Source organism: Camelus ferus, chromosome 10, assembly GCF_009834535.1.
Source record: "Camelus ferus isolate YT-003-E chromosome 10, BCGSAC_Cfer_1.0, whole genome shotgun sequence".
Classification (NCBI taxonomy): Eukaryota; Metazoa; Chordata; class Mammalia; order Artiodactyla; family Camelidae; genus Camelus; species Camelus ferus.
The window spans coordinates 34,185,886-34,240,415 of NC_045705.1; the positions used below are offsets into that span (position 1 = coordinate 34,185,886).

General features: G+C 47.5%; 2 protein-coding genes and 1 long non-coding RNA gene across 4 annotated transcripts; 1 reads left to right on the forward strand and 2 right to left on the reverse strand.

Annotated features, from left to right (window-relative positions):
- Window positions 1-14,455: 14,455 nt before the first annotated feature.
- Window positions 14,456-46,973, forward strand: DTX4 (deltex E3 ubiquitin ligase 4). Of its 2 annotated transcripts, XM_032488730.1 has the most exons (9): window positions 14,456-14,697; window positions 22,710-23,433; window positions 29,585-29,646; window positions 30,021-30,182; window positions 31,949-32,010; window positions 32,926-33,078; window positions 35,248-35,409; window positions 39,845-39,934; window positions 43,543-46,973. In XM_032488730.1, exons 1-9 carry the CDS (start codon window positions 14,487-14,489, stop codon window positions 43,774-43,776), a joined length of 1,860 nt encoding a protein of 619 aa, XP_032344621.1. In that variant the 5' UTR covers window positions 14,456-14,486; the 3' UTR covers window positions 43,777-46,973. The 2 variants fall into 2 exon arrangements, with proteins under 2 accessions (XP_032344621.1, XP_032344622.1); XM_032488731.1 differs by lacking the exons at window positions 39,845-39,934; window positions 43,543-46,973 and adding an exon at window positions 38,407-39,823.
- LOC116666389 lies at window positions 21,977-25,464 on the reverse strand. Its single transcript, XR_004323209.1, has 3 exons — window positions 25,156-25,464; window positions 24,755-24,851; window positions 21,977-22,224 (listed from the first exon to the last, which is right to left on the reverse strand). It is a non-coding gene; the product is annotated as an uncharacterized LOC116666389 (long non-coding RNA).
- A 331-nt stretch (window positions 46,974-47,304) lies between the features above and the next one.
- On the reverse strand, window positions 47,305-51,808 carry LOC102511332 (macrophage-expressed gene 1 protein). Its single transcript, XM_014563420.2, has one exon. The coding sequence runs from the start codon at window positions 51,719-51,721 to the stop codon at window positions 49,568-49,570; it is 2,154 nt and encodes a 717-aa protein (XP_014418906.2). The 5' UTR covers window positions 51,722-51,808; the 3' UTR covers window positions 47,305-49,567.
- Between the last annotated feature and the right edge of the window lie 2,722 nt (window positions 51,809-54,530).

Sequence of the window (54,530 nt, forward strand, 5' to 3'; positions counted from 1 at the left end):
GGTCTCTTCTTGCCCTCCGTGTACAGGGGCAGTTTTTGATCTAATAAGCTTTGCCCCAACCATCTTAAAAGTAGTAGGTGCCTATCCCACTTCTGGGCATATATCTGGAGAAAATTCTAAATCAAAAAGATAACATGCACCCCAGTGTTCACAAAAGCACTATTTACAAGCACTATTTATAGGCAAGACATGGAAACAACCTTCCATGTCTATTGATAGATGAACAGATGAAGAATTTGTGGTATATATAGACAATAGAATACTACTCAGCCATAAAAAAGAATAAAGTAATGCCATTTGCAGCAACATTGATGGACCTAGTGATTATCATATAAAGTGAAGTAAATCAGACAGAGAAAGACAAATATCATATGATATCACTTACATGTGGAATCTAGAAAAAGTGATACAGATGAGCTTATTTACGAACCACGACTAGACTCACAGACATAGAAAACAAACTATGGTTACCAAAGGGAAATGGTAGGGGAGGGATAAATTAGGAGTTTGGGATTAACATACACACGCTAGCATATATAAAACAGATAGACAACAAGAACCTACTGAATAGCACAGGAAACTATATTCAAGATCTTATAATAACTTGTAATGGAAAATAATCTGAAAGAGAATATAAACATAATATATGTATAACTGAATCACTTTGCTGTACACAGGAAACTAGCACAACACTGTAAATCAACTTTATTTCAATTTAAGAATGTAAGATGCTTGATACCATGCTCTCTGTCTCCTGCTCACTCACGACTTGGGATGGAGGACAGCCCTTCCTTTGGCTCGATGCTCCTTACCCCAGCTCCTAGGATCTGTAAATAAAAAATCTTGTGATTCCCTTTCCTTTGTGTGGGTGTATTGAAACCATGCCCTCGATCCAAATGACCCCATGAGTTTCACTTGCCCACAGTGGGAGCTCGGATGCTGAGGGAGCTACCTGGTGACCCTGTGTGGCTGGTTTGTGCCCCCTCATTCAGTAAGTTATCATATACATCTTCTTGATTCAATACACCAGCTCCAGCTTCCCAACACCCTTGGAAAGATGCAGTTAAAGTTCCTCTGTGTCTTTTCATGGTTTCATAGCTCATTTGTCTTTATCACTGAGTAATATTCCATTGTGCGGAATACCATTCAGTGGAATACCACTGTCTGTGCATTCATCTTTTGAAAGATGTCTTAGTTGTTTCCACTTTGGGGTGATTATAGCTAAAGCTGCTATAAGCATTTGTATACCAATTTGTGTGTGAATGTAACTTTTCAACTCAATGGGTGGAAATACCTAGGAGGGTGATGACTCGACTTTATGGTAAGATTATTGTAAGAACTTGCCAAACTGTCTTCCAGTGTGGCTGTACCATTTTACATTCCCACCAGCAAAGAATGAGCATTCATATTGCTTCACATCTTCACCAGCATTTGGTGTTGTCAGTTTTTTTGTTTTTTTTTTAATTTTAGGCATATTAATACTGTTGGAATGCCTGATACTCTTTAGGAGATTGTGGGATTTATTCATAAACTGGGGCTGTCTTGGTGATCTAGCATATGTATACATAATTATAGTATCAGTCTGGATTTTAATGGAAAAATAAAGCCACTATAAATATTATAAGAATAAAGTATTTAGTTAGGAATTGGGGCTTATATGAATACAGACAGAGTAAGGGAGGAGAAGATCTGTAAAACTGCAGGAAGAGGATGTCAGCCTAAAGCACAGGAAGCCGAGGAGAACCTGCTGAGTGATGTGCGGAAGTCTGAGAATTTGCATATCTTGTCGCCATGGCATGTGGTCAAGAAGAAGTCATGCAGTCACGGTAACGATGAATCAGGGAGTGAGTTTATGCTGAGTGCCACCCAGAAGTTTACAAATCGAACAGCCAGAGAAATTGAGAGAAGGGAGAGGAAGTGGTTGAGGTGGTGTGGGAAGGCTGAAAGCTGGAGATGGGACTCACCAGCAATTGCACTGAAGGATTCACTCCATCAATATTAATTTACGTGTTGGGCTTCCTGTTACTGTTGTCCAGAGAATGGAGAACAAGACAACGTGATCCCTTCCCCAAATCCCCTTTTCTCTCTAGGTATCAACCAGTGTTACTGTGTGATTTGATCTTTACAGTGTACAGCATTCCCCAAGGAGCACTTCCTGGACAAAATTCAAACAGCATAATCATTGGAGTAAGGTACAAAGTATAAAACAGAACAAAACAAATACTATTTCTCAGTCTCATTATTTGCAGATTCTGTATTTGCAAATGTACCTCCTCCCTAAAATTAATTTGTAATCTTCCCCCTCCTCAAATCCACACTGGTGCTTTTGGTCATTCACAGTTGTGTGCAGAGCAATAAAATATTTGAGCTGCCTGATGCATCCATTCCCAGCTGAGGCAGAACAAAGCCCTGCACTGCCTTTTTTCAGCTCTCATAGTGTAAACAAGTAGCTTTATCTGCTGTCTATTTATTACCATGTCTTTGCATTTTTGTGGGTTTTTTTTTTTTTCTGGTGGTGGTGTTTTTGCTGCTTAAAATGGCCCTCAATCATAATGCTGAGGTGCTGTCTAGTGTTCCCAAGCACAAAAAGTTGTGATGTGCCTTATGGGGAAAATAAATACATGTGTTAAATAACCTTTGTTCTGGCACAAGTTACAGTGCCGCTGGCTGTACATTTCATGTTAATGAGTCAACAATAGACATTAAATAAGGCTTTTTTTTTAAACAGGAACACACATCAAACAAGGTTCTATATTGATTGAATGAAAATGTTGTGACCAGAGGCTCACAGGAATCTAGCCCTGTGTTTCCCCAAAAAGCAATGTTTCAATATTCCCTAATTCAGAGTTTGCAGCAAATTTATGGAACAAAACTGCCACAAATAATGGACTTGACTGTATATATCATTTCAAATGTAATTGCAAGTGTCTAATCATCACAGGAACTTAGATGATTGACTGTGTATTTAATGATTTCTGACATACTATCTCAGTACCTATTAGACAAGTAGAGTAGGTACTATTATTCCTGTTGCCTGTGTGAGAAGGAAGGATAACTGAATTGTTGTCCAAATTCCAGGGCAAAGACTGAAACTGAAGTCATGAAATATAGTTTATTGTTCTTTCTGCTAATTGAGCTTGTTTCTCAGACCCCTGTGTCCGATTCCTGTGTCTAACATCCACCCAGATCGCTTAAGAAGCATGGTAAACATCTCAAAATGCAACAAATGCCCTTTTCTGATTCTCCTTTGTCCTACCTCCGAAGACCAGGTAGTTAGAAAGTCCAGCTTTGGCCTGGATTTATCACCATCTGTCCTCCAATTCCCAGCTATAGAGCCAACCCACAATCACATGCTAGCACAGATCTCTGTTTGAAGTGGGACAGTGGGCTGAAGGGACTTGTAGTGAGTTGAATTGTGCCTCCTCAAAGGTTTGGCCAAGTCCCAACCCTTGGTACCTGTCAATATGAGGTGAGGTCATCCTGATGAATGGGGTAGATCTTAAATCCAATAAAAAGTGTCCTTGTAATTATAGGATAAACAAAGATGGAGCTATCCGTCATGGAAGTCCACATGGTGATGGAGGGAGAGAATGAAGTGCCGCGCCTACAAACCAAGGAACGCCAAGGGTTGCCGGCAGGCGTTGGAAGCTAGGAGAGAGACATGGAACAGGGCTTTCCTCAAAGCCTCCAGAAGGAATCAACTCTTCTGACACTGACTTCAGGCTTTGGACTTTGAGAACAGTGCTGTGAAAATCCATTTCTATTGTTTCAGCCACCAAGTGTGTGGTCATTTGTGACAAACCTGATGGCTTAAAACTAGACATCTATCTGTCTCTCTCACAAAGACATTGAAGGCCTCCCACATAATCCAGGATAATCTTCCTATCTCAAGTTCCTTAATTTAATCACTCATGCAACTTCTTTGCCACGTCAGGCAACATTCACAGGTTCTGGAGATTAGGACGTGGGTGTATCTTTGGAGGCCATTATCCAGCCTACCACACACACCAGGATGAGGATGACTTGGGAAAGTATACCTTTAAGACTGAGGGATCAGATGCTCTGTTTTCATTTAGTTTCTATTGCTTAAACTTGATCTTTTAATTCTTTTTTTTTTTTTGAAAGCCAATCTCTTCCACAATATAAAATTTATGCAGGAAATCACATAATCTAATGGGAAAAGTAATAAACCAAGAATCTGGGGTTTGATTCTCACTGTATCCGTTGGTCATACATGACTTCAGGATAAAACCGTCTTTGTTCTGTGCCTCAGCTTCCCCTTCAACCATTAGGGACCATATTTGTCTCTAATCTTTCACTGAATTATTGGAATGAAAAGTGCTGGGTAAATTCAAGTTGCTGATTACTAGCAATAAACGATACTATGCTTAGATGGCTAGCTAACTAATTTTTCGAAGTACATTTTGGAAGATAAAGGACAACATCCTGGTGGGATAGGTTCAGGGATTTGGGAAGATGCTCTGGGATCTGGTAGCAAATTCTCTCACCCAATTGATGGATGAAGTAGAGTAAAGGGGTGCAGTTAAGGGCCCCCCACTGACCTACTTGTTAATGAGTCTGGGTGGCAAAAGGTAGAATTAAAACAAGTCACCCAAGTGATTCCTTGTTGTTACTCATGATATTCATCCCCTCTGGGGCAGGAGCAGGAGGGGTTATTTTCATGACAATGGGGCAGCAAGCCTCATGGCCAGTACAAAAGCCATGTGGCTCTAGCCCCTGAGTGAAGGAACCCCCAAAGCTGAAATAGATGGTGTCATCCAGCAGGCCTTGCTATTTGGTGTCTAGCTTTGAGTAAACTGAAACAGAAAGTTCATTTGGTTGAAACCAAGCTACCCACCAGCCACTCAAAACCACAAGCAAACACACGTAGTCATTCTTGTCTCCCTCCCTTCCTCTCTACCTCAACCTCGGAGGCTTTTGGAGACAGTTGAGCTGGACCTGAGACCTCTTTGTCCCCCAGGGAGACCAAAGACCACACACACTTGTGTGACTAAGTTGGGAATTTCAGGGACGAGGAGAACTCAAGCTCACAGCCATGTTAAATTCAGGCACCCAAGTCACTTTCCAAATCACCTTCTTGCCTTGTCCTGTGATAGGAAAAGATTCTGGACATATCTGGTCAAAGGCACCGAAGACTGAAGGGATGGAGCTGAGGCAGCATGTGTGGAGGCAGAAAGAGATCCCTGAACTTCATTCTCACCAGACACTGAGAAGTACGTGGGAGAGGACCAAGCACTGGCACTTGATCCGCAACCCTGGAGCAAGGGGCCGAAGGAGGAAAGGAGACTGACAATTAAATTTCCTCTCCTTTACCTCCACTGCCCTCCCTTCCGAGGCTAGCTAGCTTTTCCCCACCACCCTGAACGTCCCTGAGTTCTGATAAAATACATTTTCACATGTTAAGATATAGGGAAGTCATTCTGGCTTATACATGAGTTAACTTGAATTTTATGCTAACTAAAGTGGCCTAATTTGTGGCCTACCAAACTTATGTCATACATCTACTTTAATTATTAAAGAAGAGGGCACGCTGATCAAAAGTAATGTCCATGTTAAAAATAAAGATTAAAGGCCCTTCTTCCTGGGAAGCCAATGCTGGTTCTCCTTTCATGATAAAACTCCCTTCCCAAGTGCCAAGGCCATACTGGTCTTTATTTATTTATTTTTTTAAACTTTGAAGAAATGTGTCCTTGACTTGTTTAATATCCGTTTGTTCTGACAAGATATAAAACTGTGCTTCTTGGAGCAGTTTCCTGGAGTATTCTGGGAAGCCAACTTCTGGGCTAGTCCTCAGTTTGGCTCAAATAAAACTCTTTTCTACTTTTGTTATTGACTGTTTATTGATTGTTCTCATCAACATTACCTAGATGGCAGCCATTGTAACCCCTGATTTGTATTGTGGTCCTATAAGAGGAAAGGCACCTAATTCAGTCAATGGAGTTTAGGCAAGATCTGAGGTGATGGAGGAGATGATGCAGACGAGGCCCTCTAGATGGACTCAGCCTACAGCTGTTGTGGGACTGATGCGTTGTAGGCCTGCACTCCCATCTCACAAGCACCAGAGGGTATTCTCCTGTTCAGGAATTGCTTCATGTGGGACTTGTAGATTGTCCTCAGACCACTTTCCTGAACCCTTCGGATATTCCAGAAAAATAGTACAGAATCCCAAAAGGAGAAAGGGAAGTCTCAGCTTTCCTTAAAGGCTAAAATTTAACCTGAACACTTGGAAGGGCTGTTTCCTGTTACCTTATTGCCACCTGCCAGATGTTGCCACCAAATGCACACCCTCTAAATAAAGGGAGCCATTAACTTGAAGCTAAATTAGTGTAGAAACTGACTACTGGATCCAAGGAGGTCTTTTCCATCTGGCATCCCCTTTTTGAGGCTGGTCAACTCAGACTCAATGACTAACAAAGGAAGGATCAAAGACATTGGTAGTCAAAAGCAAAGGTATTTTCAGGAGCTCAGCCAGTCCGGCCTCAGCATTATCCTGAATTTTACATGAAAAAGTGGCAGTTGCTTTTCGGGGGGATATTTGATCTCCTGCTTCATCACCGGGACATTCCCCCCCCCCCTCCAGAGAGGGGTCAGCCTATCACCTCTGATAGACAGAATGAAATCAGATCACCTTCATCTAGTCAAAGACAAAACTGACTCGAAACTTTAACAGAATGTTAAAGCTCTGTCTACCTCTGGTCTAGGCCACTTCTGGAGTTTAGCCCTCCAGGGGTCTCAGCTGAGAGCCTGGGGTGTTTACTAGTGCCCCTTCCCTTATCAAATTCTGAACTCCAATTTTTATCTCGTCAGCACCATTAGTCTTTAGGAAACTCTGTTTCACTTTTCATCTGCTTTCACCATACCCACTCAATCTCATACTGGAAGTCCTAGCTAATGCAATAAGACAAGAAAAGGAAGTAAAAGGTATTAATTGGGAAGGAAGACATAAAACTATCTCTGTTCACAGATGATAAAATTATCTATGTGCTATGTAGAAAGTCCCAAAGGATTAACAACAACAACAAAAACTCCTGAAACTAATAAGCAATTTTAGCAAAGTTGTATGGTACATGATTAATATACAAAAATCAACTTATTCCTTCTGTATGGACCAGCAATGAAGAATTGGAATTTGAAATTTGAAACATAGTATCATTAACTTTACCACTCTCAAAAAAGAGAAATGTTTAGGCATATATCTAACAAAATATGTACAAGATCTATATGTGGAAAACTACAAAGCTCTGATAAAAGATGTCAAAGAAAATCTAAGTAAATGGAGATATGTTCTATGTACATATGTCAGAAGGCTCGATATTGTCGATTCTTCCCCGCTTGATCTATAATCAATGTAATCCCAACCAAAATCCCAGCAAGTTACTTTGTGAATATTGACAAACCGATACTAAAGTTTATAAGGAAAAGCAAAAGGCCTAGAATAGCCAACATAGTATTAACAGAGAAGAATAAAATCGGTAAAAAGACACTCAAAGTCATATGTTGTTTAAAGACAGCAATTTAAAACAGCAATAAGATACCAAGACCTATGTTCTATGGGTTCTATGTCAAAACCTATAGAATTTAAAACACCAGGAGTGAATTTTAATGTAAAATATGGACTTCAGTTAATAATAATGAAAAAGAATATGAAAAAGAACATATATGTGTATGAATGAATGAATTGAATCACTATTCTGTTCTCCAGAAAATTTTTTAATTACAAAAAAATTATTGAAGTATAATCAGTTCATAATGCATCAATTTCTGGTGTACAGCATAATGTTTCAGTCATACAGATACATACATGTATTCCTTTTCATATTCTTTTTCATTACAGCTTACTATAAGATATTAAATATAATTCCCTGTGCTATACAGTAGAAACTTGTTGTTTATTTTATATATAGTATCTAGTATCTGCAAATCTCAAACTCCCAATTTATCCCTTCCCACCCCCTTTCTCCCCTGGTAACCATAAGTTTGTTCTCTATGTCTGTGAGTCTGTTTCTGTTTTGTAAATAATTTCATTTGTGTCTCATTTTTTTTAGATTCCACATGTGATATCATATAGTATTTTTCTTTCTCTTTCTGGATTATTTCACTTAGAATGATGATCTCCAGGTCCACCCATGTTTCTGCAAATGGCATTATTTTATTATTTTTTCATGGCTGAGTAGTATTCCATTGTATATATACACCACAACTTTTTTATCCAGTCATCTGTTGATGGACGTTTACATGGTTTCCATGTCTTGCTTAGTGTAAATAGTGCTGCTATGAACCTGGGATGCATGTGTCTTTTCAAATTAGAGCTTCCTCCAGATATATGCCCAGGGGTAGGATTGCTGGATCATATGGTAAGCCTATTTTTAAGATTCTCCATACTGTTTTGGATTTTGAGAAATCTCCATACTGTTTTCCATAATGGCTGCACCAAACTACATTCCCACCAATAGTGTAGGAGTGCCCCCTTTTCTCCACACGTTCTCCAGAATTTATTGTTTGTGAACTTTTTAATGATGGCCATTCTGACTGATGTGAGGGGACACCTCATTGTAGTTTTGATTTACATTTCTTTGATAATTAATGATATTGAGCATTTTTCATGTGCCTATTGGCCATTTGTATGTTTTCATTGGAGAATTGCTTGTTTAGGTCTTCTGCCCACTTTTGGATTCAGTGAATTTGTAATTTAAAATCTCCTAGGAAAGAAATCTCCAGACCCAGTTGGTTTTCCTAGAGAATTCTATCAAACTCATAAAGAGGAATTAACACCAATTCTATGTATTCTCTTCCAGAAAAAAAAAAAAAAAAAAAAAGAGTGTGGAACACTTCTTAACTCATTTCATAAAAATAGTATTATTCTGATACTAAAACCATACAAAGACGGGGAGGGGAGAGAGACGGGGGGGAGGGAGGTGGGGAGAGCGAGAAGAACTAGAGACCAATATCATTCATAAACATAGGCCCAAAAACTCTTAGCAAATAAGATTAAGCAATATTTTTCATTTATTAGTTTTTGATTCATCAGCAAGCAATATTTTTAAAGAATTATGTGACATAAGAAAGTGGGGCTTACTCCAGGGATGCAAATATGGCTCAATATTTGAAAATGACTGTAATCTACCATATTAATAGCCCAAAAGAAAAAAAGTCACATGATCTTATCAACCGATGCAGAAAAGGCATTTGATAGAACTCAATATCCGTTCATGATTTTAAAAAATGACTGCCAGAAAAACAAGAATAAAGAGGAATGTCTTCAACTTGATAAACAACTTTTAAAGTAAACATCTAGAACTAATATCATACTTAGTGATGAAAGACTGAATACTATCTCCCTAAGATCACAAACAAGGTAAGAATGCCCATTCTCGCCACTGTAGCCAACATAGTACTGGAAATTCTAAGAGCTGCAATAAGGCAAGAAAAGGAAATAAAGAGCATAAAGATCAGAAAGGAAGAAATTATATAGTCCCATTTTCAGCTCACTGGAAAATCCCAAACAATCTGCAAAAGGACATGTAGGCTTATCCCTGGCATTCGTGCAAAGTCACAAGATACTAGATCAACATACAAAAATACGTACCATTTCTACATGGCAATATACATGTGGACACTAAAAAGTACAATGCCATTTACAATCACTCCAAAAAAATAAAATATTTAGGTATAAATTAAACAAAACCTGTACTGGACATGTCTGCTGAAAGCTACAAAACTCTGACATAACAAATCAAAGATCTAAATGGATAAGCATACCATGTTCATAGAACTGAAGTCTCAACATAGTGAAAAGATGTCATTTTTTTCCCAAATCGATGTACACCTCCAATGCAATTCCTGTCAAAACCCTAGCAGGTATTTTTGCACATATGGACAAGATGATTCTAATGTTTATATGAAAATCAAAGGAACTAGAATGGCTAAAACATTTTGAAAAAGAAGAACAAAGTGGGAGGAACAAGTCTACCAAATTTATAAAAAGATATTATACAGCTTAAATGTGGCATTGGTGGAAGAACAGACACAAAGATCAATGGAACAGAATAGAGAAACTAGAACTAGACCCACAGAAATATGCCCAACTGATTTTTGCAAAGATGTAAAAGCAATTCAAAGGAGGAAGAATAATCATTTCAACAAATAGTGCTGGAGCAACTGGACATCCATAGGTCAAAAAAGAAGAAGGAAGCTCAACCCAAATCTCACTCCTTATATAAAAATCAACTCAAAATGGATCATAGATTTAAATATAAATTGTACAACTGTAAGACTTTTTGGAGAAATATTCAAATCCTAAGGCTAATGAAAAAGTTCTTAGAATTGACATGGAAAATAGAGACCACAAAAAGGAAATTTGGTAAGTTTAACTTCATCAAAATTAAAAGTGTTTCTTTATGAAAGAACTCATGAAAAGGGTGTAAAGACAAGCTATGGAGTGAGAGAAAATACTTGCAAACCACATATCTAGCAAAGGGTTATTATCTGGAACGTATAAAGAAATCTCAAACTTCAGCAATACTTAGAATTGTCAAACCTCAACAGTACTTAGAATTTCCAGTACTATGTTGAAAAAAAATTTAATGATAGAAGGCATGAACAAACATTTTATCAAAGAGGATATATAGATGGCAAATAATCACGTGGAGAGATGTTAAACATCATTGAGGAAACACAAATTAAAAGCACAGTGAGATAGTGCTATGTATCTACCAGGATGGCTAAATTTTTTAAATGATGTCCACATCAAATTCTGGTGAGAAAATAGAGTCTGGATCACTTGTACATTGCTGGTAAAAATATAGCATGGTAAAACCACTCCGGACAACTGGCAGTTAAAAAAAAAAAGCTAAATATATGACCTTGCAATTATACTGGCAGGCATTTATCACAAAGAAATGGAAACTCTGTTCACACAAAAACCAGTACATGAAGGTTCATAGCAGCTTTATTCACAACAGCCCAAACTAGAAACACCCCTTTGGCCTTGGATGGTACAATCAGACCATGAAATACTATTTAGCAATAAAAAGGAAGCTCTTGATACAGACAACAATCTAGATAAATGTGTAGAGAATTAGGCTGAGTGGGAAAAACCAAACCCCAAAGGTTACACACTTTATGATTCACTTAAATAACATTTGAGTTGACAAAATTGTAGAGAGAGCAAGCATATTAGTGACTGCCAGGGTTAAGGACAGGATAGTAGAGGCGAGAACTGGATGTGACTATAAAAAGTCAACATCATGGAACTTGTGGTAATAGAAATGTATATTATATACATTTGTATAAAAAATGTATATTGCACAATATACGATATATTGTATGAGTAAAGAAGAATTGTAACTATTCTATATCCTGTGTCAATAGCAGGGGGTGATACTGCACTACAGTTTTGTAAGGTTAGTTTTATAAGATGGGGGAAAAGGGCACGTGGGTTCTCTCCGTCTTATTTTTTACAGTTGCATGTGAATCTGCAATTATTTCAAAATTAAAAACTTAATTTTAAAAAAAGACAACACAGCTTCCTTCTGACTCTTTTGTGTCATACTCATTTGGAACCCAGTCTTTATGCTGTGAAGAAACCAACTAGCAAAAAGCCCACGTAGAGGTGCTTGGGCTGGTAGCCGCAGCTGACAGCCAGCATCAAGCCACTAGACATGTGAATGAGCAAGTCTACAGACGATTTCAGCCCCAGCCATCCTTCAAGCTGTCTTGAGCTCCATGTGGAGCAGAGACCAGCTGTCCTCATCAAGGCCTCCCCAGATTACAGATTCGTGGGGAAAAATAAAGGCTTCGCTTCACTTTACAAATTAATCAGGCTATATACAAACCCCCTCACAGGGCATTAGGCATTTTTGTTCTGCTTTAACACTCTGCCATGTTTGACGCAGCAGATACAGGAAGAACAGATACAAAAGCAGGCTGGACTTAGACAGGAGCCAGCGTCTTCCTGCCTCCCAGGCATCTCCAACATTTGTTAATTCCTCTCTTACCAGGTTTAGGCTTTTTCTTCCTGGGAATTTCTGGTTCTGCTGGTGGGATGCTGTTTTCCTCCCCGACACTTCCAGCATCCCCCTTAAATCTTTGCTGATAGTTTCTGGATCTGTACCTTCCCAGACCACAAGAAAGTTTCTAGAGTTTCAAACTCTTGATCATGATTGGAAGTAAAAATAGCTCAATACAAATGTACATTACCTTTTCTTTGATTCTACTTCTGTCCTTCCAGAACTCTGCACCCTCGTTTCTCCCTCCCTTTCCCTCATGGTGAGGCATTTTCACATTGTCACATACCTTGCCTCTTACTGCACCACCTCTTTGTCATGTAACTTGTGTTATAGAACAAGATATTTGGTGTTTTCTTGGGTTTTTTTTGGTTTGGGTTTTTTTTTTTTAACCCAACTACATTTTGAATACCAGTTTCCTCTCTCCTTCCTAAATATGTAACTGGGGCAAATGGCTCAAATTCCCTAAGCCTTGTCATGTATAAATGGGAATAATGATGGCTCCTGGATTCACTGAGGTATTCTTAAATCCTTTTCCTTTTGTCCTTCAAACCCTGAAATTCTATGTCTTAACGAATGGTTTTGATTGAGTTGGATTAGGAGACTGACCTCACAGGGAGAGGTTTACTAGAGACTCTAGAGGTCATCCTGGGGAGATTTCTGGGCAAGGAAACAAACAAGAACAAAGCGCTCAGAGGTAACCTTGAGCCTGGTGCTTTTGGAGGCTGGAAGAGCAGGTCTGATCCTTTCTCTTTTATTTTGTACTTAGAACTTGGTGAGGAGGGAGGTAAGGGTAGAGAGATGAAAAAGATTTGGAAAGTACTAGAGATGGGAGACAGGAGAGGTGTGATTCAAGACAGAGCAAGAAAAGGAGAGGGAAAGCAAATCTTCCAAAACAAAAGAAATCGTGTGATACTAGGAAAGAAAACGACTATTTCAGAAAGTTTCATCACCTCAGTTCCTAACACATCATCTACTTTTATTTTTCCGTATCCTATCCTGGATCTTGGTCATATGAATTCATTGTTTCATGTGGCTGCAACTTTAGCAAATCAAAGTTTGGGTTTTCTGGCAAGATTTATATGCAGTCCCGATGTCAATCTACCTTGTTAGGCAGAGCTCACCTTTGTGAGGTTATTTTCCATTTTAACTACTGACGACCAAATTAACCAAGTCTAGCTTGTGTCTGTCCTAGTGTCTCATTATTTGGGTCATAAAAGCCTGCAAAATAAACCAATTTAGCATGTGTCTTCTTGATTCTAGTAACGTCTAAGCAGGCCAGAAAAATCACATTTGCTCTGTACATAAATGGAATTAATCCATCATTTCTCAAATTGCTACATCCCTTTGGACTGGGTCTCATTAGCAGAGGCTGGAATTGAGCAGTGACTAGCTTGTGGCCAGTGGCCGGCACTCCTCGCTTTGGGCCAGCAGGGGGCGTGTGAGCTCCAGGGCACCGGCCTGAGTAGTCAGGGGGCGTGGCTCGGCATCCTTGACGGACAGCTAAGGATATCGACGAAGATGAGGTAATACGAACTAGAGCTGGAGAGGTTGCCGTTTTGGGCTCGGGTGTGAGTGGGTGTGAGTGTGCAAGATACAGTGTGTCTCGGAGCTCGCGCTACAGACATCGATCTCACTGCATTAAACAAACAAACAAAAAAAAAAAGAAAAGAAAAGAAAATAGAAAATTCCATTTCTGGGATAGAGGCTGCAAAGTCGCGGCCAGCGACAGCCGCAGTCCCGAGGCCTTGTCCTGGCGGGTCGCTTTTCCGCGTCTGGGGACTGGGGAAACCCTGCAGGCGCGGGTTTGCCCCAGCGCCAGGCTTGGGAGGAGGGATTCATTCTGGAAATGGCTGAGCAGAGCCACAGGGAGGGGGAGCTCTCGCCCAGGCGGCGACAGAGGAACGTGCGGCAAACGGGTGGGGAGGGAGGGGAGAGAGGGGAGGGGAGCCCAGCGTGCCATTCCGAGCGCGATCGCGCGGCGAGATCCCACCCCGGTGTCTGCAGAGCCCGAGGCGCAACTGGTGTGAGGGCTCGGTCCTCGCCTCGCGGTCAGCCCCAGCTCGCGGCCGCCGGGGCTCCGGTCGCGCGCCCGCCCGGTGGCTTTGCAAGGCGGGGGCCTGTTTGCAGAGAGCCGGACATTTGCATGAAGCGACTCGACCCCACGGAGCAGCGGCAGCAGCGGCGGCGGCAGCGGCGGACCCCGGCGGCGCGCGGTCGGAGGCAGGCGGCCCCGGTCTCCGGGCCCCGGTGGATGCGCGGCTGGGGAGCGGCCCATGGGCCGGAGCTGAGGCTGCCCGGGGCGTCGGGGCGCGGGGCGGGGGGCGCGGTCGAGGCCCGGAGGCGGCGGCGCAGGAGGAAGCGGAGGAGGGCGGGCGCGCCGGGCCCGGGAGGCAGGCAGCGCATCGCCGCCGCCGCCGCCGCCGCCGCCGCCGCCGCCGCCGCAGCCCCGGGCTCGCCATGCTCCTGGCCTCGGCCGTGGTGGTCTGGGAATGGCTGAACGAGCACGGCCGCTGGCGTCCCTACAGCCCGGCCGTGAGCCACCACATCGAGGCGGTGGTCCGCGCCGGCCCCCGCGCCGGGGGCAGCGTGGTGCTGGGCCAGGTGGACAGCCGTCTCGCGCCCTACATCATTGACCTGCAGTCCATGAACCAGTTTCGCCAGGACACCGGTGAGCCGGCCGCCCCTGCCCGCCCGCGCCACCTCCCCTCCCTGCCCGAGACCTCCTGCCCCGCGAGCCCACCCGGGCCCACCCAGTCCGCACCTCCCTACAGTGGTGTCACCAAGAGGTGGTGGTGGAGGGGGGCGCTTTACTCCCCATGATCCTCTTAAGATACCCCTGCAATAAACGTCAGTGGTTTGGATATGCAAACCGAGCTTGAAGCCGGCCCCTAAGAAACCCCCCTCACGTCCCCTTTTAAGCGCTCGGTGGCTCCAAGTCATCTCTTGTAGAAATTCTGGGGCCGCCCCAGCCCACAAGCAGTCCTAGCTGCTGGGAAAGGCTTCCTACTCTCACTCCTCACACATCACATGGGCTGACCCTGTTTTGCCTCTGGCACCCGTGGGCCCGCCACACGTCCTCCTGGTCACCCACCTCACTGCCTCCGCCCCTCCTGCCTCCTGCGTGGGATGCCTTCCCACAGCTGCATCCTGGGAGTGGGAACTGGGGGGAGGAAGAAGGGATTCCCGGGACGCTTCAGCTGTGGTATAGTACAAAAAGGGATGGGCCTTCCTGGGAGGAGAGACAGAGCTGGGGGATTCCAGGGCAGGAAACGCCCTGGTGGCTGTGGCATTGGTGGGTGCCTCTGCTTGGGCACTCCAAGTGCTGAAGCAACAGGCCAGAGCAGATGGAGAGAGGAGGGGGAGGGACTCAGCTTCGGAATGCCTGGCAGGGAAGCCACTCCTTTGTCCGCGATGAAGAGGCGGAGGCGGATTCCTAAGGAGAAACTGTCCCCAAGCTTCCTCCTCAAATGGTCCCCTGGGGGGGGGGGCACTAAACTCCTGTCTTTTCATGAGAATCAAGTCGCCACTGTGGCCACCACAATCCCACTTCCCAGCTGGCTGGGCTTTCCAGGTCAGAGCAAGGAATAGAGCCCTCAGGTTGGAGGTCAGGGTGGCAGGTCATTGGCAGGGCAGAGCAGATGCATCTCTGCTTGGCCCAGGGAGCCCAGGGTTAATTGACCTGGGACAAGTCTGTCTCTCCAGTAGTCTCTTCACGGAGGTGGGGCGTTGTTTCTGGAATTTTGGCTGGGCTTTCCCAAGAGTGTGACTGGAGAGGCCTGGAGAGGCAGGTGTGGAGAGGAGGGACCAGAGAGGATGACTGGAGAGTCCCAGAGGGTCAGAGAACAGCTGTTTGAGCCCGGCATCTCCGCCTCCTTGGAAAGCCCCCACATCCTGTGGGCTAATTAGGATTGTCATGGGAAAGGGGTATCTTTCCACATTCGTGTCCCCATCTTTGGTCATAACTCCCAGCAACCTTTTTGCCAAGGACTTTGCAGACACTTGGCCGATTGAGTAAAGATTTCTGCGGAAAGGATTCCAGAAGAGTTAGCATCTGGAGGGGCTTAAACCTTGGTGGGAAAGAGAGGGAGGTGGAGCTGAGAGAGACAGGGAGGAGATGGGACTAAAAAAGGAATGTGGGGAGATTGAGAAAGAGGATTAAGTGTGGCCGAGGGGGGAAGGGGATAAGGTAACTGTAATTTTAGATAGACCTCCTCCAGGAGGTGAGAGCGGAGGCATCAGATTGTGTGGAGGGGAGCCTAGCCCTGCAGGTGGGACCAGAAAGACTAACAGTCAAGACACACACAGGGGATTCCAGTCCTGCTCAGAATAAATGGGCAGGTATTAACTTTTCTGTTTCATTTGAAATCTCAGCAGTATATGGAAAGGCTCCTCGGTGACCTAAAGTTCCCAGCCTTGTCCCACATTTGGGAAGCGGGAATGTTTAATTGGGGTTTAGCGGTGTCTGAGGTGGGCATAGGACCTAGGAAGGGTCTTGGACTGAAGGGCTCTTTCGACAGATAATGAAGTGCTGGAGAAACCTGGGTTGGAAGACGGACTGCTACCTTCCCCCAGGTCTGATCACTCTTTCCTGAGGACTGGCTGACCACTGCCTGCTGGTCAGCAGTTAAGCCAGAGGCTGGGACTCATCATATTTTACACCAGGCTGGCCCTCGATCATTTAAGAAACTACCCCAGGATGTGTTTTGCCTTCTTGCCTGTCTCTTGAGGCATGTGATTCAGACTGCTTTGGTTCCATCCACAGGCCAACGTGTACTGAGCGCCTCCGTCCTTAGTGCCAGGCCCCGGCTGGGTGCGGAAGGCACTGGGCTGAATTCCCAGGAATGCTGGGTCTGTCAGGGAGCTTGTCAAAGTAGAATAGAATCTCTGGGTCTCTGGGCCTGGAAAGCCCCCTCCTCTCCCTTTTCCACCAACAGACACACAGTTCCTCTCAATATAGCCCATTGATGAGGCCATGACAGGGTAGGAACTTTAAACCACGGGCTCCCAGGCAACCTCGGCCAAGCCCTGGCAATGTTTAATTAAATTACCCTCCGTCCCCAAGCCACAGTTTGAAGCTGGGAACCAAAAACATCCCCATAAACAAAGAAGAGCTGTAAGTCCCCTGCCCAGAGGCGATTCCTCTCTCTTTTTGTTGCCTCCTCTATGTGGGGACATTTCCTGACATGGGAGCATAGTTTTTTCAGAAGTTGTCTGCCCTGCTGCCCAGTAAGTCCTCAGACTCTGCACTCCCCTGGGCTCAGAGTTCATCCAGCCTGTCTTTGGGGAGATGGCTGGGAGGTTGCAGGTCTCCTTTGCCTGCCTCTGTGCGCCCTGGGCCCTTCTCCTTTTCCAGACCGTCTCTGAGTCTGAGTATATTTGCATCCTATGCTGGTCTCCTCTAGACATTCTGGGCTAGAGAATGGGGAAGAGACAGGGCGAGATAGAGGTGACTGGGTCTTGGCCATTTCCAAAAGCCTTAGTTGGGACCTCTCCGCCCACGATCGTTTACTTTGACTGGGCTGACCTGTTTGTCTCGTGGGGCAGTGGCTGGAGCGCTGTACTTTCCCATCGCTTTCCCCCATATCTTCCAATGCACCTGATCACTGCCATTTTCAGGGCCCCGCAGCAGGATGCGGGGAGACCCGGACTGGCTGTGGGAGACATGACTAGGCTCTCACTTTAGACTCATTGACCTACTTGGTGACCTTGAGCAAGTCCCTTGACTGCTCAGCCCTCATTCTCCTTTGTAGAATGAAGAGCAGCCTTAAGGCTCCTTCTGGCTCCTTTCCTCCCATCATGCAGATGGGCAGGTGAATGGGTTTGGCCCCTGCACCCGTGATGATGCTAATTAGAAATGACATGGTGTGAGGGAGGGTTCTTTCCAGCTCAGAGTTTTCTGTGCAGTTGTTCCCTCTTTTATGTCTTCAACGCAGTGAAAAGAATCAGAGGGAGAGTAATTAAAGGGTTTGACAGAAGCAGATTTCTAGTGCCCCCCTCTGATAGTACTCTGACCCTGTGTGAACACTGGAGTAGTGGGGGCAAATGTCATGACCACACCATAGCTACAGTGAGAAGGATGCACCAATCACATTGCACACATTATCTGGCTTAATCCTCAGTCCTCTTATGAAGGACCCATTGTTCTCATTTCATAGGAAAGAAAGCAAGTTGAAAAAGATGAAGTTGCTCCAAGTTTTACAGCTAATCAGTGGCAGAGCTGAGACTCTGAATCGAGTACCCTTTGTTCGATGAACACTTATGGACCACCTGCTCCATGCAGGCACTGCTCCAGGCATGTGGGATATAGCAGTAGTAAACCATCCAAGACTTTGCCTTCATGGAACATTCTAGGAGGGGTGCAAGGTGCTGGTAAGAGAGGCCTGGGGTTTCCCAGGAACGCAGTGCTGCGTGGACATGGGTGAAATGCCCTGGAGACGTAGGGTCGTGCCTGGAAGGTGTTAACCCTCGTTTCCCAGGAGCCCGAGCAACTTGGGTGTTTGGGATGTAGGTGTCTGAGTTGCTGGGAACATTTTTTTCTCTTTCTCTTTCTTCCTTCTTAGTCTGTGAAACCCTTTATCCCTGGTCCTTGGGTCTCTGCCCCATAGGAGCAAATGGATTTCCTCAGATCATCTAGCTCAGCATCCTGATTATATAAAGATCCAGAACTGGCCCATACCAGATGGAGTGGCCTCTAAAAATAAGCAAAGAATATACTCCCACCATCTCTCTTGTCCCACAACTTCTTTGGTTCTGGTTTTTAACTAACCCTCTAGGGCTGAACAAAACTCAACATCTTTCCCTTCTAAAAACCAGCTCTTCCTCTGGACGCCGCCTCTGCTTGTGAGATGGTGTCACCATTTTACCACCTGCTGGTGGTCAAAGCCTCAGGAGTCTATGACTCATTTTGTCATTCTTTTTGGACGCCCAGCATTTACAGGCACATAGAAGTTGAAACTTGAGTGTGAGCGATAAACACTGCGATTGTTTGCATGCAGATCCCCGGCCCCAACCCGTGGAGACGCTGGCCCTTAGTTCTGGGGGGTGTTACCGATCCGTCGTCCCCCAGGAGATTCAGAAGCAGGTGATCCTGGAACCTCACTTGGAAAGCCTTCAGCCACTCACGGTCACGTCCTACCCATTACCTCTCTGTAGAGTCCCTCCAGGCTGCCATCTGCTTTTTATTTTTGCAGCCAACACCCCCGTTACTTCTTACGTGGAACTAATTAACAGAGCAGCTCTGGTCTCCACACTTCTCTGCGTCACAGACCTCACTGGTTCCTCATTGCCTACAAATAAAACCCATCACATCCTGGCGTTCCGGACCATCTCTGCCTTGGCTCTAATACCCCTTTCTGGGTTTACCTCCCTCTATGTCGCTGTTTGCCTCTACTCCTGCCAAATAGATGTACCATTTATTCTCATACGTTCCCTCTGACCCACACCCCAACAATTCACCAGGTCTCTTCGACTGAGACGCCCTCCTTGATCATTTTCACCTGTTGAAATTCTCCTTTGCCATTCAGGTCCTGTGCTCTTTGTCATCCATTACTTGAAATGTTCTCCAAATCATTATTCATTTATTTAGTCGAAATTTTATTGAGCCCCTGGGACATGCCAGGCATGGGGGGGATACCACTGTGAGCGAACTCCTGGATACCCACACTCGTGGGATTGGGAGCCTGGTGAGGTAAACAGACATTCATCAAATGAATCACACAAATAAATGTGTAACTGCAAATCAAGATAAGCGCTAGTAAAAAAGGAAAAAAAAAAAAAAAGGAATGGAAACTGGACCTGGTCTGGCAGCCCAGAGAGATCTCCTTGAGGGCATGAGCTGAAATCTGAAGGGTGAGCAGTCAAGAGTATGCCAGGGTGTTTAGGGGGAGGGACCAGCCTTGTGAAAAGGCCCAGAGAAGAGAAGAGGCAGTGGGGAGAGACTGCGGGAGGCCAGTGGGGCAGAAATGTGGGCAGAGGGTATTAGGGCGGGAGGAGGCCACAGAGGTTGTGGGTGGAGAGGCTCTCGGTCTTGACCTAAGGGGGAAGTTCTGGAAGGGATTTAAGCATGGTGCAGATGTGGTCAGATTCCTGCCAACACTGCATTTGTTTGACTCCCTTCTTGTGACATAATACACTTCATAGCTAGGCATTCCCACACTTGCCTTGTTTTAGACTGTAAGCTACTTAAGAAGGGCCTGAATCTGCCTTCCCCACAGCAGCCGATGCATCCTGAGCAATATGGGATAAATGATTAAATGCCTTCAACCTGGCTCGTTTATGGAGCCTTCATTCCTGCCGGCCCTGCAGTAGGCATTAGAGTCCAAAGAACTCTTTGGCGGTGTGTCTGCCTCCACCAGGGCCCTGGCATGAACAGGGACACTGGTGCCCATCAGGCGTAAGCAGCTGTGTACCCAGACTTCTCGAGGGTGGGCCCCGGACTGGGAGAGTGTCTCATGAAGCGGATGGCGTTTGGCAGAGGACCTGAGCGGTCAGAAAATTTTAGTAGCTAAAAATAGCAAAGGAGGGCATTTCGATAGATGGGACCTGGCGAATAGTAGGCGTGGGGGTAGTCAGGGAACTCTGAAGGATGGCAAAAAAGAGGCATCTGCCCAGGGCAGAGAGGAGGGTAATTCTGGAAAGGTGTGTTAGAAGCAGGGGATAGTTTCCAGACATTCTGGGCCAACAGTGCGGCATATCTGGGACTGATGACACTATTGTGAAAAATGCCTTTAAAGCACGTTTATGAGAATCAGTCAACTGCATTGGCCCTGCCACCCTGGAGAGAATATAAAATCGTGCCATTTAAGTTCTCTAAACTTAATTTCCTTGTCTTTAAAAGTTGTTTCATAGGATTGCCATATGGGATAGGTGAAGGTTCTAAGTAACAAAGATTGTGCAAATAGGAGTTATATATAAATTCTCCCTCCCTTTCTCTCTCTCTCTCTCTCTCTCTCTCTCTCTCTCTCTCTCTCTCTCACACCCCACTGTATCCTCTGGACTAAACTTTCCCTATGACTTCTCCATCCCACTTAGACATAAAATAAAAAATAAATGACAATAATAATCACCAGCTTTTACTGAGTCCTTGCCATGGGACAGGTATTACTTTAGTGCTTTATTAATCCTCAAATCCACACTTTGAACCTGTCTGTCTGGGACCCAGACAGATGAGGCAACTGAGGCTTAGCCACACCTCTGCTTTCGGATCCAAAGCCTGTGCCCTTTGTTCCCCAATGAGCTGGCTCCGTACAGCAGGCAGTGGAGGCAAACCCTGAGCCTACTGGCCACGCTTCCTTCCTTCCGCAGTCCTCCCCTCCTGCCCCCCCCCCCATGGCCCCCAGCAGAGCGCCTGGTACTGAATAAGGGATTGTTCTGTTTCTCCCTCTTGCCTCTGAATGTTGATGTTTGGGGTCATTAAGGGGCTTGGAGATGGGTTGAGGGGCGGGTTATGACCTGGCAAAGGCCTGAATAGTCATTGTTCCTTTTCATCCCCCCTTGAATGGGATTTTGTCCCCCATCTTGGTGTCTCCTTGTGGATTGGAGGAGGGGGTGGGTCAGAGGCCAGAGAAGGGGAGCCTTTTCCCACCACTTTGATGGATAGGGCTTAAGCTGACAGATGCAGAGATTCCAGCATCCTTGGAGCTCTCCCCGGGCCTCCCTACCCTGCCTTAAACCAAGCAGCTTCAGTCTTGATCTTAATACCCATGAAATGAACCCTGGTTGGGCACAGGTCTGAATTCAGGTTTGGGGTGGGTAGGGGAGGAAGAGGCAACAGTTACAGGCTTAGGTTTCCCTGCCAGTCCTGCACATTTATTTCTGCCATATTCCCCTGTAATAACCTTGATCTCTTCCCTGCCCCCATCCCCCTCGACTGCCCCAGACTGTAAAAATTGAGACAATCCTATCTTTAGGAAAGTTTGAGCTTCTTGAGAGAAAGACGTTAGATAAATAGAAAGTTATTCTTACGATCATTATTGTAGTTGTTGATGTAAGATTCCGTGCTGGACAATATGAGCAAGCTCTCACAGCCTGAGCTTTTATTTTTATTTTTTTAACCATACACATAAAAGTACAGAGAGCCAGCTCAATGGCCACCACCCCTGGGCAGCCTCCCTGGGGAGGGGCAGAGTCTTCCTCTGTCCTCTAGGCTTCTCTGACACTGCGCTCTTAACCTCCATAGCCATGCGGGCCGAGGCATCTAGAGAGTCAAGGAAGAAGGGAAATGATACTCATGAGCCTTTAGTGCATAATACAAAGCACATGAGAGATTCAGGGCCTGGCACAAACAAATACATAATTGTTGAATGAGTGAATCATACTTAAATTTCACAAAAACTCTACAAAGGAGTTTTTATTCCGTTTCTCAGGGGAGAAAAGAAGGTTATGAGGATCTATATTAAGTAAGCAAATTTGGCTGCAAACCCAGGTGTCCCGACCCCAAACCAGTAAGTGCTCTCTTTGGTACCCTGCACTGTGGCCCACATCCTTCCCCTCAAAGATCAGCTGCTTCCACCGTCCTGTGACTGCAGACTTGAAAACGCAGGAACGAGTCTCCTTCAAAGCTGGCACCTCACTTGTCAGCCCCGCACGCAGTAGGACTCGTTTAGGATTTGTCTGTTACTGTAACACGATTTAGTTTCATCCCTCGCTGACCCTGACCCTCTCCCCTGTGCCCTCTGGCAGGGACCCTCCGCCCAGTTCGCCGCAACTACTACGACCCCAGCTCGGCCCCCGGGAAGGGCGTGGTGTGGGAGTGGGAGAACGACAACGGTTCCTGGACGCCCTACGACATGGAAGTGGGCATCACCATCCAGCACGCCTACGAGAAGCAGCACCCCTGGATCGACCTCACTTCCATCGGCTTCAGCTACGTCATTGACTTCAGCACCATGGGCCAGATCAACCGGCAGACCCAGCGCCAGCGCCGCGTCCGCCGGCGGCTGGATCTCATCTACCCCATGGTCACCGGCACCTTGCCGAAGGCCCAGTCCTGGCCGGCCAGCCCCGGGGCGGCCGCCGCGCCCCCCGCCCCGCCCTGCTCCTGCCCGCAGTGCGTCCTGGTGATGAGCGTCAAGGCTGCGGTGGCCAACGGCAGCGCGGGACCCCTGCACCCCTCAGCGGCCCGCAAGAACGTGGCCCCGCCTGGAGGGGCCAAGGTGCCCCCACCGCCCGGCCCTGGGGCCAGGCCACTGGAGAGCACAGGCACCTTCCGAGGCCCGGTGAAGACGGTCCCATCGCAGGCCGTCCGGCGACAAGCCTCGAGCGCGCTGGCCGGGGCGACGGCGGGCGCTCCTGCCAGCCCCCCCGGAGCCAACGGGAAGACCGGAAGGGTGGCCCTGGCGACCTTGAATCGGACCAACCTGCAGCGACTGGCCATCGCCCAGTCCCGGGTGCTGATCGCCTCTGGGTAGGTGCTGCCGTGGCTGCCTCTGAGCATCCACTGATCACGGGCATAAGATGAAGAAGGGGCTGCGGACACTAGCTCCTCCACACCTTCTCCTGAGCCCCTGGCTGCACGTGGAAGGCGGCATGATGTGGTGGATAAGGGAGGGTTTGGTCTGTGGGGTGTGACAGACCTGGATTCCAATGGACACTTTGCCCCTTACTAGCCGTGGGATTGGGGCAGATCCCCAGCATCACAGAGCCCTAGCTTCCTCATCTCTAAATGCCGGCAGTTAACATTCACGTTAGGGTTGAGGTGGAAATTAAAGGGGACTACACTTATTAAGGAATAACCGGCGACAGTCATGGGCTCCCACCATGCTCTGCGTTTGGGGCTTTATCACTTTATGTGTCCTTACAAGAAGTCTACGAAGTAGGCGTTTTGATCCCATTTTGCCCATGAAGAAATGGGAGGTTCCCTGGCTTGCTCAAGGAAGGGCACATAGCTAACCATGGGCAGAGATGCAGGTTCAAACGTTAAGAAGTCTGAGCCCGGCCTCCGACCCCACCACTCTGCTTCGCTAACAAGCACAGAGCATGGTGTGCAGCATACAGTAGGTGCCAAGTAAGAGTTAGTCCCTGTCCTCTGGTCTCCCTGGAAGCTGGAATGGTGACTCCAGATTGGAATCATAGCCCCTATTTAGTGAGTCCTTACTGCGCGCCAGGCCTTTGCCATGCATTGTCTCAGTCATTCCTGTGACAACTTGGGGGTGTTGTAGGTTCTGTTACCGCTGCTTTTTATGATCTTTTGGTCTTCCTGATTGTACAGTGGGAGAGACGGGGGTCCACATGGTGCCCGCAGCCTCTGCCTGCCAGCCCCTGACTTCTTGCAAGATTGGCCTCTCACTTCTGTCCAATCTTCCTCTCCTCCAGAGGAGCCTGGCCATGCCTGCAGCCCAAGCCCCAGACGTTCGGGATGGTTTAGAGTTAGGCTGGACGCCAGAGCATGAAGGTCAGGCTGCCCAGAGGAAGGTGTCTGCACATAGGAGCTCAGCACAAGAAGGAGAGCATCATCTCATTCCCCTACATAGCGACGCACGTGCCAGGCACCAGCACTCAGCTCGGAATGAACTCCCCCCGAAGAGCCGCACAGCTCACGTGTTACAAAGTGGGGGCTGGAGCCCAAGCTTTGGTCTCCTAGTCCACTGCTCTCTGGGCTAAGCCCAGCTCCTCGTTGTCTGCGAAGGCAATTTATAAATGGTCAGATGCTAGTCAGATGCCTGGGCTTTTCACATGACTTCCTGTGAACCTGCAGAAGCATTTGGTGGAGAGGAAGGGGTACCTACAAAACGCCGCTGCTCAGTATCTCCGCGCTGTCCTACAGCAGCATCCTGCAGCCTCTGATGAGTTCCAGGGTGACTGCTGGCCTGGCAGGGGGGGCTCCTGCAGTGGGGAAGAACACGGCCTTTAGAACCTGACTGCCTGGGCTTGAACCCAAATTCCTGGCTAACTTGAGGGCGAGTTTGTTTGTTTTAATTGAAGTCTTGTCAGTTTACAGTGTTGTGTCAGTTTCTGGTGTGCAACATCATGTTTCAGTCATCCATATACATGCATATATTCCTTTACTTGGGGGCAAGTTTTGCATCCTTTGTCTTCAGTTTACTCATCTGTACAAGGGAGACAGTCATAGTACCTTGCTTACAGGGTTTGTCATGAGGATTAAGTGAAGTATTCAGTGTAGACTTACCCCAGTGCTTGGCATATGAGAGTCCGGTCAGTATTAGCTGCTATGATGGTGATGATGCCGATGACGAACAGCCTCTGTGGAATGTGCACTCTGGGTTGCTGAATTGAAGTCAAAGCTGAGCAGAACAGCCCACTTCATTTCTGGTGCCCTTGACAAAAGCCAAGTGACCTCATGCCATTATTGAGGGAAAGAAACACCAGATCACTTTAAATCTCAATAAGGGAGCCGGCCGCTCTTTATCTCTCTTCTCTAGTCCCTCTGCCTGCCAGTAGAATCAGAGCGAGAGAATAGGGCGGAGGTCTGGGCAGTGCAATTTCAAAAGGGCTATAGAAACAAGTTGTTTTTTTCTCTGCTCTGTTTCCCTGACAAGGGAGGCCCCTCCCTACCACTCTCTGTCATCCAGCCCTCTCCTTTTCACCTCTGCCCGCCTCCATCACCCACACTACCATCTTCTCCTCCAGTCTTTCTTGGCCATTTAATTGGCGTGTTTATTCCCTTTGTCTGAGGCTGCCATCGACCTTCTGTCGTAGAATGGCCCCTTCCCCCTCCTCTCTCTGCCCGTGACCTCTTCCAGCAACTTTCCCACGGAAAAAAGGAAGACCAGGGAGGGCGGGAGAGGTGGGATGGAGAGAAGGGTTTAGGGGGAACAAAAGATCCTGTGAATTATTCAGATACACAAGCAGGGGGTTTCTAAAGAGGAGAGGGGAACTGTGCCTCGGAGGGGAGGGCGGGAGTCGCCCCTCTGGTCCTCTCTTCCAGAATTGTGGCTCCTCTATCTCCAACGAGACCTCAGTTGCTGGAGAGACAAGACCATTGTTCTGCTGACAGTTCCTGGGTTTGCTCATGACTCCTAGAAAAATACTGCTTCTCACCATGGTATCTACCAAGCTATTCTCCCATCATCAACATCCCTTACCCCCTAGCAACCTTGCCAGCTCTTCTCTTTCTCAGTTGTATATTTTAGAGGCAGAAATTAAAACTCACACACTCCATCACTGGGAACTGCCCAGTAGCATGGGGGCGGTGGAGGGGGGTGTCTGCTGATTGGCCAACAAGTGGTTGAGCTGAGTTGCCTGCTTTTGGGTTGCTGATTTCTAGAAAAAGGGCTCAGGCACATATAATTGGGTCCCCAACAGGGTGTAACCAGCATGGACCCCATAGGCGAGTCTCCCTGGCTTTCATTTTAACCAGTAGCAGTGGGAGAAAGGCGATCAGGAGTTGCCATTTCAATAGTCTGCCTGGCACTCAACTTTATATTTTAATAAAACACTTAAAATCCTCAAGAATCTCAGAAAACTGGAATATTAAACAGGAAAAGGCTTTAATCAAGCCCAGCTCCCTCTTACTGTTGGGAAACAAAAATGTAAACAATCACCCAAATTTGCATAAGGCTTAGCTATTTACAAAGTGTTCAACCCAGATGCTAAATCCTCACAGGGACCCCAGGGGACAGAGCGTTAGGGTGCCCTGTTTACTGCTGCGGTAACCCAGATATGGTCATGGGTTGCAGAGAGAGGCCTGGTTCTCCCAAAGGCACCAAGTCTATGCAGAGCTGGGCTAGAAGGCAGAGTTCTTGGCCCCTGTGCTGGGCCCCTTCCACTGGACCTGTCTGTATTCCATAAGCAAATATCCTCTCTTCCCCAAACCCTGCTGCCACCATCCAGAGCCTACTGAAAAGCCCTTCCACCATGTTGTCCCTTTCCTGGCATGACAGGGACACCCTCCTCTCCCACAGTATTCAGAGGCAGACCCTCCCTTTCTCCAGGCCTTGCCCCCAACCCCGAGTCCTTGGCTGCCTGGGGTGTGTGCTGTGAGGATTGGACTATTTCCTGGTTAACCAGATTGGGTGTGGAAACCTGCCAGTCCAGTTTGTGGGAACAAAGGTGGCTTTTGTCACCCAGATCACAGCTAGTATCAGCCGAAGTAGGGGCCTGGGAGACGCTGAAGGGGAAAGGCAGGTGCGGGGCTGGGCAGCACGCGCTGCCCCCTGGTGGGGAGCCGGGGAACAGGTGCGGAGAGAGGATCCTTCACTCCCAGCCTCCCCGGAGGCCAGGAGGAGAATCAGCCTCCCTTGGGGAACCCAGGGTGGATACTGCGCCTTGGGTCACAAGGTACTGGGGTGGGAAATCATCAGGAAGTCTCTCTGGAATCTTCTAACCCAAGAATCTCACAGATAAGTTTTACAGATAAGGAAATTCAGGCTCAGAAAAGTTAATGGACGTTGTGAGGAGTTACTGGCGGGACTAGGACTTAAACCTGGTTTTTCTTACTCTTCCTCCATTATACCAAGCCTGGCCCTGTCGGGAAGGTTGCAGAGTCCGGAATCAAGTCTGTGCCTCTTTTTCTTGGTGACTTTCCTTTGTGTTGAATTCAGCCTTTCCCTCCTCCATCAGGATTTGATTTATCCTGGGGAGAGTTTCAGAGGAAAAGTTGCCTTTGGTGGCCCGTTGAGACCCAAACACTCCCACATCTGTTATTTCCACATCCTTCCCACAAGCCTGGTGCACAAAACATTATCCCCGGGAAGGGACAGAGGCCCCCGAAGATCCAGCATGGCCAGGCACGCACCCATCCTTCCGGGCATGATGGGAACAGACAGACTCACTGCTCAGCCTTGAGGTCCTGTTCCAGCTCTCCCCTCTGAGTTTTGAGTTTATTCCCGACCCTTGGAGTGGCATGTTTTCTGTCTGCAGCCTGGGGTGTTAGAAATATTACGTAGACACAAGAGCACAGCATAGTGAGTGGCTAAGCAGTGGGCTCTGGATCCAGGTTTCCTGGGTTCAAATCCTTAGCTGTGTCATCTTCATCAAAGTTGCTTAACCTCTCTGTGCTTCAATTGCCTTGCTTACTAAAATGGAGTTAACAATAATAGCACGTCTTGTGTAGGTTATTGGAAGGTTTAGATGGATGTATAAAATATATTCTGAGTTAGAACTGCTCTAATCTTCTAAGCAATTATAACACATGGATGAAGGGCAGTGGGCTGTCTTGTTCACTTTTGGGTCCCTGGAATCTAGCAAAGTATCTAATGCAAAGTAGGGCTCACTATGAATGGATGAACAAACAAATAATAATAGTAACAATAATTAATAATAATAACAATAATAATAAACACATGCTCTTTCCCTTCCCCCCTACTTTTCCCAGCACCACCCTTCCACCATAGCAGAACTGCTGACTTCTCAGGCTGTCTGGCTCCTGGAGTCATCTGTGGCCCAGCCCATCACACTCTCCAAGCCTACATCCCCCCCTCTGAACCCAGCTGTGGAAACCAGGGTGGCGGGGTGGGGGGAGGGGCAGGACCTAGCCCCTAGCCCCATATTTTTCTAATCAGCCTGGTGGGAGGTCCCGACTTTCCCAGGCGGCTGTGCTGCCTTCTATACAGGCTGATTCGAGTTCCCCAGGGGAGAAGGACAGAAAAGGGAGGAGGCTTTGCCTGAAATTTATATGTCTCAGGGAAAAGGAGAAGTGGCAGCTGTTAGGGCCGTGGTTTCCAGATGCTGGACTGGGGATCGCCTGCATCTGTATGCTCTCAGCAGAAGCTTGTAAATGTGCGGATTCTCGTGTCCCACCGACGGAGCCTCTGATTCAGGGAGGGGCTCTACCTTTTCAAAAGCTTCTGAGGTACCTGTTATGTCCACCCAGGTTTGAACTTGCTTCTTTGTTTTTTACATTCTTCAACAAATAGTCATTGAATGCCTACTAGTGTCAGGCTTGGAGTGGAACAGACAAAGATATTTGCCCTTGTAGAGCTGAGATTTGATGATGGGCGATAAGAAGCAACAGCTTATTTGAAAAGATCGTAAGTTCCACGGGGGGAGAAAAAGAAAAAAAAAAAAAGACCAGGGTAAGAGCACTTGGTGGGGATGTCCCAGGGTGGGATGGAAGGGTGGGTAGCAATATTAAACAAGGTGCTCTCTAGAACATCCCTGAGAAGGTAACATTTGAGCCAAGACTGAAGAAGTTGGAGGAGGGAGCCAAGCAGGTATCTGGTGGAAAAGCATTTCAGGCAGAGGGAACAGCATATGCAAAGGCTCAGAGGCAGGAGTGTCCCTGGCAGGTAGAAGGAACAGCTACAACACAGTTAAGAGGTGAGTCACATCAGGGGAGGCCAGAGAGCTGGGGGGTCAGGGTGGGGGTGTTGGCAGCTCCCACAGGGCTGTTTAGACCCTGCTAGGACTTTGAGGGACTGAGAAGCTGGTCTGAGTTTTGAGGTTCTGGGTTCTGAGTGGAGGAGTGACATGGTCTGACAGGTCTGAAAGGATCACCTCTGGCTGCTTGGCTCAGAACTTATGGCATCTTTAATAGGGATAAGTCATTCCTGTAAGGAAGGGGAACCGCTCATTGAGTGAAGTTTCAGGATTCCCAGCACCGGCCCATTTTGTCCCACTTGTCCAAATAATGATGCATCTGCTCTTTCCTTCCCCAGGGTCCCCACCGTCCCAGTGAAGAACCTCAGTGGGTCCAGCCCTGTCAATCCTGCTTTGGCAGGTAAGAGAAGCCCTGGGCTGAAGGTAGGGAAAAAAAAAAAAAAAAAGAAAGAAAGAAAGAAAGCAATGAAATAGGTGGTAAGCATTTGGTAAAAGGGAGAGAATTCGGATGTTGATGAAGACAGACGAGGATTTGAGAAGCTGGGTTGGAAGGGCAGGAAGAGTTTGGGGAGAACTGACTGTGAAAAGCAAAGCTTGCTGTGGAAGGTGAGTGAATGGAGATGTTTCCGGGAAAAGGAGAGGCTAAGGGGAGAATCCATGAGTTAAGAGAATGCTGGTGAAACGGAGGCGAGCAGGCTCCTGCAAGAGGGAGGGTCTGGAGGTGTTGGGGGCTGACTCTTCAGTTCCTCCTCCCTCGTGTCCTTGTCCTTCCAGGAATCACTGGGATCCTCATGAGCGCTGCGGGGCTGCCGGTGTGTCTCACCAGGCCACCAAAGCTGGTCCTCCACCCGCCCCCCGTCAGCAAGAGCGAAATAAAATCCATCCCAGGGGTTTCCAACACAAGCCGCAAGACCACCAAAAAACAAGCCAAGAAAGGTATCTGCCTCCTTATCTAAAGGGGTCCTGGGGGGTCCCAGACCTCGCTCCCAGTCCTGGCTCTGCCTCCAGGTCAGACCCATGACTTGACCCTCTGTGCCTTAATATTAACCTGCAAAGTGTGCCTAACTAGTACCTGTTCTGATGATCACACCAAAATGAACTGGGTATGGATCAGACAGAAACGCCTTGAGAAATATAAAAATGCAGCGCAAACATACAGAAACATAAAAATAGGAGTGGGGCACAGATAAATTACGTTAGAGACAAAGATCACTCGGGCACTGGAACCAAAAGAGACTGGATTCAAAGCCTAACTTTGTCACTAGCAAGTCATGTGATCCCTGACAGTGTTTCTCACCTTTACAATGGGGTGAAAAATACTGCTCACAGTGGGTACCCGGCAGGTAAGTCCTGGAAAGCATCCATGCCATCTGGGAAGTAGCCACTGTCCTTGCGTCCCTTTGGAGCCTCCAGACACTCTGGCCACTCGAAGCCCCCTTCAGGACTTCCTTCCTACCTGCCCACAGTCCCACCAAGGGGTCAATGCCTGCGCCTACCTGGGCACCAAAGAGCCCACCTCCGCTCTGTGGCTGGTCTTTCTGGTCGCTGGTATTGGCTGTTAAATGCTTTGACCATCACCCCAAGCCCCCACCCTGTAAACTCGTTGTGAAGTTTCAGTGGGATCACATGTACATGGTAACTTAGCTCACGGCCCGGCCAGGCACAGGCTCTCAGTTAACAGGAGCTTAATTCTTAGAAGAGAAACAGGGCAGTGGGCAGGAAGGAACTGCCTCCACGCTTTTGGCTGCTGCGAGATCCATGTCCTCAAACCCTTGTCCTGGTTTTCCAGTCTCTCAGGCGTTGCTCTGCTTAAATGAACTTGCTCGACCTGCTCCTCGTCTCATAGGAAATGACAGGGTTTTGCGCTGTCCGCTCTTCTTGTTATTATTAATAGCACATATTGGACTCTTACAGACAAAGTGCTGGAGAGCTGTCCGTCCATTAGCTCATTTAATTGTCAAAGCAGCCCTCTGAGTAGGTGCAATTGTTTCCCGCATCTTCTAGGTGAGAAAACAGAAGCTTAGGGAGTTTCCCAAAGAGGCACTGACCCTTTCTCATTCTTTGCCTCCTTGTGAGGCTGTAGCACCCCATCCCTGCCTTCAGGCTGAGCTGCCTTCAGGAGGTCCAGTCCGCCCTTCAAAATTCCAGCATCGTTGCACCTGTCAGGATGCCCCTCAGAGCATCACCTTTTCCCTGGTGCTGGGCTACATCTGCTGGCAGTGACTGTGCCATCAACAGCCAAGAAGGAGCATCCTGAAAGCTATGGCCATAACTTCCCGGTTCCCCATTAAAATGACAGTACGTGGCAGATCGAGGTAGTACTTAGCACATTGTAAAGGGAATACGGTAAGCCTACCGAATGTTGCCAAGTGTGTAACAGTTTGCAGAGTCCTTTCATCTCACTGCATCGATTATGTGGAAAAGAAGCCCACTCAAGCTATGTCGATCAAAAAGTGGGTTTGCTGGGAAGTGATTGCAGGAAATAAAGGCAGATGTGAACACCTACCCCCCTCCTCAGACCCCTTCTCTCCATCTTCTGCCCCTGTGTTCTTTTTCTTAAATCCGAAGTGCAGAATGAATTCCTCCCTTTTTCTGCTTTAAGCCTGGCTGATAACTCCCTGCTGTCTAGCATGCCCAGCTTGACAAGGCTGTGGGACCTGCATCTCTGTCTTGGGGGCCCACTGATCATCCTGTCTCCACAGGTAAAACCCCAGAAGAAGTGCTGAAGAAGTATCTGCAGAAAGTCCGGCACCCTCCAGACGAGGTGAGTGCAGGGGAAGCGGGGAGGAGAGGGGTCCACCTTCTCCGTCACTCATGCATCTCCTCTGCCAGTTTCCTGCAGGATGTGGCAGGAGCTCCTTTCTGAGTCCTGACTGGTGCAGAGCTGGTCAGAGCAGGTGCCTGGGCTCCCAGGTTCATAGTCCTGAGCTACAGCTGCCACTTAACCTCTCCCACCTCCCCGCTCAGCAAAGAGGTGACTGATTCTAAACTGCCTTAACGTGAGAGTCTGAATTTAAGAAAAACAGTATGATCAGTTACAGGAACTGATCTTAAAATGGGTTTGATGTTGATCAGTGGCTCTCAACCGGAAATGATTTTGCAGGGCTGGAGGGGAGAGGGAATGCTACTGGTATCCAGTAGGCAAAGGCCGGGGATGCTGCCGAACACCCTGCAGTGCCCAGGAGTGCCCAGGACAGCACACAGAGCAAAGAATTAGCCTGCCCGAAGAGTCAGTGGTGCCAAGGCTGAGAAATCCTGTAGTAGACTTATTTAAATAGCAGCCTCTCCAGTACACTTCAGTGCCTTTACAAATGTTCTGCTTAAATAAAACTTGCCAGTGGGTCTATCAGCAAGCATTTGTTTCCTCCACAAGCCACTGACGTATACCAGGAAACGACAGTCAGACTCCCCAGGGAGATTGTAATTTTGTTGGCCAGCCTAAATTAACACCTACCACCATCAGAAATTATTTCAGGAATTTCTCTGTTGTGCAAAGCAAGACAAAACTATATTTAGATTCCCAAAGGCACGTTTACCCTGGTTTGTGGGCTTTCTAGTGGAGGAGCCGTAACAGCTCACCTGACCTCTGGGATCACGCGGGAGCCACGTGGAGATGCTTTGGCCTCCCAGGCTGGGTGACGACTGATGGCCTCTTTGCTCTGTCCCCTCCTATCCTCAGGACTGCACCATCTGCATGGAGCGCCTCACAGCCCCCTCGGGCTACAAGGGCCCACAGCCAACGGTCAAGCCTGACCTGGTGGGCAAGCTGTCCAGATGCGGCCACATCTACCACATCTACTGCCTGGTCGCCATGTACAACAACGGTAACAAGGTCCGTGCCGGCCCGTGCCGGCCCTTGGCGCTGCCCGCCCCCATGCTGGGCCCGGGGGAACAAGAGCTCGGGGGCCTTTTGGGGGGTGCACTTAGCTGATCTGGCGGGGGGGGTCTTAGAGGCACCCAGGGCAGCAGAAGTGATGATCTTGGCTGTCCTCAGCAGAATCAGTTTTCCACAAGTTTATTATGTTGGCAAAATCAGTCTTTACCTTCCTTTTGGGCTCTGCTACCCAACTCCCCTCAGTGTCTACACTGGGTGGTGGCCTGAGAGGTGTAGACTTCTGTCCCTGAGAGTCCTGAGAGGAGTGGCCCATGACAGTGGGCCCGTGGTAAGTGTCCACTCCTACTGGCATAGATGGAGTTCCCAAACACCCTTCCTTCCCCCAGGGCTGGTGATCTTCAGTTACAGTTCATTTTCTTTGAACAATTCCAGAGCACCTTTGATTGCCCCTCCGAAAGCGCTGGAGGGTTTTTAGCCAAAGGATAACTGGAAGTCTCTTCCCATCCGCTGTTGGAGGAGGGAAGGCTGTCTGCGGGGCTCGCTTGTCCACCAGGGCCTGTGGGGTGGTGCTCCCCACTGGAGCTATTTTCCAAGAACCTAGGAGTGTCCTTAAACTCTCTCCTTAAAACGCCTGAGCTTTGTCTAAGCCTTTGACTTTTCTCATGTCCTTTCCGATGCCTGGAATAACCTTCACTCCCCATCTGCGTGAATTCGAATTCTACTCATTTCTCCAGGCCCCGCTTGGATTGCATCCGAGCCTGAGATTTTTGTGATATCCTCCAACCTCTTACTCATCCAAAAAATATCTGGCCTTCAGGGGCTGCTCTTGTTGTGGGAAAGAGTAAAGGCAAGAGAGGCAGCGGACCCAAGCTCGAACCCCGGCTTCATAGCCAAATGACCTTGGACAAGATTTTCAGCCTCTCTGAGATTCCATCTTCCATCTGGAAAATGAGATGAAGCAACCCCCACTTTACAGGGCACTATTATCGTTACTATTCAAAGTGGTACCTAATTGTATCATAGCTGCGTTGTTTTCCTTCATCTCTATGTGGCCCTATGATTGAAATACCCATAGTGCCGACCTTGGGCTCTTTCTCTGTCTCAGAGACCACGTGCTCAATAATTGATGGACCCTGCATCTCTGTCTCCCCTGCTCACTTAAGGATTTTATCAGGACTTTGCATTTTAAGAGGTTATTTTGGGTTTAAAGGGGTTTCTTAGCACATTCATTCCCTTTTCGACAACTGTATTCAAGACTAACCTAGTAGCTTTGCATTTATTTCCATGGTGCTTCAAAAACATTGAAGACACTATCCTTTATTCTCTTTTGCCCTAATGAATCTTTTGAAGCATGCATTTCTTATTTTCTTTACACAGAAGAGGGGAGAAAAGGGCCCAGAGAGAATTGGAATGACTCATCCAAGGTCACGAAGCAAGTTAAGGCCAGAGCAGAGAGCGGGACCCTGGTGTCTATCTCCCAAGCCTTGGATTCCCATCCTTTGATCATATGAAGTAACCTCTGTTGCCCTGAATCCATCTGTTCCTTTAAATGAGTAGAGCTTAAATTGAAATGTCCTTAAATAGCCCCGCAGAGGATGCCAGTCTTCCCTGAGGAGACACAGATGTCCTGGAGAGCTCTGGTCCCAGCTGTGTGATAGCGCTTTTTACACATATCATTCCCTGCCCACTCACGCTTTCCTTTTCCTCACTCCCTTTCTTTTGTGAGCCTGGGGATAGGATTTACTGTCCAGACTCCCCACCCTGGCTCTTCTCCCACCTCTCCAAGCAACACCTTACCAGGTCCTGCTACCAAGCCATGACCCCTCCATCACTGTCTCCAGAGTCTCCCACTTTCCCCCCCAACAGAACCCTGAGGTGCAGAGCAGAGCCTGGTCTCCTTCTCAAGGATGTGGTCTCTCTCACATGTCCCTTAGCACAGAGCATGGGGCTGTTGTGGAATTTTCCTTCTGTCGCTTTGGAGAAAGCTTCAGCTTTCATGGCCGAGGTAGCCAGGCAGGCGGGCAGCTAGGTTTAGGTGCATTTACTGGTTTAGGTGCATTTTGTCCCCCACCTCCGCCCTGTGTCTCTGGTACCTTTTGGGGTCAGGTGGTGAGGTCCTTACCCAAACTGTTTCCCACACTAGTCACTCCTGCCTTGTCTCTTCAGGATGGGAGTTTGCAGTGTCCAACCTGTAAGACCATTTATGGGGTGAAGACAGGTACCCAGCCTCCAGGGAAGATGGAGTACCACCTCATCCCCCACTCCCTGCCTGGCCACCCGGACTGCAAAACCATCCGGATCATCTACAGCATTCCGCCCGGCATTCAGGTGAGCCCGTCCTTAGGTCCTTAGCCACTGGCGTCTATCGTTTTAAGTTGAAAGGTTCGCAGGTAAATGTCTTTAGTCCATTCAGGCTGCTGCAACAAAACACCACAGGCTGGGTGACTTTTAAACAACAGAACTTTATTTCTTAAAGTTCTGGAGGCTGAGAAGTTCAAGACCCAGGTGTTAGGAGATTCAGTGTCTGGTGACAGCGCTCTTCCTGGTTCATAGACCAACTATTCACTGTGTCCTCACAGGGCAGAAGGGGTGAGGGAGCCTCCCTCAGAATTAGAGATACTAATTCTGTTCATGATGGTTTCACTTTCATGACCTAATCACCTCCCAAAGCCCCCCTAATACCATCACAGTGGGGATTAAGTGTCAACATGTTAGTTTGGGGGGAACCCAAGCTTTCAATCTATAGCATTCCACCCATGGCTTTCCAAAATTCATATCCTTCCTGCACAGAGTATATACATTCCATCCCTAGAGTTCTAGAATCTTTCTTTTTTTTTTTTTAATTGAGGTGGAGTTGATTTACAATGTTGTTTTTGTTTCTGGTGATTGAGATATATATGTATATATACTATTTTTCATAAAAAGCTATTACAAGAAATTGAACATAGTTTGCTGTGCTGTATAGTAGGTCCTTGTTGTTTATTTTGTATATAGTAATTAGTATCTGCAAATCCCAAACTCCTAATTTAGCGCACCCCACCCTTTCCCCTTTGGTAACCATGAGTTTGTTTTCTATGTCTGCCAGAAGTCTTAACTCATTCCAACATCCACTTTAAGGTCTAAGTCCGAAGTCTTTTCCAAATATCATCCAAATCAGATATGGGTGAGACTCAAGGTATGATTCATGCCAGGGTGAATCCGGGAAGCCACACCAGTGGTAGAGCCTCACCAGACTCCGAATCAGCTAACACCTTGATCTCGCACTTCCCAGCCTCGAGAACTGTGAAGAATAAATGCCTGTTGTTTAAAAGCCACCTAGTTTGTGGTATTTTGTTAGAGCAGCCTGAGCTGCTAAGATGATGTTATGCTATGAAAAAATCCCCTTCCCACTCTAGTCCCCCACGTACCCAGCCTCACCCTTCCCCACTCTCTTCCACTGTTCTCACTTTCTTAGGTGTCCTTCCGGGGTATCCCCTCCTCCCATCTTTACACGAAGGGTGACATATCAAGACACACTGTGCTGCACCCTGCATTTTCAATGCCAGTTTGGTCTGTGGCTATTCCCGTGTCAGTACAGAGAGAGCTTCCTCCTTCTTTCTTAGCTCTGCATAAGAATCCATTGTCTAAATGAACCATCATTTATATGCAAACAGTCTCCATTTGATGGGCATGTGGATTGTTTCCAATCCTTTTTTTACAACAAGTAATGTAATGAATAATAACTTCGCACGCATGTGACTGTATCTGTCGAATCATCTTCTAGAAGGGGAAGTGTTTTTGTTAAAGGGTATTTGTATTCATAATTTGATAGATAGTCCTTGACTTTTGTAGGCATTTCTTTCCTCTTTTGATTCTTTGAAAGACAGTCGTAAGGAACAGATCGAACAATTTTCTTGACAGTAAATGCCAGTATGTTCCTTCCTTCACACATTGAAGCTTTTTCTGAGTATTCTAGGGTGCTTATGGGATTCATTTATTTAGCAAATGTTTATTAGTTTATCCTCCTTTCCTCCCTCCTCCTTGCTTTCCTCCGTCTTGTCTTTTATTTCACAAACGTTTGAGTGTGGACTGTGCACCAGGCATGTTCAACCAAGTCCTCACTGCCCTGAAGTCCCCATTCTAGTGAGATGAGGAAGAAATAAAACAGGAAGATGTAACAGCTTGTGAAAGAATTGAACACAAAAACATGATTCTTCTTCGAAGGACTTACCAACTAGTCAGGCAGAAAGAAATACACATCACTAAGCTCCAGAGTGAAAACTGATGTGTGTCACTGATAAAAGCTGTGGGAGGCTGTGTGGACAAGGGCAACGCAAAAGACATTCAAAACCCAGTGGACCTGGGTTTCCATTCCTGGCTCACTCTTCCTTAGCTGGAGATTTTGGACCTTGACAACTTGACCTTTCTGAGCCCCATTTCTGTGTGTGCGCAGCTGGGAGCTTAATCTACAGGGGTATTTGTAAGGATGGGCAATACGATCATAGGTACATTTGTGGTCCCCAGGCACAGTACCAAGGTGCTCAGTACCTGGTCCCCATCATTATTGAGTATCCTACTTGCCAGGGTAAGGATGAGAGCCAATTCCGTCTTTCTGGTAGGGTCAGAGGAGACTTTTTGGGGCAGGGCACTCGCTCATAGAGCCTTGAAAGACATGAAGAAATGAAAGACAGCGTTTTTAGTTGGAGGACACAGCAGAGTTCCTTATGGGGTGTGGAAGGCCCATAAGGAAGAGCGACATTTGGTTAAGACTTGCCAAAGTGGGAGAGGGGAGGAGGGAGCATGAAGGATGTGGAAGACAGATGAGGCAGTGAGGAAGAGTGGCCAGGTCATGGAAAGCCGTGAACACTAGGGTGAGGGCCGTGGACTTTCCTTGACAGGCTGGGAGAGGGAGGGGCTTCCCCGAAGGTTGCTGGGTGTGTGGTTAGGATTACGGGAGGTCGTGTGATTGGAATTATGCTTTACGAAAGCCAGTTTGGCAAAGGAGTGAGGGATGACTGACGGACCAATTAGGAGACCACTGCGATAATTCAGGTTCCAGTCATGGGGCCTGAACAAGGGAGGGGCCAGAACAAGGGAGAGCGAGATATGGTGGGATGTCGGGGCAAGTGAGACTTCTGGAATGACCCTAGGGCTGCCAGGGGGAAGGTAGGGACATGAATGATAATTTGGGCATCCTGGCCTTGTGGGAAGCAGGACAGACTGACATGGACAAAGGTTGGGGGTGGGGCAGCCACCTGGGGGGATGTTCTTTTTTCAAAGTCTCCAAGGCTGAAGAATGGGAAGCCTGCACTGGGGTATAGAGGTGTCTGCATGCTACCTCTGCAGGTGCCACGGAAAACCCAACTTGTGCCAAAGGAAATGCATCTAGGCACTGTCCTTACAGCCACTCCATAGGTCACCCCTGAGAGCCAGCAGCAGGACACTCAGCGCCACATCCATCCCCGGAGGGCCCAGGGACCACTAGCTGGGGCTGTCGTGAGGAGTGAGGACCTTTAAGCTCTGCCTTCACTGCAGAGAATGATTCTCAGGGGGAGAAGCTCTGAGCGGGGCCGAGCCAGAGTCGTGACTGCTCAGCTTGGCAGCCTGCCGGGTGCACACAGCCTGGCTGGGCCAGTGCCAGGCAGGCGTCTGTGTTGGCGGCACCACGGGCAAGTCCCAGGCAGGAGAAGAGCCGGCAGAGCCGTGGTCGGAATCAACCCTTGGTCAGGCAGCCTGACTTAGAAACAGCCATGGCCATGGGAATGGCGTCTACGTGGAGCAATTTCACACAAATGTGAAATTCACAACTGTCAGATGCTGGGACTCCCGGAAGACTTTGTTGCCACTTTCCATTTCCAGCGATCTTTCCCTTCTCTGAGACCCGCTTGTATTTATCATGCTGCTCAGTTTGCAAAATTGTACACGGTTCTGAACCAGGCTGTTAAAAAAATCTGTAGTCACATAATTATTAAATCGTTTTGGAACCTTTGTCCATAACAAGAGAAAATGAAAATTGTGTGTTTGCTTGCAGTTCTGTCGTTGATTTGTTCACTTGCTTATTCATTTGTTTGGCCAGGATGCATTTACTGATCCTCTGTGTGGGAGCTGTGCCAGGAGTGATGTGGAGTATCAGTATTATCCTGACTTCGTTTGGAAGGGATTTTAGAACAGGGTTTCACAGACTCTGGGGGAACCAGGGAAGCTCAGAAATTATAGACAAATGTTTGTGTGTAGGGGGGGAAATCTGTGCATTGTTACTGGGAGAAAGCCCCTCGGTATTCATGAACTTCTCAAAGGGGCCTCTGGACCAATCCGAACTCTGATTAGGAAGCCTGGTTTTTGACTGAATTCTGCTTCAGTTTCTTTCCCACCCAGTGTCCTTAGACCAATCGTTATTGTTAAACAAGAAAGCAAACCAAAACCCCATGAGGACAAAGGAGAAAATCTACAAGAATCGTTCGGATAATTCTGATTGCATGGCTTATGGCTCACAGGCACTTGTGTTATTCTGAGCAGTTTAGGGTGGGGAATTAACACCCCAAGAGAGGGCTCTGGCTAACACAGCTGGGAGGCAGCAGCTCCGGGTGCAAATCCAGGTCCAGGGACTCCAGAATGCATGTGTTAAACCACTTCGCCCACCACGGTTTGAGTCTGTTCTCTGTCTAGACTCTGTGGCCATGATGATTGTCATCATTGTTTGAATCAGTCACAGCCTGCATCTTCCCCACCCCCCATCAAAACTAGTTTGGAAAATGCTCTTTGCTCTCTTTCTTTCTGCTTCCAGGGGCCAGAGCACCCAAATCCTGGGAAGAGTTTCAGCGCTCGTGGCTTCCCACGACACTGTTACCTCCCGGACAGCGAGAAAGGGAGAAAGGTAAGAGTGGGCTTCCAGGTAGGGCCGGCAAATTTGCTTCTGTGTTGGGGCCCCAAGTTTGCTCCCTGTGATGCTGAACAGAACTGTGCATCTCTCTCCAGATGCACATGTAACAAAGGCTTAGTCGAGTCAACAAGAGACAAGGGTGGATATGAGTAGAAGTTTATTTTCGCAGGGTGGTGGTGGCTGGACGTTCAGCTTTTTCCTCTCCCGAATTTTACAGGCAATAATTTATCTATCTATCCTTCCTAGAGGAAGGATCAGGTCCCTGGACCAACACCAGCGCAACACCTAGGAGCCTGATATAAATGCAGAACCTCAGAACCTGCTTCATTCTAACAAGATCCCAGGTGATCTGACAGCACGTTAAAGCTCGAGAAGCACTGTTCTGAAGCATGATTTCAATTTGTGGGATTTTATTTATTTACTTTTTATGAATACTTTGACTTTCCACAAAAGAGCAGAGGGAAAAAATCACCGGGTTTCTGGATTCCTGGTGATTCCCAATTAGGCTTCAGTTGTTCTATGAACTCCAAAATTAGAACTAAAATTTCATGTTCATTTTTCTGTGGGTAAGCCCAGAAAAATCACTGGATTTTCAAAAGATTCCCTGATCTCAAAAAGGAAAAGAACTGTTGATTTCTTGGATAAGAGGTGCATCTTAGTTAGCTTTCTCTAGGTCAAGCTGTGTAACAAACAACCTCTAAATTTCAGCGGCTTCCTTCAACCAGTGTTTATTTCTCATACACTTTGCTTGTTAATGGCTGTGGCTTGGTTGCTGCTGGGGGTCAGCTTTCATGCGCTCCATGTGGCTTCCTGTTCTGGAGTCCAGGCTGAAGGTGCATCCCTTCTGAGGTCCAACCTCTTCCCATAGGAGGGGGCAGAGGGCCCCGAGAGAATCCCAGCAGAAGTGTACCATCCCATTAAAGCTGCTCCTGGAAGCTTGTTACTTCCGCTAACCTTTCACAGGCCCCTGGCAAGTCATGCACGAGGCAAAGAAGACGAGGAGCGGGTTGGTAGAGAGGCCCCTTGGGTCTTATGGCCAAGGGTGGCTATAGTCCATCACGGGGCAGGAAGCAGATAGTCTGGAACAATGAGAGAATCAACCATGTCATCATGAAGAAGTGCCCAGTGCAGTGTCCCCAGATTAGGACTCACAGTCAGTCCTGATACCCATTTGCCCTTAACAGCCAGATTCCTAAGTCTGAGCCCTAGATCTGCAGTCCCAGCTCCTGGCCAGCTGCTGGCTAAATGTCTCCACCTCTTGCCAAGAGCTGCTCCTCTGCCAGGCCTCCCTCTTTATGTTAATGACATACCCTGAATCCCTGGGACAAAAGTGGACACATGAACCATCTTGGATGTGGGCTCTGAACTACCACATTCTTCCCTGAGCTGCCCCCCAAACTGCTTGAACCCTTTCCTGACCCTGCCACTACCCGCCTTGTTATCTGTCACCGGAACAGTGATCCTGAAACAATTTCTAGCATCGCATCTCCTTTGTTTAAAAGAATTAAAGTGACATCAATCAATGATACTTCTATAAAAAGTGTTTTTAATTAAAAATTTTTTAAAAAGAAAGAAAGTGAGAGAAAACAACAGAAAATTGTTTGGATGGCTTTGCCTTCCTTCTTCACAAGGATAGTCTCAGCTTAACATACGAGGCCTACTGGTGTGGTCTGAGCCGTCCCCTCTCACTAATTCCTCACCCTCATCCTTCATGTCTGCCGTTCCCAGGCCCTAACCTTGGGCTCCATTGCCGAGCAAGGTAATAAGAGCACAGGCTTTGGAGCCAGACCAGCCTGGGTTCAAATCCTCGTTCTGCCATTTATCAGATGTGTGGGAACTGACATAATGTTTCCTTAAGTCTCAGTGTCTTAATCTATAAGAGTGGTGATCATTCTATCTGGGTGGACAAGATGCTATAAGAATTAAATGCAGGTAGCATTGACAAAATGCTCAATGTGATGGCAGCAATTTTAATTATCCATGACTTGGGGGGTATTTATTGACTGTGTCTGCATGTCCTTCTCTACTCTTATACCTCAAGTCCTCCCCTCTCTTTGAGACTTGGCTCAGAAACAGCCTCCTCCACGAGCTCAATACTGAGCCCCACTGGCATGTCAGTGGAGTAATGACTGAGACCAAGGACTGTCAAGTTAGACAGCCCTGAAATCAAAGCTTTCCCCCAGCACCTACCAGCTGTATGACCAAGGCCAGCCTTTCATGTTCTGAGCCTGTTTCCTCTTCTGCAGAGAAGGGATAATGAGCATCCTGTCTTACCCAATTATTATAAACACCACAGTGCCTGGCACTTGGTTAAGTAAACACTCAGGAAATGGTAGCTCTTAGTTTCAATATCTGCTATTCTTATTGCTATAAGGATTCCCCACCTCCGGCTCGTACCATGTTCACAGTCATTCAGTTTTGAACCCCATGCATTTTTATCAGGTGCCTTCTTCATGCTGGTCAGGGTGTCTGGCATTTGTCTTACTCAACAAAGATTTTGTTCAATGTAGCTGAATGACAACATTCTGCATCTCTAACACCTCTCTGAGTCTCACTTGTATACTAGAGGCCATAATGGCACCTGCCAGACCTGCCTCAAAGGGAGGTTGTGAGGACCAGATGAGAAAATAGATATGAAATAGCCTGGAAGAGGTCAAAACGCTTCCACCACATCCCTGGACAAATATCTCACAACTTTGGCTAAGTCAAAGCTACATTCAGTAAATTAATACCACATTCAGATGGAGGTGGAGGTGGTGGTGGTGGAGGAGGAGGAGGTGGAGGAGGTGGAGGTGGAGGAGGAGGAGGTGGAGGAGGTGGAGGTGGAGGAGGAGGAGGTGGAGGAGGTGGAGGTGGAGGAGGAGGTGGAGGTGGAGGAGGATGTGGTGGTGGAGGAGGAGGTGGAGGAGGAGGAGGAGGTGGAGGAAGAGGTGGAGGAGGCGGTGGGAAACACGGGTCAGAAGATCTCAGGTCATGAGTGCCTTGAATTCCTAGAGCCTATCTTTTAAAATGCAGCTATGATGTTGGTACCTAATATGTGTTGAGTGGATGTGCCAGGCATTACTGCCCAAGTGCTTTTCACCTAATGCCCCGTAAGGTGCTCCAAACCTTTAGAGGTAAATTGTATCACTGCCATTGTATATGTAGGGAAATTAAAGCTCAGAGAGTGATGGAACTCGTCCAAGGTCACACAGTTAGTAGGTGACAGAGTCAAGACTTAACCTGCAGGTTCATGACTCCACTTCCAAATCACTTTCTTTTATTATTATTATTATTAATCATATTATTATTTTCATTATTATTATATTGAAGTATAGTTGATTTACAATATTGTGTTAGTTTCTGGTGTACAGCAGTATTATTTGCAATAGCCAAGACATGGAAGCAACCTAAATGTCTATTAACAGATGACTGGACAAAGAAGATGTGGGGTATAAATACAATGGAATATTACTCAGCCAAATCCCTTTCTGTTCACTGTGCTGCTTAGCGTATCATGACCCAGGAAGGGTTAGAACCCTTGGGAGGACTCTCAACCATCCAAGGGCTAGTCTCTGACCCACACTGAATGTCAGGCTCTGATCTCCTGCCTTTTCTCTTAGGTCCTGAAGCTGTTGCTCGTGGCCTGGGATCGCCGCCTCATCTTTGCCATCGGTACGTCCAGCACCACGGGCGAGTCAGATACCGTCATCTGGAATGAGGTCCATCACAAGACAGAGTTTGGCTCTAATCTCACTGGCCATGGCTACCCAGATGCCAATTACCTGGATAATGTGCTGGCTGAACTGGCCGCCCAGGGCATTTCTGAGGACAGCGCTGCCCAGGAGAAAGACTGAGTTGGCGGGGCTTTGGGGTGGGAGGGGCCACGGGGACCACAGGGCCAGAAGTGGGGAGAGTCAAGATGGAAGTGAGTGCCGTGCCCTCCCGGCCCCCTCGTCTCCCCTCTTGCCCTGCCTCCATCCCCCCATCCCTCCGGCCACAGAGGGGAGCTAGATTGAATAAGATGGTGTCATTCACAAACCTCATCCAACACCAAGGGGACATGGGGTGAGGGCCATCCTCGGTCTGTTCCCATGGAGTTTTCGGTGCTGGGTAGGCAGGAAGCCCCTCGTCCCCCGAAGTAGGGGCATGGTCAGCACACCTGGGGCGTGGGCACTCCACACCCTGGCCTTGTGAAGCTGGAGGTTCAGTGCCTCCGCTGGCTTCCTGCTGCTTCCACTCTGCTTTGAGAGCGGAGTTTCTGCTTTTCTCTCCTCCACTGGAGGTGAGAATCTCTCACTGTGCAAGATAAGGGTGGGCAAAGGGGTGAACCGCGAAACTGCTGTGAAATCAGAAGTCGATGCCTCTGTGGACAGCGAGGGAGCACTTCTTGCCAAGAGGGTCCGGGCAGCCGGGCTTCTGGGAGCATGGTCAGCTCTCATCACAGTCCTGGCTCCCTGGGGCCCTCCCTCTTCCTCACACCTTTGACCTGTCCAAAGAGGCATCTGATTCTCTTGTGTGGATGGATGGACTCGGATTCCTCTCTGGGGCGGCATCCCCTGATGTCTCCAGCCCCTATCTGATCAGACCAGAGCCTGCATCCACTTAGCATCTGAACTGTCCTCAGGGAGAGGATCCCATAGCCTTCTTCCCAGCTCATCCCAGACCAGCGCAAAGATTCCATGAGTTTCATCAAGTCACTGTGAGTGGAGCCCAGGCTGGGCTCTGTGCCGTCTGTGTATGTGCATATACATGTGCGTACGTGTGTGTGCGTGTGCACGCCGCTGGCCCAGGTTGGTGGAGAGTCCCATCGTGTTTTCACGCTCTGTTTTGCAAGATGTCAAACCTCAGTTCTGATGGGGATGAAACAGCCAGGCTGTGGTCCCTTGACCTGCCTCACCCTTTGCCAACCCATCCCATTGTAAACTTGGACACAGCCGGAGACTTGGGGAGAGGTGGAAGGTGAGGGCTGGACTGACCCCTTTTTCTGCCTCTTTCAAGATCGGATCCGAGCCAGTCTCCATCCAGTCTTGTTGCTATGAGGGCTTCAGTCTGTCTCCGTGCGTATTTGCTAATCAGAGCCTGGAGCTGGTGCTGAGCCCCCTCATCAACTTCACTGATCACAGGCCGACCCAGAGTGTGAGGGAGACTAGCTCATCCCCAACAGGGGTGGGACCACATTATGGTCCAGTCCATCCTGCTTCTGGGTTGCATCCCAGGACCCTGTCTGATCCTTCTCCGACATTCCTCTTACCTTCATCTCCCTCTAATGAAGGAATTGGGGGTCAGGGAGCAGAGAAGGGGGATCAAAGAAGGGAAACTCAAGTCTCCCTTTGAAAGTGGGTTCTTTGAACTACGTGTTTGGGGGAAGTTCCTCTGGATACTAATTTGAATTTATATACCTCATGTTTGGGGGGTTTGACGTATATATATATATATGCATATATCTATTTCATAATATTTGGAAGGTTTTGGATGCTGGAAAAATGGAAACAAAAGAACTTCCCAAAATGGTACTTACGTTATTCTGAGAGCCGGCTCCTGTTGGCATTCCTGTGGCCAGTGGGTTCCCAAGTGTTACCTAGCTCCTGGAAGCAGGCTGAGCCTTCCTCCTTTAACAAATGGCCCTGGGGATGTTGATCAGCTATGGCAGAGGGTGCTCTGGCAGGAGGAATTGTTCCTGTAGTATTGATTCCAGCCACTTCTACCAGACGGCAGCCATTTAACTCACCAGCAGACCAGGAGGTTGGACCGAGTGTTCACCGCACTAGGGGGTAGTTTCCTGCCACAGTCAGGAAGGAAACACCCAAACTCAGTGGAAGAGACATCCCTGCTGTGTTTAATGCCAAGCCCATGCCCTCTGCCAGGCTACCATGTGCCAGAGATGCTGGAGAGCCTCTCTGCAAGCTTGGTACCATCCCCACCTTCATTCAGCATCCTTGCCAAGGACCCACTGGGCTCCTCACTCACAGGAGATAAGGAAACAGATTGAAGGTCAGTGGATAGACATGGAGCTGTGCAGTAGGAGGTGGGGAAAGGAAGGCGAATGCTTTGACAACTGGCAGTGGGCAATGGGGAGAGACTGGTTTCCCCGCAGCAGGCAGAAGAAGGTGTGGGTGGAGAAGAGATCTGCCAAGAGCAGAAGGAAGAGGACGCAGGGAATGCGTCGGGCAAGCATTGTGCCGGGGGCAGTACCACTTTGAGAGTTAGTCTTCATACCTTCAAGCCTTTCCCCCTAGGATGCTGGTAGTGTCGGTGCCCCGTGTCTCTTCCTCTCTGAGGATGCTTGGTAGGGGCTGCCTCATCCTCATGCTGCTCTTCTTGGGGGTAGGACCTTCTGGGCAGAAGGGATCTTGAATTTCCTTTCTAACACTGTGCCAGGCAAGGCGGGGGGCATTCCTTCGCTCGCTCGCTCTCTCGTGCCAGCCTGGAAATGTAGTCTCGGGTTCGGTGAGAACCCTGCCAGCAGAGGCTCTGTGCATCCCCCACTCTGACATGGGATGCTCTCCCACCGGAAGCCCTGCTGTGTTCCCCGCCCATGCAGGGATTCCCATGCCTTTCCTTTCATCGTCTTAAGCACCAGCAGCCTAGTTCCCCCTTCCTGAGTCTCCAGGGGTGACACGTGGGATTGGAGACAAATCTTGTTATAGTCTCATCCCTTAAAAGATGAACTGTGTATGTGTAGTTGCATGTGCCTTTGTGTTTTCATCCCCCCACCCCTTCCCCCTTTTGTAAAACTTCTACTTCTCTGTGGTTTTATACTTGGTCGGAAGTACTCGTCCTGGTATTGCACTGTTTGGGCATGAAAGGATTGGAGGAAGGTCCCGTGTGGTACGAGAAAGGGCCTTGTCCTCTTTGCTTGTCTGTGGTCACTGGCATTTGATGGGGAGCGGGGAGGGGTTGGTTCTGGGAAAGGGCAGGTGAATGTCCTAATGTGAATCTTTGTAACTGGTGTGTTTTGAGGTCCTTGCTGTGGCTCTGTGGGAGGACATCGCCACCTGGTGCTCATGACGTGTATGTGCAGAACAATAAATGGCAAATGAACAACCACAAACTGCTGTTGTTGTTAACCTGCTTTCTGTAGATCGGTGCACCTACCTGGGCGGCATTGGGGTACTTCGCCAAGTCAGCAAGCAATCACAAGTCCTTCCGCTGAGTGGAGGAGTCCCTTTTTCTAATTTTCTTTCACCTTTTTTCTACTCACACATTTAACCAAGTAACCTGGCCTGACTTCTCGTTCCTCTAAAGAAACAGACCATGTGGCAAGGGGGAAATACAACTGAAACTGTGGGGGAAAGACCATCTTAAAAACCATGAATGTTTGCTTCTTAAAGTTCCCTTCACCTGATGACAATATCATGTATGTTTCAATAGTTTACAGGCTGTTGTTTTTCAAACACATGTTTAATATTGATCATCCTGATACTAATGAGAACACAGAAATAAAATGCAATTGCAAAGCCTCGTTTGTCACCCAAATGCATCTCTGTTCCTGAAAGTCCACGGAGTGTGGTTTTCTTGGAAGCCCGGATTTGTCTTGGGCAGACCCCAGCCCGAGCGACACGGTCAGGAAAGCGGGACTCAGAAAGCAGACGCTGTGAACCCCCCCATCGGGGTTCTGACTGTGCAAAATGACTTGATGAATGTCAACCGCAAACCCCTTGCTTCTGGTTTCCTGTGGATGAACAGTCAGACGGAGCGTCCCTCAAGTACACGTTTTAATGCATATTTATGTGCAATGTTGTTAGAAATAAAAGTTTGTGAAGAGCTCTCTGTTTCAACGGGCAGTTAGTGCATTAAAAGCCTGGGAGCTTATAGATATACTTTGTCTCTCTGACTCAGTGGTCTTCAAAGATCTCATGGGGAAGTAAGTCAGCATTGGCAGGAAAGTGGTTAGCTTGGCTAAAACATACCCACAAAACACCCAGAGGTTAAGGTTAAGTTTTAATGCTTAAGAAGAAGCAGGGGTAAGTAGAGAGGTTGCAGAAATCAGTGTTCCCAGCTGGGAGCAGGGCTCAAATTTTGTAAATCACTTCTCTGTATCGCAGTGGGAGATGGATGAGTAAACCTTCTCCCATCTTCCCACAGGCGGGGATGCTTCAGGGTCCTCAGAAGAAGGACCTAGTGGAACATTCTTGATGGTGAATGTTAATGAAGAAAGGACAGATTATCCAATGACATTTGATTTGGTGAAGAACTATGTAACTTTTTAAAGTGTTGTGGGGGAACATTAATAGATTCACCCTAGTCGTTACAATTAGGTGAGGCAGTTATTAAAACTGGGCAAAGCCTCGAATGCCAAGTAACAACCATGCATCCTGCTAGATGTCCCAGGGAGGTCAGCCTGGAACTGAAATAAATGCGTCACAAGTGATGTCGGATGCCTTTTTTGCTTCATGTAAAATTATTGATTTGATCATGTCAGTCCCCTTTCTGCTGGAAAAAAAAAAGGCAGGGTACATAATTGGTAAAAAATACTTCAACCTTCCCTGTTGAGGTTTTGGGGAGGAAGGGGTGCCTAGGTGTGGGTTTACTTTGACTTCTCGGAGTTTTCCTTGTATCCCACTCCCAGAAAAATGCACGCCTCTTGTTGGAATGTGGGGTGTGTGGGCGTGTGTGTGTGTTCAAGTGTGTGTGCACGGGATGGGAGGATGGAGAGGGGGGCGGCCATCCACGGAGGAGGAGGGCTTTGTACCTTGGTAACAGAACATGAAATAGTAATGCCCGATCTACCCGAAGCTGTAGCTGCTCCCTTTGCCCCATTTACGAGGAGCTAAGGGGACAAAACCAGGTAATTGGTTGTGGGTAAGAATCCCTATCTCCCACGAGCACCAGAATCTTTTCCAGTTTTCACCCTTTCTTCACTCATTCCTTGTCTCCAAACTATCCCTTCTCCCTTGACCTCCTAATAGAAGCTCATATGCTGTATTAATATTTTCTGAGGACTTTATGATACCAGTCTGAAGTCCAAGAGGGGCCTCGTCTAAGTAAGTCTTAACCGTGGAGAAGCTGGACCAGGTGGCCTGGAATAGGCACCATCTCTCCCCTCGGCTGCTGCTGAGATGACACAGAGGAGGCGACGCAGTCCGCTGACGGAGATCCATCAAAACTGAAAACCATAGCCAAGCGGAACTTCCCGTGTCTCCTGGGGGCTTTGTCAGCCTCCAGGAGCTTGAAATCCAGACAGCTTAAAACATACACACATATGCACACAATGGTGGGAGAGTAACACCCAAAGGAAGACATTCTTATAGCTCATGAATTGGAAATCTTAGCTGACCTCATATTAAATGCATTGCCTCCAAATCCAAATGTCAACCTTCTCCCTCCTCCCTTTTTGCACATATGCATGTAGGTGAAGATAATTAATAACGCAAGGTGAGAAAAGACACTCCCTTCATGTTTTAGTCCCCGAGGTGACTTCTGCTTAAAAAAAAAAATCACAGCAGCTCTCCAACCCCTCCCCGACCTTGTCCACGTACCTCCATTCATTTCCTGGCCCAGAGACTTAAGGAGGTCACAAAGTTACACCTGCTTTCTGTTGTGCTTGAACTTCAATACTTAGGAAGGCAGCAGTGGAGAAAGGAAAAAGAAAGACGTGCCAGACGCTCTGGCTGGAGATGAGAGAAATGGTTTCCTGGGAGAAATCTAGGCTGGGCTCTGCTCCTGCTCTTGGTCACAGGTGTCTCCAGCCACTGTGGTGCCTGGGACAAAACTCTGCCTCTCATCCTGCAAAGTGAGGTAGCCCCTCTTCCTGTACTTCCGGATGCCAAAAATGGCCAGGACCATGACAGCTACCAGGATGGCCATGACCCCCAGGGTGATCCCGGCTGCTGCTCCTCCTGACAGGCCACTGCCATCCCCGTGGATGGTCTTCATGGCCCTGCGAAGCTCGAGCGGCTCTCCCAGCCTCCACAGGTGGGTCTGAGAATCTTTAATCCAGGATCTCGCAGTCTCACTATTGGTCACTATGACCGTGTTGGTGGCCACCTGACTCATGAGGGGTGGCCGGCAGTAAGGTGGGAGCCTGGCAGGGGGCAGAGACCCTCCCGTAAAAAGCCCGGCCTTGATGCAGTAAGACACTTGGCATCCATCGCTGATGAGGGCTAGGTGCTGACTGAAACCCCCGGGACATTTTTTTAAGGAAGGTGCCCGTAAATCTCCAGTTACAGCAGAATCCACCAAGGGATTCCCAACGGTACAGCTAAAGAACCCACCAAAGGGGACTGAAAACCTGTATCCAATCTCATAGTCCTGAGAAGCACATACCTTGAGGTTTTCAAAAAGTCTCAATGGAAAATAGCCAGCCGGGCAGGACTGTGCATTGGTCAAAGGGTTTATGCTCTTCCCACTATAGAGGCCCCCAAAAAGTAGTCCTGAGTTTTCTGCTACTTGGCCTCTGGCCACACACCAAAACGCCCTAAATTCAGCCTTCGCCACTTGGAACACATCTTCACACACCGTCTTGCAGAAGATGAGGAAGGTGCACTTCCGTGGACACTCCAGGTGGTTATAACCCTCCTCGTGGATCTGGGATAGCAGTTGGATTGGGGAGTAGCCGGAGGGGCAGGAGAAATCGCCCGTGAGTGGATTCTTCTGCTCCAAGTTTTGGCAGAGTGAGACAACCTCATTCCCTGAGAGCTGAGTGCATTCCTGATAAACTCCGCCAAAGGAGAAATTGGTCATTTTCCCCTCGCAAGAGCCATCATCAGTGTTAGCCTGGAAATTGAAGTTGGGCGAGTTGAGATCCGTGCAACCAGGGTAAGTGTTAAATGCATAATAGCGTCTCACAGCAGTTTCCACCGTCTTAGACAACTTTCTCACCAAGGGCCCCGGCAAGTGAGGCAGCATGTCAGGGTTGATGAAGAAATACAGAGGCAGGCCGGCGCGGTCTACGGCCACCAGGTGGTTGGTGATGCCCTGCTGCCAGGTCTGGAGGGTGATGCCTGGGTAAAAGGGAAGCCCTCCGATGCTTTGCACCCTGGAGTTGGTCCTGTTTGAGAGGTAGTTCTTGGTGAAGGCATTCTGCGAGGTGTAGTTCTCCTCAAATTTGAAGTTCACAATGTTTAGGAAGGTGATTCCCGCAGATGCGGTCACAGCACTGTGGCTGCTCTGGCTGTCCTGGAGGAAGGAGGATCTGATGTGGTCCTCTTGGATGAGAGCAGCTCCGGCATCCACGCTAGTGATGACATGGGTACCATAGTTGAGGACCAGGAGTTCTGCCAGGTAGGTGGCCATCCGCGTCTGGTTGTTCTCCAGACAATCAGAAATGTCCATGAGCTCCTTCTTAAATCCCAAGCTTAGTTCTGCATCTGGGTTGATTTTGACTGTGTAGACCAGGTTTCTTACTTGAACCTGGGTAGTTACAGCTTGGTCCTTCACCTGAAGGGTCTTCATCCTCTGGAACTCAGGGGAGAACTTGCCGCTGACTTTGGAAAAAAGAGACAGCTCCGAGTTGATGGAGTAGGAGGTGCTGCTCTGGTAATTCACCCAGGACTCCAGGATTTTTGAGTTCATCTCCAGGTTGCTCTGCTTCTGGGGAATGGTAAAGATTTCATCCGGGATGATGTACTGTCCGTCTTCTGTGGTCCGGCAGTGAGTGTAGGTCAAGCCCATCACCCGTCCCATGTCCACATTCCGCAGATTATCCCAGCCGCCTCCAGGTAAGACTCCCAGAACAGGTAGTTTTAAGGCATTCTTGCATTTTTGAAAGCCAGCCTCATCTGTCACTTCCAGAGGCATGTCCATTTTCGCCCATGCTGCCACTGCCCAGAGAAGGACAGCACCCCTGAAGCGGTTCATGGCTCAGAGAGCCCCAGCCAGACACACCAGTCCTAAGCAGCAGCCAGAGAGCTTGGGGCTAACTGAACTGAGTTACTGAAGCAGAGTTCAGCATTTCTCCTAAAGCCACCAGTTCCCCTTTAGGCTAATCTCATGGTAAAATGGGGAAATGAGAGTTGATTGGAAAACCTAAGGTCCCTCAGGACTGAAAAAACTGTTGTACTAGATATGCAAACACAGCCCTAGATCCTTAACAGTTAACCCCCCTAACTGCCCCTCACCTCCCCCAGCCCTAGGCTGGTTACTCTGCAGCGGTCGTGGGCACTCAGAAATCTAAGTGCCACCACACACTGTACTGTCACCTCCACCAGAGCTTTCCATCTCTGAAAGAAAGCTTTGGTTTTGTTCTTTGTTCACTCTCTTGATGCTTCAGAGTTTCCCTGACTGCTCGCTCTCAATATTTCAGTACTAGTTTGCTTTTACTGTGTGCAGAGTTGGCAATAAGTTGGTGCCTGCTAGGATAACTTTAATCTTTTTATTCTGTTGTTAAGTGGATGTAACCAGTACAGGTGCATAGAAATGAATGTGGCTCTTCATTACTCAATTTTTCTTAAAGCAACAATTCATTTGTTAAGTTATTAGGAGAAGATAATTTCACGAATGTGCTTTTGTGTATAAATGCTAGATCTATTAGACCTCATTATTTAGAATAGTGTTTCCAGGCCCATTGATCTAGGACCAGGATTAATGGAAGCCCAGCTCTATTAACTCTTTGGGACAACTTGTGTGCATCTTATATTTAGAGGTAGCCAGGGAATCTAGAGGTTAATGGAAGTTCCCAATTGCACCCTTACGGCTCCCCAAATCCTGCATGAACCAGATGCAGTGCCAAGACTGAAAAAGTCATGTTTCAATTCACAGGCAACCTGCATGCCTTCTGGAAAGAAGGTTTCAAGGAACTGAATTACTGCTGATTGTCACTGATGCAGCTGACAAGTGTTTTCGGATATAATGAGGTCAGTTGACAAGTTTCACAGGCTGAGCATAACTGGTTATTATTAAAACCTTGACAGTGTTCTGTAAACCCAGAAACACCGCATTCTGGGTCTATCCATGCTTCAGTTATCATGCTCCAGGGAATTCACTTACACTCAAGAAGGATTAATTAATGAACCAGTATCCAGTTTATACTTGGCTAGAGAAGAAAGCCTCTGTACAGGATGTCCTGGTTAATTTATAAAGCAGTTAGTTATAAATTTATAGCTCAGTAGAGTGATCCTAGAATTAGAACAATCAGAGTTGAATGTCCTTGAGAACTTTCATTAAGTCTGTTGAAATATCCACATACATCTCTTGAAACGCTTTCAGGACATGGCTCATCAGAATCAGAAAACTCACTTACATGCAGTTTTGAAGACATGCTGGCAATTTCCAACTTTTTGTGTTCGCTTTAATAGATCCTGATGAGCCCTCACTCTTTTTCAATGAGAATAAAGCAAGATGAATATAGATAATTCTATATTTAGGTGTTCCTAGGTCTCTAAATACCCAGTCGTTGTCATCTGTTGGCAGGGGGATTGTGTTTACTTTTTCATCTATTTTTCAGAGGAAGCACTGGGGACTGAACCCAGGACCTCGTGCATGCTAAACATGCGTTCTACCACTTGAGTTATACCCTCCCTCCCATTTTTTTTTGAATAGCCTTCCTCTTCATTTTTATCATAGCAAAAAAATTAAAAATTGCTAAAAGAGCCAATGAGAGTGAAATCATATTGCATGCCTATGACAAAATATTTTACAGCTTTCATAATTACATTTTCAAACAATTTTAATAACAGGTGAAATTCTTAGACAGAATGTTAAGTGAAACAAAAGCATGATATCCATTCAACATGACCTCAACTATATACAAATACAACTAGCATAATATATTCCAACCAACTCATTGACAGTAATTATATCTAGTATGTAGGCTTTATGATTTAAATGTTTTCCTCTTTTCTGAGTACTTTGAGTTTTTCAACAATGAGTATGTTTTGACTCTGACAAATTTTCCTTGAGAATCTAGCCAGTACCAAACACAGGGATGTGTATTGGGTAATCATCACTTTTTTACTCAGAAAAATAAGCAACAGAGAGACATTAAAAAAAAAAGGGGGACCCAAATAGTTCTGAAATTTCCATATACCTGAAATGATCCAAAGCTATGATTCTGTGTTTGCTGTGCTTGGTGCTCAAGGAAGTTCTCTTTTCAATTTACAGGGAAACAATGAAAGAAGAAGTGCAAATGTTGGGAATTTCAACTTAACTTGAATTTGCACTCCACTGGCAGGAATTGTTGCTCATAATGATCAGGTATGGGGAAGCGGCCTGCAGGAGTTTGACCAGAGCGGTTCACCCACTCCTTTTTGGCTTTCCTCTGCTCAACCAGCAGTGTCTTCTACTTTTTCTTGTATTGAAATGCATAGACAGCCACCTAAACTCTCTAGATGGCCACTCCCAGGGCTGGTGTCTCAAAGTTCAGTTTGGGTCTCTAAAAAGAAAAAGGCAACTTTTCCACAAAAGTTCTGCATATGTGTTATGAGGAGAGTGGTTTCACTTCCTCCAAAAAGAGGGAAGTCCCACGTCTGCTTTCGTTCTCAGTTTGAGCACGTGCAACCTTCTGACAGCATCTCATGCAGAGCCAAGCCATGATTCACATCTGAGGTTCAGTTCTGGGTGGGCTTGGAGCCGGTCCAGGTGTTTCCGTCTTCTGTGTTTCACCTGCAGTCTGAAATAGGAACGTTTGGCTGTGTTTGCAGGGACCATTCTCCTTCTTATTTTTAGCAGG

Coding starts and splice junctions, on each gene's coding strand:
- LOC102511332 (XM_014563420.2), bottom strand. CDS start 51,721: ATGAACCGCTTCAGGGGTGCTGTCCTTCTCTGGGCAGTGGCAGCATGG.
- DTX4 (XM_032488730.1), top strand. CDS start 14,487: ATGCTCCTGGCCTCGGCCGTGGTGGTCTGGGAATGGCTGAACGAGCAC. Junction 14,698..22,709: donor CCAGTTTCGCCAGGACACCG/GTGAGCCGGCCG, acceptor GCCCTCTGGCAG/GGACCCTCCGCCCAGTTCGC. Junction 35,410..39,844: donor GCATTCCGCCCGGCATTCAG/GTGAGCCCGTCC, acceptor TTCTGCTTCCAG/GGGCCAGAGCACCCAAATCC.